The sequence below is a fragment of the Oncorhynchus gorbuscha genome, linkage group LG02, assembly GCF_021184085.1.
Source record: "Oncorhynchus gorbuscha isolate QuinsamMale2020 ecotype Even-year linkage group LG02, OgorEven_v1.0, whole genome shotgun sequence".
Lineage (NCBI taxonomy): Eukaryota > Metazoa > Chordata > Actinopteri > Salmoniformes > Salmonidae > Oncorhynchus > Oncorhynchus gorbuscha.
The window spans coordinates 28,022,345-28,094,433 of NC_060174.1; the positions used below are offsets into that span (position 1 = coordinate 28,022,345).

The 72,089-nt window shown below is 42.5% G+C and overlaps 1 protein-coding gene across 2 annotated transcripts; it reads left to right on the forward strand.

The window, feature by feature from the left end:
* Positions 1-33,628: 33,628 nt before the first annotated feature.
* si:ch211-216l23.2 (uncharacterized protein LOC565061 homolog) lies at positions 33,629-50,150 on the forward strand. Of its 2 annotated transcripts, none has more exons than XM_046306470.1 (9): positions 33,629-33,867; positions 38,085-38,171; positions 39,724-39,800; positions 39,891-40,011; positions 43,826-44,025; positions 47,041-47,319; positions 47,578-47,739; positions 47,891-48,145; positions 48,531-50,150. In XM_046306470.1, the coding sequence occupies exons 1-9, from the start codon at positions 33,815-33,817 to the stop codon at positions 48,566-48,568; spliced, it is 1,272 nt and encodes a 423-aa protein (XP_046162426.1). In that variant the 5' UTR covers positions 33,629-33,814; the 3' UTR covers positions 48,569-50,150. The 2 variants fall into 2 exon arrangements, with proteins under 2 accessions (XP_046162426.1, XP_046162436.1); XM_046306480.1 differs by having other exon boundaries at positions 33,630-33,867; positions 38,088-38,171.
* The last annotated feature ends 21,939 nt before the right edge of the window (positions 50,151-72,089 follow it).

Here is a 72,089-nt window from a genome sequence, read left to right on the forward strand (position 1 = left end):
TTGATGTGTCTGGTTGTCTGTTCCCTCCAACAGCAGTCCCCCACAGGAATGTAAAAGTAGCGGTTTACTGCAAAAACAGACTCCCATAATGTAAGCACATTATACATTGATGTAGAGATGTATACTGTAATGTCATGTACCTAAATTAAAACAGAAATGTAATTCACACCTACAATTGTATCTGCAATCGCTCCTCTGTGTTTCATGTCTGTTCCGTCTTATCTTAGACTACACCGATTGGACGGTTAGAGCATTTCATCTGCTTAACTATTGTTTATTAACGGTCAACATCTAATCATCTCATCATCAATTCAGATGGTGGTAGGAACAAGTGTTGCATACATACACTACCGTTCAAAGGTTTTGGGTCACTTCAAAATGTCCTTGTTTCTGTCCATTAAAATTACATAAGATTTATCAGAAATACAGTGTAGACATTGTTAATGTTGTAAATGACTATTGTAGCTGGAAACTGCAGATTTTTGATGGAATATCTACATAGGTGTACAGAGGCCCATTATCAGCAACCATCACTCCTGTGTTCCAATGGCACGTTGTGTTAACTAATCCAAGTTTATAATTTTAAAAGGCTAATTGATCAATAGAAAACCCTTTTGCAATTATGATAGAACAACTGAAAACTGTTTTTCTGATTAAAGAAGCAATAAAACTGGCCTTCTTTAGAATAGTTGAGTATCTGGAGCATCAGCATTTGTGAGTTTGATTACAGGCTCAAAATGGCCAGAAACAAAGAACTTTCTTCTGAAACTAGTAAGTCTATTTTTGTTCTGAGAAATGATACATGCGAGAAATTGCCACGAAACTGAAGATCTCGAACAATGCTATGTACTACTCCCTTCACAGGACAGCGCAAACTGTCTCTAACCAGAATAGAAAGAGGTGTGGGAGGCCCCGTGCACAACTGAGCAAGTGGACGAGTATATTAGAGTGTCTAGTTTTAGAAACAGACACCTGACAAGTCCTCAACTGGCAGCTTCATTAAATAGTACCGTGTAAATAGTAACAGTGAAGAGGCGACTCCGGGATGCTGGCCTTCTAGACAGAGTTCCTCTGTCCAGTGTCTGTTCTTTTGCCCATCTTAATATTTTTATTGGCCAGTCTAGATGTCTTTTTCTTTGCAACTTTGCTTAAAAGGTGACATAAAACAAAACAGTTTCAACATATTCCCAACACTCTGTAGATGAGAAAACTATTTCTTCTGATTGCTCTACATTAAGAAGCAAATAATTGCCAATTCAAACACGAGCCGTCTCTGCAGAAATATTTGTGAATGAACGGGATACACACCATAAAAATGATTGATGGCAGACTGCGGGCACTCCCAGGGATCAGTCCCACACACAGCCCCATATTCATTAATCTAGCCCGCCAACCAAACCAGTAGCTCACAAGCCGCAGTGTGACTGGCAACAGTGTGAATGTTAACATTATGCATGTGTGTGCATTCGCACGTGTGTGTGTCCATGCATGTGTGTTTGTGTGTATATGCATGTGTGTATTCGTGAGGGTTACTGTGTTTTTATTTATATAAAAAGCGCACTTGTCTGTGCATGCATCACCTGACCTACACCTGAGGGAATTTGCTGTAGGCTACCTGACAGTAAGCATGATGGAGCCACTCATCAAAGATTAGCCTTAAGTGAATTTCTAAAGGCCGGTGCACGCAGCACCTAATCTAAACTAACTGAGTAATCTGCATTTACCTTAGCAGCAGACTCCTCTACCACGCACCCATGGCCAGCGTTTACTACCTGTCCTGCTCTCTTTCTCCCCCTACAGCCAGAGACCTGCTCAGCAGGCTTTCCGTGGTACTGATGCTGACATCACGGGTAAAATAACAAGCCATTTGTTACTGTTGTGCTGCTCTAAAGAGAGCTTGCCTTGCAACGCTGAGCACTCAGAGCAATATCAAACTCATAAATCACTCACCCTCAAGTACACATATATCCATGAGAAAGTGTACAGTATCTCCCACCATTAGGGTTTAATACACCAAGAAAACACATGTTGATGGTGTCCATCCTGTATTGGGATAAGTTACCATCATGCTTATGTTTAATGCATGTTGGTCTGACTCCATCAAACAAAGAGAGCAGCGGAGCAAAGCATGACCAGTGAAGAATAGCTACTTTATATCTCCTTGTCACGCGCTGATCTGTTTCACCTGTCCTTGTGATTGTCTCCACCCCCTCCAGGTGTCGAATATTTTCCCCAGTGTATTTATCCCTGTGTTTCCCTGTCTCTCTGTGCCAGTTCGTCTTGTATGTTTCCAAGTCAACCAGCGTTTTTTCCCATTCTCCTGCTGTTTGCTGTCTCCTTTTTCTAGTCCTCCCAGTTTTGACCCTTGTCTGTTTCTGGACTTTGTACCCACCTGCCTGACCATTCTGCCTGCCTTGACCACGAGCCTGTCTGCCACTTTGTACCTCCTGGGCTCTGATCTGGTTTTGACCTATTTGCCTGTCCACGACCATTCCCTTGCCTGTCCACGACCATTCCCTTGCCTGTCCACGACCATTCCCTTGCCTGTCCACGACCATTCCCTTGCCTGTCCACGACCATTCTCTTGCCTGTCCACGACCATTCTCTTGCCTGTCCACGACCATTCCCTTGCCTGTCCACGACCATTCCCTTGCCTGTCCACGACCATTCCCTTGCCTGTCCACGACCATTCTCTTGCCTGTCCACGACCATTCTCTTGCCTGTCCACGACCATTCTCTTGCCTGTCCACGACCATTCTCTTGCCTGTCCACGACCATTCTCTTGCCTACTCCTTTTGGATTAATAAACATTGTAAGACTCCAACCATCTGCCTCCTGTGTCTGCATCTGGGTCTCTTGATACCTTGGTACGGGAGAACACACATGTAAACACTGTATTTGTCGTACAGTATGTGGGCACACTTTGCTCCAGACAAAGTGTGCTGTATAGGATAAAATGTCCTACTCAATTGCAAGAGCTTTCAGCATCGTAGACCAATGCGTCATACCTGTATTCATTTATTCATTTCACTCATTCATTCACTACAGGTCAAATGCTTGAACAAGAAATTGATCAGTTATACTCTTCAGACATATATTATTGTATGAGTGTGGGCATCTGTGAGTGGGTGGGTGCATGACTGTGTGCCTGTATGCTACATGGTTTCTCCCACTATTGCCTGCACTATGCAGATTGAGGAAAATACAAAGGCAAAAGCATTAGACAGACAGCACAGAGACAGTCAGAGGACATTATTAGACCGAGAGTTAAGTTAATTTTCCTGTAAATGCCTCTCACCATTATCAAATTTACCAGGAATTAACTGTGTGGCTTACTCTCTCACATACAGATAGGCAGGCTGCACTCTGCCTCTACTACACTCCACTCAGCTCTATTAAGAGATAGAAGCCTGTTTTAAGATAGAACTCACCATTTGAATCATGGTTAGTATTGATACGTAGTGCTACAGTATGAAGTTGTCCAATAGAAAACAATGAGTTAAACATGCACATAGTCTAAGACGAGCACTGTAATCTATCATAATGAAGAACTGTTCTACAATGCCACAGATACAGTTGCTTCCACTTCATATTCAAACTGATATAGTATACAGCAATTCATTGTCAGATTATAATAAACAGAACTTGAATCCTAGGAATGATCGAACACTGGGAAAAATAAGGGCAAGACATTTGAGTAAATTATACATTAGTGTATGTCTATAGTCCACATAAATCTACTACTCAAATCTAAATTTAGTCAATGATAAGTGTAAGTAACCATAGAAGTTTCCACACCAAAGCCTACCACTGTGGACTAGTCATAGTTGGCCAACATAATAGCTTCTCCATAAATGAAAAGCAGTCCAAACTGTTTAAACACACAACACAGCTGCACTAATTTTGGAAGTTGGTTGTGTGGTGCTTATTGGTTGTGTTGTGCATTGGCACAGACACCAGTTGGTGGAAATGTTATATGCAACAACTTTTCCACCAACAGGTTTCTGTGCCAATACACCACACGAACAATAAACAAAGCATACTGACTTCGGACGCTTCAATATCATGGTTTGAAGGGTTAGGCTCTAGGTGAGCAAGTGTAACGGATGTGAAACGCTAGCTTAGTTAGCGGTGGTGCGCGCTAAATAGTGTTTCAATCGGTGACGTCACTTGCTCTGAGACCTTGAAGTAGTAGTTCCCCTTGCGCGGCTTTTGTGGGGCGATGGGTAATGATGCTTCGAGGGTGACTGTTGATGTGTGCAGAGGGACTGTTACGAATCCCTTTTGGCCCGACAGTCTAGAGGGGATGGTAATGAGATCCGTAACATAACTCATGCAAATTATTATTGTGACAAAGTAAAAGTGTGAACGAAATAACCACGACAACAGAAATCTACCGTCAAACTCTAGGTTTATTTATAAACACACGGTAATGGGGGGAGCAGGAAAAGGGGCTGAGCTGGACCCAAGGAAAGAAACAATAAATATACAAAAACACACCCCTAAGCTAGACTAGCCTACTTTAACAACAACTAACTAACTAACCAAAAATACAGTGGGTGGTCCGCCCAGTTCTAACTAGTGTATTTAACAAAGTTCACCTACGGGTAGTGTATGCCCATGGGCGACTTGTCTTGGTTTCCCCTTTTTCCCACCAGCAACAAACAAACACCATAACCAAAAACAATACTCACAGGTGATGACAAAGTGCTATGGATGTGCTTTAAACAAAAGAGAGGTTAAGACACAAAGCGAGAGTGAAACACAGAGACCTACAGACATGGCATTTACAGAGAGATTGAGCTGAGCTGAGCTTTAGAACAAACAAATGATGGGGTTTTTAAACCATGGGGAAGGAACTGTGATAGGTCAGGAAATAGGAGGTGTGTCTTCTGATTGATGATTGATTGTTGACTGATTGGGGAGTGATGATTTTCACCTGTGAGTGGAGAAGGAGAGAAAAGAAACACACACACAGGATACACACACACACAGGATAACTGTATCCGTAACAGGGACCCTGGTTCACGCCCGGGTATGGGCGAGGGGATGGTCTAAAGTTTTACTGTTACACAAGCAATAGCCACTCGGATTGGAAAGGAGACAGAGTGTGCATTAAGCTTTTCTGAATAACTAGACCTTTCATATGTGACCACATTATTATGGGACGACTTGGGAGAATGTTGATCTGTAACAGACAGCGCATTCAGTATCAAAAGTAAAAATACAGCCAGGCTGGCCTGCTTACTGTCCCTTTCTAGACATTATGAACTGTCGAGAGTAGACCCACAACTGATCCAAATGGAATTAATGGGATGAAATATTCAAATTACATGGCTTTTGCGCCGTTATTCAAATTACATTTTCACTGCAGCCTAGAGGAGAATTGTGTACTCACTTGAAAACAATAATGCAACTATTCATTGCACTGTGGTGTTGTAGGCTAATCTAGGTAAGAAAGGAGAGCTTTTTGAGCTGCTTGTCTCACTGTTATGAGTAATGAGGCACCTGGCCTCTCCGCTGCCTATCAGCTATTCCTATTTGTGTGGAATCATATTGAACATTGGTGCAGCTTTTGAATTATTTGATATGTTGTATGGTTGCTACTTACCTACCCTGTTGCAGATCTGGACAAACATTCCACATACCACTATTGTCGCAATGAATAGTGGATAGAGGGCAGGATAGACTGACTGGTAAACTATTTAGCCTGTGGTGTACAGTAATAGTTAGCTTGTGGAAAAGCTTAGTGCATAAGGGAGGTACCAAAATGCCTTGATATAGGGGAGGTGCATTCAAACAGATGAGGATATTTGACTAGGATAGAATAAATGAATTAGTAAAACCTGGAAAGGGGTCAATGTAAACCAGGGAAAAAACACACTACCCTCCACTGTGGCCCAATAAAAAATAAACAAACATCCCTTCCCAACGCAAAAAAAAAAGTTAGACAACCCTCTCCTACGTTGGCCCACTCCCCCTAGTATTGACACATGTCCTTCTAAGGAAGTGTACCTTACAAAGAAGTGTGACAATCTCACACCAAGGGTATATCAGACTTATCGTGCTTAGATATGCAAATGCAGCATGTAATGAATAGTAATTAGGGCCAGTTGTTTTGGTTGGTTATTGTGTTTTATTTCTTTCTATGACTGCTTTTTCCAGTATTATCCACTAAGTTTGCTGCAGGTAGAAAATCCTATGAAATATTAGGTAATTGAGACAATGTCACGACTTCCGCTGAAGTTGGCTCCCCTGCCTGTTCGAGCGGTACTCGGCAGTCGTTGTCACCGTCCTACTAGCCACTTCCGATCCCTTTTTCGTTTGTCTGTTGGTTTTGTCTTATTAGTTTCACCTGTGTGTATTTTGGTTTAATTAGCTTCCCTATATGTAGTAGTTTGACCCGAGATCTGCTCTGGCAGGGAGTGGTAGTGTACATCGATCTATTCTGCTGCACGCGCGGCACATGTGTCTGTGGTGCGTAAGGTACTTGGGTGACTGCTGGAGCATGACCTGTATTGCAAGGCGGAGAAATGTGAGTTTTTCAAACAGGCCGTTTCCTTCCTGGGTTATCGTATTTCCACCTCCGGGGTGGTGATGGAGGATGACCACGTTACAGCTGTGCGTAATTGGCCGACTCCGACCACGGTGAGAGAAGTGCAGCGGTTTTTAGGGTTTGCCAATTACTACCGGAGGTTTATCTGGGGTTTTGGTCAGGTGGCTGCTCCCATCACCTCACTGCTGAAGGGAGGACCGGTGCACTTGTGTTGGTCAGCAGAGGCGGGCAGAGCTTTCAGTCGTTTGAAGGAGCTGTTCATCAATGCGCCCGTGTTGGCGCATCCGGTCCCCTCTTTAGCATTCATAGTGGAGGTGGACACGTCCGAGGCGGGTGTCGGGGCCGTGCTGTCCCAACCCTACGGCCCTGCAGTCTGCGGAGGCCTTGTTTACCCATGTCTTCCGGCACTATGGGGTGCCTGAGGACATTGTTTCTGATCGGGGTCCCAAATTCACGTCCAGAGTGTGGAGGGCATTTATGGAGAGACTGGGGGTCTCGGTCAGCTTAACCTCAGGTTTTCACCCCGAGAGTAATGGGCAGGTGGAGCGCGTAAATCAGGATGTGGGCAGGTTTCTGCGGTCCTATTGCCGGGACCGGCCTGGTGAGTGGGCAAGGTATGTTCCTTGGGCTGAGCTCGCCTAGAACTCCCTACGCCACTCCTCAACTAACTTGAGTGTGTGTTAGGTTACCAGCCAGTCCTGGCCCCATGGCATCAGAGCCAGACCGAGGCTCCTGCGGTTGAGGAATAGGTACAGCGGAGGTCGTCGTCACCGTCCTACTAGCCGCTACCGATCCCTTTTTCGTTTCTCTGTTGGTTTTGTCTTATTAGTTTCACCTATATGTAGTAGTTTGACCCGCCCTTGTTTTGTGCGGGATTGTCTTTTGTTACGTGTGTACATATTAGGTCGTGGTGTATTTTATTTTCTAAACTGGACACCCTGTGATTTTGGGTTGTCTGGTATAGTGTCCTGCACCCTGTATTGTATTGGACTTATCAGTTTGGTGTGCTATAGTAAAGCACTTTACTCCGTTACTCTCTCTCTTTGTCTGATTCCTGCACACACACCTAGTCCCGTGTGACACACAAGCTGTCTCCAATCAATGTCTGGTTCTGTGTGAGTGTTTGGTGGGGGGATTGCCTAAGCCAGGGGACGAGTGGCTCTATGGATTTTAATTGCACAAAGCCTATTATTTGTCAGGGAATACTATTTGTAGATCAGTGATTCTACACCTCACCTTGCTCAAGCTGATCCTCTGCAACAGACTTGAAAGTTGTAGCAAAAACGAGTCAATTAGGTGCAGTTGAAGGTCAGGAGAGTCAATGAAACCAACCATGGGAGTATGTTGTAGCGAACTCAACGGTTAGCCCCGACAGTGACTCGTACCCAGGTGCAGCGACTGTCAAGCCAATACTTTAACCGTTACGCCTAGAGGTCCGAACCGAAGAGTAAGACACCCTCCTTGTCCACCTCTGTAACATACATCCACCTGAGGTTGTTGCGACACTGGAGCCAGACTGGCACACAGCATCATGCCCCCCCTCTACAGGGAGTGAGCCTTATGGTAACTAATCCCTGGAACCTGTGTTCTCCAGCAGATACTTGTCTTTCCCACGCCTCTGATGTTAAATGGAGATATCATTCTAGATTGTCACATACTGTGACTTCAGTGTGCACACATCCAGAACACACACACGCTGCATGTCTTTGTGAAACATGTAGGTATGTGTAAAGGTCAGACAGACTGAAAGAGAGACAAAGATAGAGCTATCCATCCAACTAGGCCACCTCACTTCCTCAAAAGTATGAAAAGAGTGTTCCACGTGTTCCATGTAAATCTGATAGAAATGTAATGTATATCTAATGGCAATGTAATCTATATCTGATGTAAAATAAATTATGCACAGGAGTATAGACAAGATACAGGCATATCACAGGGGAAGCTGCATTTAATGTAAATCGGATGAGGTGTGGTGGGGCACCAGAAAGTTGACTGAGATTTGACTCCCACTTATCAGCTTCTTCTTTAATTCACACCTGAGTTCAGACAGAATGGTAGTAATTCACATTTTAACAGCAGAATATACTGAACCCCCAGCAACCGGTAAACGGCCTATACCCATCCCAGAATCACCCCTCCCTGCATTACCCGTCCCAGAATCACCCCTCCCTGCATTACCCGTCCCAGAATCACCCCTCCCTGCATTGCCCGTCCCAGAATTACCCCTCCCTGCATTGCCCGTCCCAGAATCACCCCTCCCTGCATTGCCCGTCCCAGAATTACCCCTCCCTGCATTGCCCGTCCCAGAATCACCCCTCCCTGCATTACCCTCTAAAACTTGACATCTTCTTCCACCCCCTCCGATCCCTAAGCGATTTAATTCCTTTGTTTTATCTGCATGACATTGTCAAAGTAAGATTACATGCATTGTAAGTGTGAGGTCAGGAAGATGGGCAGGACTATTATAGAGTGGAGTCCAATCGGGAGGAAAAAGCTCAGCCTGGAGACAGTTATTGGGGTCACTAGAGGGAAGGAACAGCAGCAGGAGCTTCTGTTAGAAGAAGACGATAAGCTGCATATCGCATATTAACAGCCCAACTGCCAAAGGGATGTTTCCTTCTCTCCTCTACTTCTTATTTCTTTCTTTCTGTGTTTTGGCTTGGATAGGTTCATCTGGCTGGGCTTGTGTAAGAACAAGATTGTTTAAGACTTTTGTTGGTGGAAGACGAGGAGGCTTGATGGATGCGTTAATGTCTTTGCTCTTCCATTTCAAGGCTGTGCACAATGTGCAGACACTCTAATGCCACTGTCTCAGTGTTCTCTCTCGGTAGAATTGAGAGCAAGGAACACCAACTGAGAAGAGCCTGTGTGTTTAGAGGACAATTCATGTACTATGGGGCAATAATAACATGTTCTAATGTTTAACAAAAAGCTGTTACATCATTTTGATTTGGTGTTTGCAAATTATTGATGTACAGTAGATAGTTGACATATTGTTACCACATAGCCAAAGTACATATAATTCTACTCCTATCTCCTTCCACCAGTAGACCCTCCCCTGCAGCATTGTAAATAGAGCACAAATGTTCACCTGAAAATCCTCCACTGATTAACACATACACCCACAGGCCACACAACACTCAGGTACTAGTTCTTTGAATTAGCTGCTCATTTCATCTTGCCCTACAGGGGAGGTACTGTATCATATTTCAGAAACAGTTAGGCACACCACATGTAGTACAGCAACAATATTCAGAGTGATGCAGTATACAACTCCTACAACGCAGTTTTACACAGCTTCCTCCGTGTGCCGCAGACACGCACAAACACACGTGCACGCGCGCACACACACACGTGCATCTCAAAGATTCTGTGCGAGACCACCCTTAAAACAACTCTTAATTTTCCCTCCTAAACCAATCAATCTCTTCCTTATTATCTCCCTTAGTCAGTACTGATGAAGGTTAATCCTCTGACTTCTGTGTGTACCTTGACTGAACAGTTGTTTTATTAACTGTAAAAAGCCCAGTGCCTCAGTGATCAATGCCTCAGATCATTGCTCATCCTGATCCGCTAACAGGCCAATGGCTGCTGTGATGGAGAGAGATGGATACCCTGCGGGGCTCAGAGTGGTGATGGAGTGTGTTGGTGTTGGGAGTCTGATGAATTGTTATACCCTTGATATATTCAAGTACTTTAATTTCCAATGCTACTTTTTACCCAACGTCAATTTCCTAACAAGCCCACATGCTCTTCAGGAAAAATAATGGTGCTAATTTCCTTTCCAATACATCTGATATTAAAGCAAATAAATAAACAGTACATAGTGAGATGGCACTTACTCAAGGCAAGTGTTTTATTTTTACTTGCCTGCCTGGCAGCTTTATTGAGCTGTTTCTCTGGCCTGCCTATATCTCTAACATTTCAATTCAATCAAACTGGGCTATATCTGTCATTCACCTTGTCCTGCCAAACCAACTTTTTGTTTATTTTTGATTTTCTCTATTTCACTGCAGCATTGGAAAGTGCCTGTGAATGAATGAATGAATGGATTGAATTGGATTAGCATTTATATGAAACTTTTTTTCCCCAGAGTCTGGCAGAGGGAGATGCTCATGCCAAAGCTCTCAGAGAAGCCAAAGCGGCGGCGGCACCGAGAGATAAAATGGGCACCTCCATTGGCCCCTTCCACAAAGCAAGACAAAGCAGGGGCCAATTAATCAGCTCTATTACTACAACGCAGACTCCACAAAAGGAGAGGAGGAAAACGTAGGGAGCAAGAATTAACCTAAACCTAGCCTCAGTGAAAAAATAGAAATAAGAAAACACAGAATCCGCCTCTTCCTTCCGCCCCCAAGAGAACATGGAGTCATGAGGCAACGACTGTCAGCCCAGCTGGCGAAGCCATTTAAATTAGCTCTCAGTTCATGAAGTGAGACTATGTTCCCTTTCAATATGTCACACTGTGCGTCGGGAGAGAGCCATATTCCACTGTGTATCTATCTGCGCGATACATCCCAATGCCGTGTTGTGAATGACACTTGAAATGGCTGTTTAAGATTGCATGCAGGGGACATTTATACATTCGACAGGTCATCTGAATTCATGCAGAAAGGCTAAAAGGCAAAGAAAAGAAAAAAAATGATACAATTGTGATACTGACTTCTATGAATATGGCCGGCAGCGAATAGAGAATAGGTTAGATTGGGAACTCAAAGTAAGCTATGAATTATTCATTGCCATTAGTATAAAACACTTTTCATCAGACCAAAAAATGCCTCAGAGAGAGAGAGACAGAGAGGTGGGGGTTAAGGTAGGTTGGTAAACTCATTCAGCGGTGACATCAAAATCTACACATAATATGACTCCTCATTGCACAACCCATTAGAGCATTCAATTTTTATTTTGCATTAAGTCACACACCTGATCCCTGATTGCCTATGACTAGAGATAGAGGGGAAATGATCAACTGATCATGATCCAGCAGAGGCGCTAACATAACAGACATTGCAAGACACAAGAAAAGCAGTGGCGACCCAATATTCAAGGAACATTTTTTTTAAACAACAAAAATCTTTGAGTTAATAAAGCCGCATACAAACATGGTCTCTTTTTTTGCCTTCTTGAGTAAGGCAGCTCTAAAATGCAGGTGTTTCAACCGAGCTCAAGGCTTTCTGTGGTGGTAGAGCAGCCAACGGAAAATACGGAGCGTAGGGGTGGTAATGTTCTCTAGTAGCGCCATAATTGGCTCAGTGTTCTGTCACTCATGGGGACACTACATCACCACCAAATCTAAGGGTAGAGCTCGAAAATTCAGGCCACTGGGATACTGCCATAGAATTATATGAGAAGTGACCATCCAAGAAGGCTCAAGGTCATTGGCCACAGATACAACGTAATTTGATGTAATTTCATCTGCAGTAGCTTTGACTGGACTGATGTACATATTGTCGTGTCTGTGACTATCTTTAAATGTGAAGACTTACTGTATTTTATCAAATAAATTCTCTATGTATAATTATTAATACGTGATTAAACGAATCATGTAAACTTTAACTAACTAGGAAGTCAGGGGACCATGGAAAAATGTTTATAGAGTCTATTCTTGGTTATCTGCACGAACCCTAGTTTCCATAATGAATCAGCAATATACAAATTGGCTTAATTATTTATATAATAACTAACTAAATAATTACAGAAATACATAACAAACAAACAGTAGATATTGGTTACTAACAATGATTTTAAAAAGTCCCGAGTGGGCTAAACTGATATGACTGATAGCAGGAAAGACAAAATGGATTCATTACACACAGTCTTTAATTATAGTTGAAATGCTAATCCTTTGCACATGAACGGCCGCTCATTCGGGAATAATTGCAATTTATATATTTACGCCCGTATGCCGTTGTTGTCTTCTCTGTTGGAATCCTCAATCGTCCTGTAGGGTTCATCCGAGTCTCTGGTTGACTTTCCCAGAAGTCACAATATCTTTCGTGGTTTTAGGTGGTTAGAATGAATACTTCAGAATACCATTCAGAAATGTTGTCATACACTTCATGCTTCGGCGGCTGTCAGTACTCTCGTTCTAGACTTACATCATTTCTAGCTGCAGACTAGTAATTATACATCTAAGATTTGCTCTTATTCTGTAGTGATGGAGAGTCTCAGAGTTGAACCATTTCCAGCCGTGTAGCCAAAGCTCCACGTGGTATGGTCTTGTCCTTTGGTAGAGTTGTAGTGCCAACTATTTCAACATGTCGTGTCAGCTGCATGTTTTCTAATCATAGAAATTTAACCATTTGCATGGTCTGGTGTGAATTTCATCAAGAGTGGGTTTTATACATTTCAGTAGAAAGGGTGGCTGGGAAATGTACACTTCGGGAGATACCGTTATGTGTGTTTCCTGTCCTTCATGAGATCACCAAATGAAACGCACTCTTCATTTTAGTCCCTTAAGTGTCCACGGACCATTCCCACATTCTCAAAAGTAGAGGTAAATCTCCCATTTTGGAGATTTAGTAGTTTGGCCAAGTCTCTCTTTGTTCTGGTAGATTTTCTCAATACCGCATGACAGTTTCTACTATGTATTAATGACCTGTTGTAAAGTCATAAACTGTGGAGCGAGGGGGGGGGGGGGGGGCTATGATCCTTCCCCCCAGGGCACTTCATGACAACACCATACTTTAAAATCTTAGCTAGCAATCATCATCATTAATTAAGTTGACAAACTACTGGCAAATCCTTTTTAATCCTTGTCATATGAAGATAAATCATGAAAATAAATTATAGATAAAATGTATCGGTGCTCATCGGCCATTGGACGTAAACATTACACAACAAGTTGAAAATCGCAAATTCAACAATGAGTGGTTTGGAAGGAATCAGTAGCTAACTCCAAGCATTGCAAGCAATCACTGGCCTGCTTTTCAGTGAAGTGGCTGTATGGTCCCAAGTCTGGGTTTAAGGGTCTATTTTCCAAGCTTAAAATGATAAACATTCAACATTGGCCATGCTGTCAATCCAGCAGTATTTCTGCCAGGCTCAAAACAACTGTTAACTTGGAACTGGGAAATCTGACTTCAGTGAGTTCAAGACAACTGGGAACTCGGGAGAAAATGAGCTCCGACTGGGAAAATACTTTTTGAATGGTCATCCAACTCGAAATTGTAAATCGGGAACTCTGGACTCTTTCTAGAGCTCCCAGAAGTCTTGAAAGCACCATAATCCAGATAATGCCAGACTTTGATGACAAAGTTTAATGACAGGATTTGCCCACGAAGGACCGCCGTGCCACCTTCCTGCTCATGTGAGTACAACACAGCAAGGTGAGTCCAAAAATGTATTGTATGCTGCTGCATAAATTATGTAATATGCCAGGGAGATGTGTATACTGTAGCAAGCTGTTAGTAGACCATGTGCCACACCCTAATAATTTGGTCTATTTTCCCCTCTTAATTTTTCCCCTACTGTTCTGACTTGGTGGTGCACATTTAGCCTATAACCTGTTTTAGAAAATGTAATCATTGAATATTGTAAGAGCTTTCATTGTATGCTTATATGTCCCCTTTATGTATCCAACGGTTCTGACTTGGTGTACAGAGAGACCACTGTAAGAATGGCCAATGTTCTGAATTCTGTCGTTCGCTCATTAATTCGCTTATTAAGCTCGCTCATTGATGTCTTAATCGAAATTACGGATGGCCTCTTATCCGCTTGTCATCACCTCATGCCATAGCTTGTACATGTCAATTGTCAGTAGAAACCACGTTTATTTAAGCCAGTCAGCCGTATCAGCTACATTTTTTTAAAAGGCAGTAAATGAGGCTGAATTAAAAGTTTAGCTGCCAGACAGGGCTCCGCTGATAGCCAGGTGTAGTAGTGATAAGGTGTTGAGACTGCTGTTGGGATTCTGTTGTTATAACAGCTTTACGTAGGCCCTAACAGTTTGTAGGCACCATTTGTCACCGTTATAGTGCAATTCATGTATTGTTTAGTGTGGAGTTGTGTAGTGGCTTTGCTGACATGCATCCTCCACATTTTGTTTTGTCCCAAACAAGATTTACATGCTAAAATCGCCACTGATTAAAATATTAGGGTATGATCCACTTCATTAATGTGGATGGCACTGTGTGGTGGAGGTGGTTTGGTGGATTAGGTTTGTGTGATGACTAACTTTCCTTGAGACCTGAAGACTCCCATAGCTCAGGCCAACATGCTTAGCTCACTGGACTAATGCAGATTAAATCTCAAAGACAACCCAAGTTTGATAATTGCTCAGTCACAGGTAGCCTACTGAAACTCAAATTCACTCTGGATCTTGACACATTTACCATTAAAATGAATTCTGCATCCATACTTCCTAAAATGTTAAGCCTACAGCTGTCACTGTGATACTCTGGTGGTCTTGTGGGCTGTAAATCGAGAGCAGTCCCAGTGCCTGGGCCACACAGAGAAGTGAGACTGGTGGAGGAACAGACAGCAGTGGTTTTAAGGATTTATCTTCCTGTGTAATCTATCACATTCTGAGCTCTGAGGGTTTACCTGATCAATAAGGCAGAAGAGCCTATCATGCATTATAGAATACCTATAACTCCTCCATCCATCCATCGGCCTGAGAGGAGAGCCGTCCCAGGATACCCAGGGGGGTGGTGTCTTTGCCTGTTTGCAATCCCCTCCCAATAACCCTATCTGATGCTATATGTTAGGAACCCAATACTGTCTGTAATTGGAAGGCAAGGCAGGGGCGGAAAATGCCATCAGCGATCTAAATTAGTTTTAATTACAGCTGATAACCAGAAATAGCCAATCCGTCAATCTCCTCCAACTCATTTGTCAGTGGAGAGAGAGGGTGGAAATAGAGGAAAGGCAGAAAAGAGGCAATGTAAATAGTGATCTGTTAATTATGACTGCACACCACTGTGTTGCTCCCTGCCAGGGATGAAGAGCATGCTCAAGACCTGAACACAACACACACTCTCTACACACTGCTCTACTGCGTGTAGTACTGCTGCCCTCTATGGATAGCTTTCCCACCAGTCAGGGGCGAGTGGGCGTCTGTTCTGCTGCCATGGCTGCTCAGAAAGCGTGAAGCCCTTTGAAGGGAAACGGGAGGATTGAGTACATGGGGGGAGATGAGGCATGGAGGACCAGCACACCGAAGAGTGGATTAGCACAAAGCAATACTTTTCTTTCCCTCGCTCCATCACCAGCCCCATTCCGCTGTCAGCTAGCTATTTACATGCACTGTGCTGACTGTTCTGTCACGTCCCTACCTACCCTGAGACGGAGAGAGCAGAGCCTTCCAGGCCAGACCAAGCCTCCCAGGAGCAGAGCAGGTGCCTGACACAGAAGCTCTACAGAGAGGTCCCGTGTGGCTCAGTTGGTAGAGCATGGCGCTGGAGTTGTGGGTTGATTCCCACAGGGGACCCGTATGAAAAAGTACAAAAATGTAATCAGTCACTACTGTAAGTCGCTCTGGATAAGCGCATCTGCTTATTGATTTAAATGTATAGCATAAAACAACTCATATGGGCACTCCTGCTTCTCTGAATTCACAATCTAAAGGTGGCTAAAATAAGTGTTGGTTGAACATCATGAGGAAAAGGATGTCCAATAACTAAGCCCAATAGAAAATGGGAAGTTGTTGGAAATGGCCTGGTGAAAACTTTGGTTTTCAGATAAAGATAAATCGCCTACTGAGATTACTACAGTAAAAATAAATACAGACACTACCAGGTTTCAGGTAAGACCCATGTGCAGACTGTGTTGAAGTAACAATGTTTATTGCAACAACAGGGGCAGGAAAACGACAGATGAAGCCAGGCAGGGGTCAATAATCCAGAGTAGTGGCAAAGGTACCGGGCGGGAGGCACGCTCAGGGTAATCCAGAGGGGGGCAAGGTACAGGTCATCAGGCAGGCTCAGGGTAATCCAGAGAGGGGCAAGGTACAGGTCATCAGGCAGGCTCAGGGTAATCCAGAGGGGGGCAAGGTACAGGTCATCAGGCAGGCTCAGGGTAATCCAGAGGGGGCAAGGTACAGGTCATCAGGCAGGCTCAGGGTAATCCAGAGGGGGCAAGGTACAGGTCATCAGGCAGGCTCAGGGTAATCCAGAGGGGGCAAGGTACAGGTCATCAGGCAGGCTCAGGGTAATCCAGAGGGGGCAAGGTACAGGTCATCAGGCAGGCTCAGGGTAATCCAGAGGGGGCAAGGTACAGGTCATCAGGCAGGCTCAGGGTAATCCGGAGGGGGCAAGGTACAGGTCATCAGGCAGGCTCAGGGTAATCCAGAGGGGGCAAGGTACAGGTCATCAGGCAGGCTCAGGGTAATCCAGAGGGGGCAAAGGTACCGGGCGGGAGGCAGGCTCAGGGTAATCCAGAGGGGGGCAAGGTACAGGTCATCAGGCAGGCTCAGGGTAATCCAGAGGGGGCAAGGTACAGGTAATCAGGCAGGCTCAGGGTAATCCAGAGGGGGCAAGGTACAGGTCATCAGGCAGGCCCAGGGTAATCCAGAGGGGGCAAGGTACAGGTAATCAGGCAGGCTCAAGGTAATCCAGAGGGGGGCAAAGTACAGGTCATCAGGCAGGCTCAGGGTAATCCAGAGGGGGCAAGGTACAGGTAATCAGGCAGGCTCAGGGTAATCCAGAGGGGGGCAAGGTACAGGTCATCAGGCAGGCTCAGGGTAATCCAGAGGGGGGCAAGGTACAGGTAATCAGGCAGGCTCAGGGTAATCCAGAGGGGGGCAAGGTACAGGTCATCAGGCAGGCCCAGGGTCAGGACAGGCAAGGGTCAAAACCAGGAGTGTGAGAATAGAGAAAAAGCAGGATCTGAGATACAATATGCTGGTTGATTTGAACAAACAAGACAAATAAGCAGACAGAAAACACAGGTATAAATATCCAGGGGATAAGTGGGGAAGATGGACGACACCTGGAGGGGGGTGGAGACAAGCACAAGGACAGGTGAGGCAGATCAGGGCGTGACCTCGTGTGAAATCCATAAAGTGTGGGAAAACATAGCAGATCGCTCATCCTACCAGATCTTGCCATCCTTTGGCATGTGTAACAGGAGTAGTGGTGTAAACCTTGGTGTTCAAGCTAAGTGCCCCACCAGGCCCCTCATGCAATCATTGCTACATAAACATCCCCATGTTAGAATTGGCTCACTTCGACCCCACTACAACATTGATTGAGAGTTCGTCAAACCAAGTAAAATAGGCCTAAAAGTCCTCACCTTGGAGACCACTCATCAGGAAAAACGATTTGTGGAGGAGAAGAAGAAAAGCTGTACTTATAGAGAAACTTATGGAGAAAGCGACAAATTGTTGGTTAAAAAAAACTCAAACTCATATAATATATTGTCGAGGAGGTCTCCACATCTGCTTGCCTCCATTAGAGCCTCCACATATCCTTATTTCGTCTCGGCTCTGTGTCTGCTTTAAATGGTGAAGCTGAAACAGATTTAACAATGAATGAACCAAAGGTTGACATTACTTCAAATAGCACCGAATGATTGTATTTAATATCGATTTTACATCCATTTACAGGCTAAGTGATTCAAGAATGGGATGTTAAAGACATTTTTACTGATCACATATTCATATTAGAGCTTCTAAAACAATCATTTATTTAATCTCAGACAGAAATCGAGGTCTTTCAAATGTTCTGGCACACCTTTCTTTTTTATCCGAGCAGAGAAAGCCTACCACCCACTGTCTCTCCTGGTCATTCTACCCCTGGAAAGAGATTCATTTATTTGGAAGACTATTCCCTTTGAAAAAAAGGGAATGGGAAATAAGAAGTGCAGAATTAGTTTTAGATTAAGGATGAATTCCAGTAGAGACCGCTTTAATCAATTCTAATTCATTCTCCTGGTTTTGGCCAACAGTGCACGGTATGGCAGAGAAAGGCCTGCAATATTGAACTGCGTTGAAAATCCATTAACACCTTGTTTTGGACAGGAAGAGTAACAAAACTGAAATAAGAGTTATACCAATGTGTCAGTGTCTCTATGGAACACAGTGCAAACACAAAGCACTGTGCCAATCTGTGAGCAGGTGGGTAAAGAAAGAATCCCTTTCATCCTAATAAATCATATAAAGCCAGCTTCTATTTCCCCCATTTTAGTCTTATCTCTACTATTTGAACATGGTTGTTGGCATTTGTTACTTAGATAATTGCTAAACCCTTGTTCTTGCCTTCCAATGTGTCCTCGTGAAAACATTAACCTTGTGACTGCTTTGTTTTCAATTTATTATTTTTGTTTCAAATGCACACAACACTGTGTTACAAAGCCAATAATTAGCCTACTGATTTTGCTGCACTTGTTATGTATAGGGGTCCTTATGGCCACCAAACAAAACAGCAGCATCACGTCTTGCAAGCTGGGACACTAACTGACCATCCTTTAATTGGCAGCATCTGTCTCCTTATCAACTGGGCTCAGCATTTGGACATGGTTGCTGCTGCCCCCTGGGGGAATGGAGTGTGGAATTGGTAGTGTTCTGTCTAAACTACCTAACCTATTCCATTACCACCCAACAAGAAAATAAAAACCCTGTATCTATTTTCATTTAGATTTTTTTTAGAATTATTTTCCATAAAACTTCCTTAAGAGAAGAGACAAAATATGTCCACTATAAACACTAAAACTGGGCCACAAAAAAACTCAACTCTGAGATAAAGCCATTTTCTAAACCGGAAACCAGTCAAAACCAAAACCATCAAATTCACTGCTCTCCCCATGCCTCTTTGCCCCAGCCCTGAGCAATCAACTGAAGGGAACCGCTAGTCATATCCTCCTCAATTTGACTTTTAGAGAACCTACTGAGACCCTTCTCTACCTTCCTCTGAGCCTCAGTGTTCATCACAAAATAATTACCAATGAGGAAAACATTTACATTACATTTAAGTCATTTAGCAGACGCTCTTATCCAGAGCGACATACAAATTGGTGCATTCACCTTATGAAAACACAAACAATATTCTCCTAACCTTATTCTCCTCACTTCACTCCAACTTAACAGGAGACACACTACATGCTGGAGGAACTGTCACCACTCTTCAATAACCGGAAGTGACAAGACCAGTGGATCAGTTTTTTCTACCAAACTCACTTCTTCAAGCTCCTGATTCTCATCACACAAAACACAGCCATGTCACCCGCAAAACCCAGACTAGGTCTTCCAGTAAATCCTCACTGTGCCGTCTAAACTATCTAACCCAGTGGTCGCCAACCGGTCGACTGGTCGACAGGGCATTCCTAGTCGATCACCAAATATTACTGTAGAAACGCCAACAAAAATAAAGCCTTGCGCTCCTTTTTTAAATCCTGTTGAGCTGTTGCCGATAGGTGCACTTGATTCAAAGGTCCTGCGCACCGGGTAAGCAAAGTGTTCCCATAGGACAAACTCTGCCTACCTAGCGGTGGCAAATCTGTGACTAAATCGAGTGCACCTACTGCGCTGCCCAATCGGATAGCTCAAATCACCGTGGCTACAGAGCATCCATGACCCTGGCCACAGCCAAGTTTAATAGGCTACTAGCCTACGTAAGATTTAATAACTTTTAAAACCATGACCACAGAGAGACTGTCAACGAATACAGCAAAGAGCTGCTGTCTTCATGAGTGAGTTCATGTTTAAGTTTATATTCAGCACTATCACAGTTTTTATTTAAAACTATTACAAAACGCGTTTCTCCGTACTTCCACTCGGGCTGCAGCTGCAATGAATGAGTAGCCAAGTATCAACAGCCCTGCGTTTTATTATTATTAGCAGCTCTTTGTGTCGATTTTAATATTAAGGATTATTTCACTTTCTCTGGTCATAGGAACAACATGAATTTGTGCACGAGGCAGATGCGGTGCGACTTGAGTTTCGCCATTAGATGGAAGACGGTGTCCCCTCTCTCTGGTCAGTCTCACCAGAGGAAGGAAGGAGAGAGCAGGGACCGTGAGAGGTGGTTGGAAAAAATATTTTGAACGGTCATCCAACTTGGAATTCCAAGTCGGAAACGCTGGCATCTTTCTTGAGCTCCGACTTTCCGATCTGAACATCACTGATGTCGTGATTTGACCTCGTTGACCATCAGATGCAGGTACCATCAGTCCAGAAAATGGAAAAGCAAATTATTTCAATTCATGCTTCACAGTGCCTCACAAGTGCTAAACCAACTGATCTATTCTGTTATCAAAGCTCGAGATTTGAAATATAATATGGTCTGATTAACAATATTGGCAGGCCAATCATATATCTAATATGCTGTGATAATGTATAAGGTCAACTGCCCAAACCTCATGACTACAAAACTGTTTGTGTGAGGTTAATGTAAAAAATTAATCTGGGCAGTAGATCTCAGCTTTCTTTTTGTCTGTGAAAGTGATCTTGACTCAGAAAAGGTTGGTGACCACTGACCTTACCTATTCCATTACCCCCCAACAAAAAAAGAAAAACCCTCACAGTATCTATTTTCCTGAACTTTCCTAACTGTTGTACATTTCTTTCTATTTATTTTCCATAAAACATGCAGGCTGTTGCCAATTTATTAATGCACAATTTGCCTAACTGGGTAATGGAAACACTTCAACCATTACATTTTTATTCAACCCCGTAGGTTTTAGCAGAATCTTCTTCTTTTCTAGGTGTGAAGTCATTACATCCAGCTGTTTTTATCGACACAAGATATAGTTAAATGAAAACGCGCTGTAGCAGGAAATTGCCGCATCTAATTTTTATGTGAATGTCCTAAACGTCTACAAAAGAATCACTGGACAAGTTAATGGAAACCAAGCTATTGACAACCTCTGAATCTAACAGATTCCGTTATCAGATCAAACCATTATCAGATCACCAACAGAACCTAGTTGCTCAGTGTCACTCAACCCAACAAAGAACATCTCTCCTAAACTGACACATGAATCAACCTCATCCTCAACCTGCAGAGGGCACATTACATCACATATATCTGCCCAGAAGGTCTCAGCTAGAGACACACAATAATCACCTTCCTCACTAGGGAGAACCATTTCCTGTGAATCAAATGTATTTATAAAGCTCTTTTTACATCTGTCTAGTTTGGCAGAGAATGTTTCCTCCAAGTCTGCAAACACAACATCCTCCTCCTTATCTGGTTTGCCATCAGCACTCTTCTGAACCTGATTAATTTCACAAATTGGGAATATGTCAAAACTCTCCTTGAGAGACTTCGCCCCCTAAGACGCCTGACTTTTCACTGGGTTTACATCAACCTGATCACTTGGGAAAACTAGTTCATCACTCTGATCACTGGAGGAAACTGGTTTAGTGGCAAGACTGTCAGCCCTTCACTCATCTGCTGTTTCAAAAGTGCCATTTCCTGTTTTAGCCTCACTTTTCCAACAAATATTCTTCCTCCTGACTGTTATCCACCAGAACCGGTGGCATGAACTCACTCCCATAACAGCATTGCACCATCTAACTTGAACAACTCTGCTGCTATTTCATGTTTCTACCACCGTGTCTTATGACCAAAAATAGCTTTTTTGATATCAGGGCAGTGATTACTCCCGTACTAGAGGAATATTTCTTCTTCAACGAGTTGGACAGGAAGGATTTACTGCAGACACCCGACAAGGCCCTCATCACTGTCATTTGCAGGAGGAAAAGAAGGAGATATCGTGGTAAGACAAGGGGTGAGAGCATATGTATATTTGTAAACAACAGAAGGTGCACAAAATCTAAGTAAGTCTCAAGGTTTTGCTCGCCTGAGGCAGAGTATCTCATGATAAGCTATAGACCACACTATTTACCAAAAGACTTTACATCTAGATTTTTCATAGCTGTCTATATTCCACCGCAGACCGATGCTGGCACTAGGACGGCACTCAATGAGCTGTATACGGCCATAAGCAAACATGAAAACACTCAGCCAGGGACGGCGCTCCGAGTGGCCGGGGACTTTAATGTAGGGAAACTCAAATCAGTTTTACCTACATTTTATCAGCATATTAAATGTGCCACGAGAAGGAAAAAAACTAGATCACCTTTACTCCACACACATGGGAGTGAGGAGTGAGTGTTATGGGAGTGAGTTCATGCCACCTGTTCTGGTGGATAACAGTACAAAGCTCTCCCTCGCCCTCCATTTGGCAAAGCTGAACATAATTCTATCTTCCTGATCCCTGCTTACAAGCAAAAACTAAAGCAGGAAGCACCAGTGACTCGGTAAATAAGAAAGTGGTCAGATGAAGCAGATGCTAAGCATCAGGACTGTTTTGCTAGCACAGACTGGAAATATGTTCCGGGATTCTTCCGATGGCAGTACACAACATCAGTCACTGTGTATCGATGACGTCGTCCCCTCAGTGACTGTAAGTACATCCCAACCAGAAGCCATGGATAACAGGCAACATCCGCACTGAGCTAAAGGGTAGAGCTGCCACTTTCAAGGAACAGAACTCTAACCTGGAAGCTTATAAGAAATCCCGCTATGCCCTCCGAATAAACCATCAAACAGGCACAGTGTCAATACAGGACTAAGATTGAATTGTACTATATCGGCTCTGACGCTCGTTGGATGTGGCAAGGCTTGCAAACTATTACAGCCTACAAAGGGAAGCACAGCCACAAGCTGCGCAGTGAAATGAACCTACCAGACGAGCTAAATTACTTCTATGCTCGCTTAAAGTCAAAGAACACCGAAACATGCATGAGAGCACCAGCTGTTCTGGATGACTGTGTGATCACGCTCTCCGTAGCCAATTTGAGTAAGACCTTTAAACAGGTCAACATTCACAAGGCCGCAGGGCCAGACGGATTACTAGGACATGTACTCTGAGCATGCGCTGACCAACTGGCAAATGTCTTCACTGATATTTCCAACCTGTCTCTGACTGAGTTTGTAATACCAACATGTTTCAAGCAGACCACCATAGTCCCTGTACCCAAGAACACTAAGGTAACCTGCCTAAATGACTACCAACCATAACACTCACGTCTGTAGCCATGAAGTGCTTTGAAAGGCTGGTCATGGCTCACATCAACCCCATTATCCCAGACACCCTAGACCCACTCCAATTTGCATACCACCCCAACAGATCCACCCAATCTCAATTGCACTCAACACTGCCCTTTCCCACCTGGACAAAATTAACATTTATGTGAGAATGCTATTGATTGACTACAGCTCAGCGTTCAACACCATACTGCCCTCAAAGCTCATCACTAAGCTGAGGACCCTGAGGACCCTTAACACTCCCTCTCTCTGCAACTGGATCCTGGACTTCCTGACAGGCCATCCCCAGGTGGTAAGGGTAGGGAATAGCCCATCTGCCACGCTGATCCTCAACATGGGGGCCCCTCGGGGTGCGTGCTTAGTCCCCTCCTGTGCTCCCTGTTCACTCATGACTGCATGGCCAGGAATGACTTCAACACCATCATCAAGTTTGCCAATGACACAACAGTGGTAGGCCTGATCACTGACAATGAACAGCCTATAGGGAGGATGTCAGAGACCTGGTTGTGTGGTGCCAGGACAACAACCTCTCACTCAACGTGATCAAGACAAAGGATATGATTGTGGACTACAGGAAAAGGAGGACCGAGCACGCCCCCATTCTCACAGACGGGGCTGTAGTGGAACAGGTTGAGAGCTTCAAGTTCCTTGGTGTCCACATCATCAACAAACTATCATGGTCCAAACACACTAAGACAGTCATGAAGAGGGCACGACAAAGCCTATTAACCCTCAGGAGACTGAAAAGGTTCTACAGCTGCACCATCGAGAGCATCCTGACTGGTTGCATCACTGCCTGGTATGGCAACTGCTCGGCCTCCGACTGCAAGGCACTACAGGGGGTAGTGCTTACGACCCAGGACATCACTGGGGCCAAGCTTCCAGCCATCCAGGACTATATCAAGCAGTGTCAGAGGAAGGCCCTGAGAATTGTCAAAGACTCCAGCCACCCTAGTCATAGACTGGTCACTCTGCTACCGTATGGAAAGTGGCACCGGAGCGCCAAGTCGAGGTACAAAAGGCTTCTTAACTTCTTGATGCACCCATCTCGTTAGCGTGATTATTTTCGTCAACCACCGCTGAATTGCAGAGCGCCAAATTCAAATTAAATTACTAAAAATATTTCATTTTCGTGAAATCACAAGTGCAATATAACAAAACACAGTTTAGCTTGTTGTTAATCCACCTGGTGTGTCAGATTTCAATAAAGCTTTTCGGCGAAAGCATACCAAGCATTTATGTACGCACGTCTCTCTCAGTAGACAAAATATTACAAACAGCTAGCAGCCAAGTAGATTAGTCACGAAAGTCAGAAATGCAATAAATTAAATCGCTTACCTTTGATGATCTTCAGATGTTTGCACTCAAAGGACTCCCAGTTACACAATAAATGTTCCTTTTGTTCCATAAAGATTATTTTTATATCGAAAATACCTCGAATACCTTGGCGCGTTATGTTCAGAAATCCACAGGTTCGAGCGGTCAAGACATCGCAGACGAAAATTCCAAATAGTATCCGTAATGTTCGTAGAAACATGTCAAACATATTTTATAATCAATCCTCTGGTTGTTTTTACAATATACTGTATAATCGATAATATATCAACCAGGAATGTAGCTTCTTCTTTAGGAGAGAGAGAGAAAATGGCTGCTCCAAGCTGTTGCGCATACAAAACGCTGCTGGCACTCAACCATACATGATTCGATGGGATCTTTCTCGCTAATTTTTCAAAATAAAAATCTGGAAATCTGGTTGATATCCATTTAAATGGAGCGAAGGCAGGCTATGGAACATGGAGCTTTCAAAATAGAGGCCACTTCCTGGTTTGATTTTCCTCAGGTTTTCGCCAGCAATATCAGTTCTGTTATACTCACAGACAATATTTTGACAGTTTTGGAAACTTTAGAGTGTTTTCCATCTTAATCTGACAATTATATGCATATTTTAGATTCTGGGCCTGAGAAATAGGCAGTTACTTTGGGTACATTTTTCATCCAAACATCAAAATACTGCCCCCTAAACCCAGGTTTTAACAGCTTCTACCCACAAGCCATAAGACTCCTGAACAGCTAATCAAAGGTCTACCCAGACGCTGGTGCTACATTCTGTTTATAATCTATGCATAGTCACTTTAACTCTACCTACATGTACATATTACCTCAATTACCCTCGACTAACCGGTGCCCCCACACGCTGACTCTATACCGGTACCCCCTGTTTTTAGCCTAGCTTGTTATTTTTCTGCTGCTGTTTAATTATTTATTTTATTTTATATTTTTTTATCTAATTTTTACTTAACCATTTATTTTTCCTAACTTCTTCAATCTTGTTGGTTAAGGGCTTGTAAGTAAGTATTTCACTGTAACACCTGTTGTATTTGGCGCATGTGACAAATCAAATATAAATTTGATTTGAATCTCCAGCATTTTTGCCACCTGACCCGTCATTGTAAATAAGAATTTGTTCTTAAAACTTGTTATGGCTGCAATCACGGTAACGGGATCAATATGACAACTACCAGTGAAAATAGAGGGCGCCAAATTCAAACCACAGAAATCTCATAATTACAATTCCTAAAACTTACATGTGTCTTATATCATTTTAAAGATATTCTCGTTGTTAATCCCCCCAAAGTGTCCAATTTCAAATAGGCTTTTCAGTGAAAGCACTACAAACAATTTATGTTAGGTCTCCACCAAACCACAATAAGCACAGCCATTTTCCAGCAAAATATAGCATTCACAAAAAGCATAAATAAAGAAAATGAATCACAAACCTTGAATTATCTTCATCAGATGACACTCATAGGACTTCATGTTACTCATAACATGCATGTTTTGTTTGATAAAGTTCATATTTATATAAGAAAATCAGAGTTTACATTGGCGCATTAGATTCACAAATTCCAAAAACATCAAGTGATTTTGCATAGCCACATCATTTCAACAGAAATACTCATCATAAATGTAGATGATAATACAAGTTATACACATGGAATTATAGATATACCTCTCCTTAATGCAACCGCTGTGTCATTAATTTCTCCAAAGAAATCAGAATCAAATCAAAAAATCCAAAATCAGGATTTGGCCTTGGGAAATGGGCTACGGGTAGGTCTAGTCCGTGAAACAAAGCCTACCCCCATAGCCTACAGATATTGTACTCTTCCCTTCAGAGTTTACAGTACACTGGCAAAGTCAGGTAGAAATATCTTGTGCCACTACCTGGGCTAAAATTAAGGGGTACTCAAATTAACTGGTTGAACCCTCTTTTACCCAAGAGAGAGGCTAAAGAAACATCAGAATAATACCATCAAAATCACACCGGCCTTTCCAATTCAAACAACAACTAATATCTGATGAATTAATAAATAAAATAATAAATTGATAAAAGGATGAAAAAATGGGTGTGCGCCTCACACAGACAGAGGACGTGCACGAGAAGCTCTCGGAGCTCCGAGAGGTGTCAACGAACAGAAGAGAAAAAAATGTTTATTTTTATTAGATTTTATTGTAACCAGACACAAATGCAAATCAACAGCACAGGTAAAATGAGAAATACATCAAAATATATTTAAGATGAAAAACTATTCAGAAAACAGACATCTGAAGGAGATAACCACCCTAAGTGGTGACCTGCGGAGGCAGAAGAAGGCTTTTACAAAGCAAGGGAGGATGAGAAACCAGCGTTGGAGGATACCTGATATTAAGACCTTGTTACTTGCACATGAAAAGCTTGTGCCGAGCTGAGTATCATGGCAGGGACAGAATGAGGCAGATGAAGGAGAGCATTGATTTCACAAAGATCCTCCCAATATCTCTCAAAACTCCTGGGGTGACAAAAGATCAGGAGAACTGAAAGCAATAAAGAAAGAGGTGGAGGAGCACATTTGTGGAGTCCACAGCGACCCCAGATGTGAGGACGAGCTAGAGGAGATGGCAAAACTCATCAAACCAGATGAGCCCACCATCCCCTTTGAGGTGTCGTAACCCATCTGGCAGGAGGTAAATTAGTTTCTTAAGAAGGCCAGAGGAAGATCAGTGCCAGGGCCTAATGGTATTCCGTACAAGGTGTTAAAATACTGTGAGAGGCTCAAGAGGAGACTCTGGAGGCTGCTGAAAGTGGCTTGGAGAAAAGATTATCTTGCAGAAAGATGGCCAGATGCTGAGGGGTGTTTCATTCCAAAAGAAGAAAACTCCACAAACATCAAGCAATTCCAAACCATCTCACTCGTCAATGTCGAAGATAACATCTTCTTTGGAATTCTTGCAAAGAGGCTGACGTTAAGCTTTCAACCATGGAGGCTCTCGAGAAGAGAAGAACATTAACAACTTCCTCAGGAGATGGCTGGTATAGTCCCAAGAAGCTTCTACGCCATTGACCTGGAATTGATTATCATGTCACCAGAATAAGACCCTAGACATTTATTGGAAAGGAGCATCAAGCACATCACTTTGCACTTTCACCACCATGTGAAGTTCATCATGATTTATTTTGTCTGTAGTCTAATAAACTGCATACTTTCCTGACCGTTCATAGTGGGAGGACCACACAACATGTCATCGCATGACTCCAAGTTTACTTTGATATGATGGTTATTATAACAATATCTGGATGGGTGGATGGATGGATGAATAGATAGATAGATGCATAGATGAATGCCCCATGACTGTGCGACCTAATCATGATGAAACCTGCATTCAATCAAATAAGCCACACGTAGCAAGTAAGCCATTTAATTTTTTGTTAACCAAATTCAACACTCTCATTTGTATTTATTAAGGAACCCTGGGCTGCTGCTCTTCCTGGGGTCCAGCAACATAAGACAGTTACATACAGTTTAAAATACTATATGACATTACATTTCATAACACCTTGCCCAACACATTCAGTGCGTTCCCTCAGACGACCACCACATATTTACAATACAAAATCCATGTGCATGTGTGTGTAGATTGCGTGTCTTATCATGTGCATGTGTGTCTCTGCTTGTATGTGTCTCTTCACAGTCCTTGCTGTTCCATAGGGTGTATTTTTATCCCTGATGTGGAATAGAGTTTCATGTAGCCATAGCTCTATGTAGTACTGTGGGCCTCCCATAGTCTGTTCTTGACTTGGGGATTGTGAAGAAACCTTTGGAGGCATGTCTTATTTGGTATGCATGGGTGTCTGAGCTGTGTGAAAGTAGTTTATAAAACCTCTTAACCTGTTGCGACGAGCAATCCCGTATCCGGGATCCTATTTATAGCCTCAAGCTCATTATCATAACGCAACGTTAACTATTCATGAAAATCGCAAATGAAATTAAATAAATATATTTGCTCTCAAGCTTAGCCTTTTGTTAACAACACTGTCATCTCAGATTTTCAAAATATGCTTTTGAACCATAGCTAAACAAGCATTTGTGTAAGAGTATTGATAGCCTAGCATAGCATTAAGCCTAGCATTCAGCATGCAACATTTTCACAAAAACAAGAAAAGCATTCAAATAAAATCATTTACCTTTTAAGAACTTCAGATGTTTTCAATGAGTAGACTCTCAGTTAGATAGCAAATGTTCAGTTTTTCCAAAAATATTATTTGTGTAGGACAAATCGCTCCGTTTTGTTCATCACGTTTGGCTACGAAAAAAACCTGTATCGAGGAGTGTAATTATCTCCGCAAGCTCATTAGCATAACGCAACGTTAACTATTCATGAAAATCGCAAATGAAATTAAAAAAATATATTAGCTCTCAAGCTTAGCCTTTTGTTAACAACACTGTCATCTCAGATTTTCAAAATATGCTTTTGAACCATAGCTAAACAAGCATTTGTGTAAGAGTATTGATAGCCTAGCATAGCATTAAGCCTGGCATTCAGCATGCAACATTTTCATAAAAACAAGAAAAGCATTCAAATAAAATAATTTACCTTTGAAAAACTTCAGATGTTTTCAATGAGGAGACTCTCAGTTAGATAGCAAATGTTCAGTTTTTCCAAAAATATTATTTGTGTAGACAAATCGCTCCGTTTTGTTCATCACGTTTGGGTAACTCTGTAAACAAGGGCACCCTCATAGACGTCATCCTGACCAACTGGCCCTCCAAATACACCTCCGCTGTCTTCAACCAGGATCTCAGCGATCACTGCCTCATTGCCTGTATCCGCCACGGAGACGCAGTCAAACGACCACCCCTCATCACTGTCAAACGCTCCCTAAAACACTTCTGTGAGCAGGCCTTTCTAATCGACCTGGCCCGGGTATCCTGGAAGGACATTGACCTCATCCCGTCAGTTGAGGATGCCTGGTCATTCTTTAAAAGTAACTTCCTCACCATTTTAGATAAGCATGCTCTGTTCAAAAAATGCAGAAACAAGAAGAGATACAGCCCTTGGTTCACTCCAGACCTGACTGCCCTCGACCAGCACAAAAACATCCTGTGGCGGACTGCAATAGCATCGAATAGTCCCCGTGATATGCAACTGTTCAGGGAAGTCAGGAACCAATACACGCAGTCAGTCAGGAAAGCGAAGGCCAGCTTCTTCAGGCAGAAGTTTGCATCCTGTAGCTCTAACTCCAAAAAGTTCTGGGACACTGTGAAGTCCATGGAGAACAAGAGCACCTCCTCCCAGCTGCCCACTGCACTGAGGCTAGGTAACACGGTCTCCACCGATAAATCCATGATTATCGAAAACTTCAATAAGCATTTCTCAACGGCTGGCCATGCCTTCCGCCTGGCTACTCCAACCTCGGCCAACAGCTCTGCCCCCCCCCCCCCCCCCGCAGCTCCTCGCCCAAGCCTTTCCAGGTTCTCCTTTACCCAAATCCAGATAGCAGATGTTCTGAAAGAGCTGCAAAACCTGGACCCGTACAAATCAGCTGGGCTTGACAATCTGGACCCTCTATTTCTGAAACTATCCGCCGCCATTGTCGCAACCCCTATTACCAGCCTGTTCAACCTCTCTTTCATATCGTCTGAGATCCCCAAGGATTGGGAAAGCTGCCGCAGTCATCCCCCTCTTCAAAGGGGGAGACACCCTGGACCCAAACTGTTATAGACCTATATCCATCCTGCCCTGCCTATCTAAGGTCTTCGAAAGCCAAGTCAACAAACAGGTCACTGACCATCTCGAATACCTTCTCCGCTGTGCAATCTGGTTTCCGAGCCGGTCACGGCTGCACCTCAGCCACACTCAAGGTACTAAACGATATCATAACCGCCATCGATAAAAGACAGTATTGTGCAGCCGTCTTCATCGACCTTGCCAAGGCTTTAGACTCTGTCAATCACCATATTCTTATCGGCAGACTCAGTAGCCTCGGTTTTTCGGATGACTGCCTTGCCTGGTACACCAATTACTTTGCAGACAGAGTTCAGTGTGTCAAATCGGAAGGCATGCTGTCCGGTCCTCTGGTAGTCTCTATGGGGGTCCCACTGGCTCCAGGTCATCTACAAGTCCATGCTAGGTAAAGCTCCGCCTTATCTCAGTTCACTGGTCACGATGGCAACACCCATCCGTAGCACGAGCTCCAGCAGGTGTATCTCACTGATCATCCCTAAAGCCAACACCTCATTTGGCCGCCTTTCGTTCCAGTACTCTGCTGCCTGTGACTGGAACAAACTGCAAAAATCGCTGAAGTTGGAGACTTTTATCTCCCTCACCAACTTCAAACATCAGCTATCTGAGCAGCTAACCGATCGCTGCAGCTGTACATAGTCTATTGGTAAATAGCCCACCCATTTTCACCTACCTCATCCCCACAGTTTTTATTTATTTACTTTTCTGCTCTTTTGCACACCAATATCTCTACCTGTATATGACCATCTGATCATTTATCACTCCAGTGTTAATCTGCAAAATTGTAATTATTTGCCTACCTCCTCCTGCCTTTTGCACACATTGTATATAGACTGCCCCTTTTTTCTACTGTGTTATGGACTTGTTAATTGTTTACTCCATGTGTAACTCTGTGTTGTCTGTTCACACTGCTATGCTTTATCTTGGCCAGGTCGCAGTTGCAAATGAGAACCTGTTCTCAACTAGCCTACCTGGTTAAATAAAGGTGAAATTAAAAAAAAATAAAAAATATATAAAAAAACCTGAATATTAAGTCATTACAACGCAAACTTTTTCCCAAATTAACTCCATAATATCGACAGAAACATGGCAAACGTTGTTTAGAATCAATCCTCAAGGTGTTTTTCACATATCTATCGATGATACATCATTCGTGGCAGTTTGCATTCTCCTCTGAAGAAATGGAACGCGCATGGACCTGGAGATTACGCAATCATTTCGACGCAGGACACCGGGCGGACACCTGGTAAATGTAGTCTCTTATGGTCAATCTTCCAATGATATGCCTACAAATGCGTCACAATGCTGCAGACACCTTGGGGAAACGACAGAAAGTGCAGGCTCATTCCTGGCGCATTCACAGCCATATAAGGAGACATTGGAACACAGCGCCTTCAGAATCTGGGGCATTTCCTGTATGAAATTTCATCTTGGTTTCGCCTGGAGTATTAGTTCTGGGGCACTCACAGATAATATCTTTGCAGTTTTTGAAATGTCATATTTTTTTCTTTCCAAAGCTGTCAATTACATGCATAGTCGAGCATCTTTTCGTGACATAATATCTTGTTTAAAACGGGAACGTTTTTTATCCAAAAATTAAAACTGCACCCCCTATCTCAAAGAAGTTAAGCGTTGCAGTGATTTCACTCGCTGTCGTAGCTGACGTGTATAGTTTTGAGTCATCCTCTTATATAGCCACTCTGGCTTTACACAAGGCCAGTGGCATGCCATAAGTAATGATTGAAAAATGTAAGGGGCCTAGATAGCTGCCCTGGGGAATTCCTGATTCTACCTGGATTATGTTGGAGAGGCTTCTATGAAAGTACACCTTCTGTGTTCTGTTAAACCGGTAACTCCTTATCCACAATATAGCAGAGGGTGTAAAGCCATAATATATATATGTTTTTCTATCAGAAGACTATAATCGATAATGTCAAACTCCTCGCTTGGTGAGTGAAAAACATGAAAAAGCAACACCTACTGGAGAAGATGTTGAGCCCAGTCATCTTGCTTCGCCTATTCCTCTCTGACTGTTTCTTTTAAGATTCCCAGTGTCTGTGACGCCCGCCATTTGGTGTGACACAGACTCGGTGGAGAGCGTGGTGAAGCAGAGAAGATGCTGTCTGTCCTGCTGAGTTTGGATGCAGAGTCTTTATCCGACAAGGTCAAGTTATGATGTGTCAGTTATCCTGTGAGAACTTTTGTCCCGAACCCATTACGTTATTTTAGGTGCCAAGCTTATGGTCATGTTGCAATAGTGTGTAGGAGGGAAATTCCTAGATGTGAGAATTGTGCAGGAGGGCATGAAACAGAGGAATGTGTAGTATACGTGGAAAAAGTTGTGTGTTAACTGTAGGGGTGCATAGTGTTGGAGATCAGAAGTGTCCAAGGAGTGAATGGCAGGTTGAGGATCCGATAGGGCCAAGTAGTGGAATAGTGGTGAGGTAATGGGTGTATGTTAGTTGGTAGGGCAATGTTTCTTCCCTTTTTTAATATATATATATGTGTGTGTTTTTTATTGAACCTTCATTTAACTAGGCAAGTCAGTTAAGAACAAATTCTTATTTACAATGACAGTCTACCCCAGCTAAACCCAGACGAGGCTGGGCTAATTGTGCGCTGCCTTATGAGACTCCCAATCACAGCCAGATGTGATACAGCCTGGATTCGAACCAGGGACTGTAGTGACACCTCTTGCACTGAGATGCAGTGCCTTAGACCACTTGAGAGCACAGGAGCCCTTTTCCAGTCATTTTTCCTTCCCTTTTTGTGTCACAAAGTGTAAAGAATTCACACTCCAGATCAGTAGACCGGAAACACAGGGCTTGATGACTTAAGAGGACGTGACCAGTCTTACACTCCAGTGCAGTAGGTGGCGATGTATGCAGCTTTCAGTTGGTTGCGATCTGCCAATTCAAATTTAAAGAAGAAGAAGCCTGTGGCTGTGTTCGAGAGCATCAACACGACTGCTTATTGACTGATTTATAAATCACTTTGCGTCGTAAATAACGATTCATTATTATTTGTAGATCAGTCCGAATGTACCAAATGATACATTGCGGTTTTGATCCTTTCAAATACGGCCTGGTTATTTAACCTATGTTAAGGCGCACTGTTAGCTAGCAAGCCATCATTCGTCTGTTTGGCCAAATACTTATTATTTTCCACGGTTTATTTAGAGGTATTCCCACTTGACGAATGTGCAATGTCGTCGTGGGCACCAAGCGGTAGACGGCCTCAACCCAACCCAAATGGAGGGTAAGTGGCTAGCTAGCGTAGCTTGAATCAGCCTCATTATTGCCTGATTAGCTAGCTAACTAGTTAGATATGAAATTACCTATAGCAGAAGTCATATCTGGAGCCTAACTAGCTAGCCAATTAACCGGATAACTATTGTATTGTGGGTGAGTGTGTGTGTAACGTTGTTTGCTTAGCTAGCTAACGCAGCTATCCACAAAGGAATGGCTAACGTTAGATGTTCAGAGTATGTGAGCAGAGTTGAGCGGTCAGAAATCGTTTTCCTACGGAACTCCACGTACTCTCCAGCGACACTGCTAAAAACTGCTCTTGCACAGGGTGGAAAACATATTGCCGCGCCAAATTCGCTCTTAAAATGTAAATCACAATTTAACCAACCCCCATCTATTTGTGTGGCTACATGGACCTACCATTTGGTTTTGAAGTATTGAAACCAACCCATATGATTTCAATTAAAATGTATTTTAATAAACATGAAAGGATGACTTAGAAGCGTTGAATATTTCAAATAGGCTTGCTACTGTACATGTTTTGTTAAACAGTATATAAACATTCTAAATAAGTCGCGAGCCAGACAGGTAGCCTACGAAGGAACGAAAATTAATTTAGGCTATATTAGCCTATTTAACTATTATTTTTTTCATTTGCGAGTCCGACACACTAGACTGGCAGGAACATTAAGCTCAGCATTTAAACAACATTTTGTTGTATTATATTCTAAATTGCGTTTATAGGTGTTGACTTACTTATAATATATAATGCTAGATAATCCGGTGTTTGGCGGATAATGTTGGTTCGAGGGACGTCCGGCAAACTGTGCCAATATTTCCTCCAAACACCGGTTTCGAGGTCATTATTACATTTATACAAAGATTACTAACATATTTAAATAATGATTGACATATTTATATTAAACGTTATTTCATCCTTCCACGATATAGTCCCGACACAAATCTTGGTTTACAATCAAGCCAACTGGTTCGTTCCATCGTTTGGGTCTTTGTGTGACAAAAAAAAAAATACATGTCAAATAACACCATCTGACTTCTCAAATAAGCTTGTTGACCAATCAGGACCTGAATAGGACTGCACGTCACATAATCGTTTAACGCGTTCATCATTTTTTTAACGTAGTTATTAAACTTTTTTTTTTAACGTAGTTATTACACACTGGTGTTTAATATGTCATAACGATTCGTCGATATGAATGTTATGATGCTGGTAAAGTTGTCTCGCGCACCTACGGTGCTGGCCATTAAAACATGTTTTTTTTTATTTTTATAAACTATCTAGCTCATGGATGCAAACAATGTCCTTCCCCAAAAAGATAGCAAAACATAATCTGTTTCAGTAGTAGTTAGCTAGCTAACAATATAGCTAGGTGTCATCATCTAAAATAACCCTAAATTATAAGACACTTCTTAGAAGCCAGCCACAATAAGTATTAGCCACAATAGTGGACTTTGCAGTTAGCCTTCAAAATATACGTATGTCATTGACAGTGATGCAAATTACAATAATCTGTTAATTTGACAAAAATCTGTTGAAATCACCCTGGATGTATTATACTTTAGAATTGCACTGGGGACATATTTATTTCACTGTACAGTCTTACCCCATGTCATTGATCCACAATCCATAGGTATCAGTCTACTCTGTGACACCCAGAGAACATTAGTGTCATAGCTCTTATTGTGGGACTCTGAAACATCTGTGAATTGAGCCACATTTATTATCAATCTATGTGTATTGAACACTATTCCTAAGGAAAACCAATTCTGCGTGGATGTTTTGGAGTCTGATAACTCTAAGGACGTTGGGGAAAAATATATATTGGGTGTTGAGTAGACTGATACCCCATTTCATTGATCCTCAACTCTTAGGTAAAACTGTACAGTGCAAAATGAATGTCAATAGACACAATAGGTTGACTGGGGTGTGATGTCCCACGATAAGAACTACAACGCTAATATTTACGTAAACTCTTCACAGTTGTGTTCTGTCTGTGTCACCGAGTAGACTAATACCTTGTTTAACCTTCAACCTTCTATAACATTATCTAGTCTAAAAATGTCACGATTCCACTAATTGTGACCTTCTGCATCACTTTCAAAGAGGTACTTTTATTTTGAAGGCAAACCGCAAATTCCACTATTGTGCCTAATCCTTATTGTGGCTATTTTCACAATACATAAGCTGGTACATCGAGCCTCACTAGCCAGATGAAGCTAGCTGGCTGCTTATAATGTTCGCTTTGGGCAACAGGGTTAAGTTGCTTAACCCTGTTGCAACCGAGCTAATACTTACTCACAAGGATTCCTAAATCGTTGCTAAGAATAATGAAAATGACTGCAGGTTCTGCTGGTCATTGTTTTCTGGCAGGTTGTATTGGTACTAGCTAGGTACCAAGCTAAAGCTAGCTACCCCAGAAGTTGTGGTCGAACAAATTATGCTTTATTATTGACGCAGTATTGTAAACACGTCGTTCGTGGCCAGTGTTTACATCTTTGCAGACTTTTTTTGTACAGCTTTGACAGTGCTACTGTATCTTTTTTGACACGCAAAGACCCAGACAATGTTCCATAGTATGTATGTCGTGAAGCTAATGGCAGTGACGCCAGTACTGTGTAACTCCGGTAGGGCAACATCTGAAAAGTAGCCCACTTGGTAGTGTGTACCAGTGCTCGACCAGTCGGCGAAAGCCAACGACAGAGGGCGGTTGATTGTCAAGGGAAATGAATTCCATTATCTTGGCTTTAATGGATTTAGCCTTTGTGTTGAAATTTTGTTACTCTTTCAAATGACTGCTATATCCACACAGCAGACATTATGGGCTAGTTCAGGAATGCTGTGTTGCACGTATAGTGCAACATTTTCAATGGTGTCAATACGTCATGTTATATAGGTATGCATGTCGGCTTTGACATCGGGGTGTTATAGACATCGGCCGATACCGATGTTGGCATTTTTTGCTAATTTTGTCCTATTCCGATATGTTCACCGATATATCGTGCATCCCTACTAGGTACACATGGGACAGAGACACAGCAAGATTTATACAAATCTCTGCTGTTAAACTAAATGTTAGTCTAAAGAAATGTGACAATGTCTAGATGTTTTATATAGTGGAGATCAAGTTTATAAATTGCTGGGCTGATGAGACAGTGGATTGCACAGTCAAATGGAACCAAGTAAATAGGAACTTTTACGTCAGATTTAGTTGGTGATTACTTGTGGAATAGACACCGGCTGGAATGGGGTTTTAACCCATCAGCATTCAGGATTAGACCCACCGTTGTATAAGTAGAATTAAAGAGAATTTGAATGAAAAATGCCTAACTAGGCTGTCTACAGTGCCTTTGAATTCACTTTTAGAAACACGGGTTTGGCCAGCGTTTGGCTTCAGGCTCATGCAATGGTGCCTAGTGAGCAGGCCAGCAGCTGGGAGAAACTCTCTTTGCGCTTGTAGAGCCACTGGGGATGCTAAACACTCCTCGGGCCACTCTTGCTGGGCAGGGATGGAGAGTTTTTATTTTTCATAAAGTAAAATAAAATGTAAAAAATAGATGTAGATATAGCTAGGCCTATAGTTTTTTTTTAGTCAAAATGGCTCTATCAAAATGCAAAGCTCATTGAAAGAGGTAATATGTCAGGCCTATTGGGTCTAAAATCAATGATTGCCTGTTGTATAGAAAATAGAAAGAAAATGAGCTAAACTTTCAAGAGATCACATTTTTTATTTATAAATACTTTGCTACAATGACACAGCCAGCTACCCACCTTTTTTATGTTAGCATGTGTACATAGTTCACATCATGCTTTCGGGATATGTCTTTTCAGATTCCACAATGATTCTTTAGTTGGTGACACTACATCACCGCACTCTCACTCTTGGTCCTCCTCATCTTTCTAAGTCACCTTGATTTTGCACCTGTGTTGCACCTGTTTCTTTATGAATATATTTATCGAACTCCATGACAGTAGCTAAAGCAAGGGGCTATAACGGCACACAAGTGGCCTACAAATGCATTTTGGGCCAGGCATGCCCTGAGCTTGTGAAGTGAACGGTACTGGAGCGGCAAGAAGTCCGACGCTCCAGCCTTTGGGGGGGAAACTCGCTCTGCGCTCCAGTCAAATGGGTCAATCTCCATTCCTTGCTCCGCTCACGTACTTATGGTTGTGATGCTAATAGCTGGCTAACTGTAAATCTCCTTCAGCAGTGTTAAACCTCTTCGGCCTTTTCGAAGACCAGCACCATACCCTGTGAGAGAAGACCGGACCGACGACCACAAGGATTCTGAGAGGTAGTTAACAATGCAGCTAACAAAGGGTGGCTTTGTAAATTTTACTCTGGAGTGCTAGAGTACGCTCTGGGCATTTTGTAAATTCAGAATGTTGTCAGATTCTCTGTTTGTAAATTGAGTGTTTCACTCTCGGAGTGTTCCCAGTGCACACTCAACGCTATGACGGGGGAGTAGGGTTGATCCCGAGTTTTCTGACCTCACAACGGCAGTCAAGCACCCTAGCTAACTGGCTAAAGTTGTCTAGCTTGCTAGCTATATTCAGACAAATGAGAGAACACCTCACCCTGACCATTTTACTCGCCCTAGCCAAGCTGGTTAGGCTGTTTTCATGTTAACTAGGGCGTTGGTGACTAACTGTGCTGCTAACAACAATTTATTTCTTTTTTGTTTCTGACTTTTACTGACACCGGTTATATTCGACGGGTGTTGTGCGTTTGTAAATTGATTAGTTAATCTGTGCTCTGACAGACTCAGACGAGACTTCTCTGAAATCAGATTGGATAGCCAGAGTGAATTTACGAACACACCCTAAATTAGCTAGCTAGTCTGCCAACATTCCTTGATTGACTGTTGATAAATGTTCATGGCAGGTTTTGAGGGTAGTGGACTAAACTCAACTCTACAGGACGTGTAAATGCAGGCTATTTTCTTTTTATTTACATAGTTTTGTTTGATGTCGGAGCTCCAGTCCACCCACACTAGTTGCCGCTCAACTCCATCATAAATTGTGGAGTGTAGTTGGCTAGTTCCGCGGATATCAGTCTGAAACAAGTCTCTGTAAAAAAAAAAAAAAAAAAAATTTAAGACACGATAGTCTCTACAAGCAGAATGTTGAATAAATGATAATTACACTTCCATTACCGGTTGTGCATGCTGCTGGTCCGTCTGGCGGTAGGTGGAGTTAGGGTATCCACAGGAAAGTGTTGTTAACCCTACATTGCCGGTAGTTTCTGTCACTTGTATTTTCAATCTGTTCACTCATTGCATGTGATGCACAACATGTAAACAATATCCGAATGTCGTTGACCAATGCACTTTTCTAGCAATATTGGCCATATTGTGCAAGTGTTTGTCACCTGCGAATTGCATCATTATTGAAAATAAAAAACGTAAATACAAACTATACAGACCAGCGTACTGAAGGTCTGGTTGATGACAGTTCCCTGTGGATATTTTGTATCCAATTTACCTCCGACATGGGGACAAAATCGGCAGACAACCGGTAAAGTAAGTTGAAATGAAATTTGTTTCAACATTCTGAATTTGAATGGGACAGTTGGGGAATGCTGAGCCTGCATGTTAGTGTGTAAGTATTTCACTCTAGTATTATAAAAAGGCTAGTTTGTGGGTCATGATGATGTGTGGTGAGGTGGCATGTCAAAACATGCAATCAAATGGTTTGTGAATATGTACCATAATCTGCTAATGCCAAATACTTGTTATGATGTCCGCTCCATCTGAAGAATAAAGTCGGGACACCTGTGTGTAGGGTGGAGAAAGGGGTGAACAAATGCTACAAAGCCTAGTGAGGTTTTTGTTGTGTTACTTTCAGTTACGAGGAGTTGGACCAACAGCATGACTACTCCGGTAACAACATGGACTATGAAGGATATCAACATCAACAAAATGGTAAGATCACATTTCTCTTATGTGGTCTGTCAACTAAATATATTTATTTGCCAACAACCTGTTTAGAAAATGTCTTCCCTCCCTTCTCAGCTTCTCCCAAAGTTTACAATGCAGCTGACAAACGTAGCGCCCTCTACCAGCGGTTCTATAAGCAACTCCAGGATAAGACACCTGCCGACTGTGTGGTTCTGTCTGTGAGCAACCAGAGCACGTGAGTAGCTCACCTTTAAGAAAATAGGGTATTTATGCGTTTTGGATTTTCCTTTCTGCAATATTTTCTATGCCCTTGTAAGGGGAGGTGCATGTGTGTTTCTCCAGGAGTGAGGATGGAGAATTCAGCAACTGTGGTGGTTGTCTGAAAAGGAATTAAAATACCCATACACCTGTTGGGGATGACTTGTGTGGGAATTTAACTGTAATTGCCAAGAAGAACTATGTATGAATGGCAACAACCTGGAACAACTAAACTGAAGTCAATTGTAAGATTGACTGAGGTAAATGTAAAACTATTGTTTTAGCTTATCTAAACGGGCCAAATGCTACACCTGTTCTTTTTTTGTTTGTTTCTTACACACTTGCATAAACTTCCATACTACTCATGTCTGTCTCTCCAGGTTGGCTGAACATTTTTTTTAAATCTACTTGTAGAAAACAGCCCCCCTGTTTTATGAATCAGCCCCCCCCCCCCCCCCTAAGACCTGTAGTAGTTTTTGTTTTCCTTGCAATCACTTATAAATAAGTTTCTTCACATGCAGGAATTCAAACTCTCTGCTTAAAAATATAAAAATTGCACCATCCTCGGCTTAAAGGAGATTCACCATATCAACATATCCTGTGAAGCCAGATTTAGTTTCAAATTGCGCCCAGTTAATTAAACTTGAATAACTCTATTAGGGATTGTTCGATATGCCAACTTGATTTGTTGAAGATACATATTTGGTTGATTCTTGACATAACCATCAAAAACATGAATCCAGACATTCACCACAGACACTAAAGAACAATCAACAGAAACATAACACAATGTGTTATGAAAACAAAAAACCTCTTGGAGAACATCACTTTTTGTTGTAAACAGTCATGCAATGCGTTGTTCAAAGTGCACTCTCATTTCTTAATCTGATCATCATCGGTCTGACAGTGAATATTGTACACACTTTTCTGGAATGTGTCACGTAATACATGTCACGTAATACATGTGTATTTAACTCTACTTTTCAACCGTTCATATATTTCATGAAATGGGATAGATGAGTTAGCCATCCAAACTCATGAAACGGAATGAAGCTTTTATATCCACCTCTGAAGAAAATGTAGAAGTTGTCCAGTTCTTGCAGCAATCGAAGAGACTGAAGGTCCATTGACCTCATGGGTTCACTCTGCCTTTTAAAAAATAAGTTCTGTTACAATGAAAGGCTAACTTGTTTTAATTTCATACTGTAAGTAGCCTGCTTTAGTACTGCTTTGGTAGCTATTTACACCTGTAAATGGTAGTAACAGGATGGAATTGCTGCCATTTTTAAATGATTGTATGCTCCCCATAAAACACTTGCCATGTCTACCCCTAGCAAACTTATTCAATTCCCAGCTCAAAAGTGTTGTTGCAACACTCGCATACAATGTTACATTTGAATATAGCCTACCAAAAAATGCCCAGTGTAGTAACGCTAACACTATCGGCTGATCTTTTTCCCTTTTCTTCATAGTGTGCTATAAAGTTATGTTTTCTCAGTGTTATATAATGTAAACCCGGATGACCTATGCAACTTCCATCTTAATACTGTTAACTCACGCTCATCTTGATCCTTGTGGACACGGCACATTCGACTTCCATCTTTATACTGTTAACTCACGCTCATCTTGATCCTCGTGGACACGACACATTCGACTTCCATCTTTATACTGTTAACTCACGCTCATCTTGATCCTCGTGGACACGACACATTCAACTTACATCTTTATACTGTTAACTCACGCTCATCTTGATCCTCGTGGACACGACACATTCGACTTCCATCTTTATACTGTTAACTCACGCTCATCTTGATCCTCGTGGACACGACACATTCGACTTACATCTTTATACTGTTAACTCACGCTCATCTTGATCCTTGTGGACACGACACATTCGACTTACATCTTTATACTGTTAACTCACGCTCATCTTGATCCTTGTGGACACGACACACTCGACTTCCGTCTTTTGAAATGCTCACCCCTGCCTAAACGTATTGCTGATACTTTCTCTGAGAAGAAAAGTCCTACAAACTAAAAACTGGTGCTAAAAGATGCTGTTTTGTGGAGAAGTTGAATAAGTGCCGTATTAATTGACAGTAGTGTTTTTACTGAAGCAGCGTTTAAAACATTCATCACAAGTGTTATGATGTGTACCTGTTGTGGGCTTTGAGACATCACTGTCCCACCTTCCTCAACATATTGTATGTTACACACACAGTAGTGACTAGGTTCAATGAATATTGTCACTGGTCAATACTGTTCATGCTCTTTCAATACTATAGATTTATTTATGTTTATAAGCATATTTAAATACAAAATGGACATCAACAGAAAGAACTTACAGCAGGCTGGATTTAATGACCTGATCACATACATTTTTATAATATTAGGCCTATGGATATTAGGCTTGGGCGGTATCCAGATTTTCATATTGCCATACCTTCCCTTCTCTCATCCCGTGATTTACGGTATTACCGGCATAGCACACAAGGGGGTTCTAAAATCACAAGAGAAGCCCATTGGGCCTCAGTTACCAGACTACTAAAAATTTGCACAAACTAATAGCGAAATCACATAAGACGCTTTTAGTATATGCTAACGAGCGAAAAATGAACAAACTAATTGCAAATCCAGCACAGTTATACAAGCATAGCTCATAGCTACAGAATGTCAATTTCGGAGAGTGTTGACATTTACAAGCAAAAGTGAACGGGATACATTGTTCAAATGAACAAAGTTGTGATACATGCTTTTCTGAAGGGAGAGCAGCATGTGTACACGGAGCACAGGGGAGAAGAACGCAGGAGAAAAGCTATTGGGAAGCACAGGGGAAAAACAGCAACTGTACAGAACTCATCCAAAGGTCTGACTACTGACAGAAAGCTTTTTATAAGATACAGTGCCTGACTACAGTGGAGGAATGGGAAAAAATGTCAGTCTCTCGATGTGCAAAACTGATAGAGACATACCCCAAGCGACTTACAGCTGTAATCGCAGCAAAAGGTGGCGCTACAAAGTATTAACTTAAGGGGGCTGAATAATTTTGCACGCCCAATTTTTCAGTTTTTGATTTGTTAAAAAAGTTTGAAATATCCAATAAATGTCGTTCCACTTCATGATTGTGTCCCACTTGTTGTTGATTCTTCACAAAAAAATACAGTTTTATCTTTATGTTTGAAGCCTGAAATGTGGCAAAAGGTTGCAAAGTTCAAGGGGGCCGAATACTTTTGCAAGGCACTGTCTGATGTTAAACATTTACTAGTGAATTGCATAGAAGTGTAACTTCACCTCGTGTGCTGCACAACAGAGACTCACCGATATAGAAAACTATGGACTCACTAGCTCCCATTGAGCTATTTACAAACACATGACTGGATCAACTTTTCTGGGGACGTATGGTAAGCTTCATAATGTGACAGCTGAAATGATGAACGCATTCTGCTTTATCTCCTAAAGTATTGTACAAGTTGACTGCAGGTTTTAACAAACAAAAGTACCTACAAATATTCAAATGTATTGATACCGCATGTTTTTTTCCAAATACCCCCAGTATACGGTATACCGCCCAAGCCTAATGGCTATACCAGGTTATCCTGCTCTTCACTGGTCACTTAACTACACCTTGATAGGAGTTGTGATTCAGTTGAGGTGTCTTTGTGGTTGATTGAAGCCAGGCCTGGACATGCTGCCACAGCACAGCGGTGCTGTTCTCCTCTCACACGACATGCCTGCGCACCCCTCGTTTGTGTGCAGAAGTCAATAACCAGCTTTCTTCTCTTCTTTCAAAGGGATTACCCCAAATCTATAGGCCACTGTTTGCAGGACCGTGGCCTCTCGGTGGAAATGATTTACCTGCAGGCGGAGTCGGGCCTGACCCGGGCCCTACAAGATGTCCGCTCCGACGGTTCCCCCTTATGTATTCTCGTCGAACAGACTAACGTAGCTCTGTCCTCGTGCACAGTAATCATATTTTCAGAATCCCTCAAAAGTAAGTCCCACAGTCACCTGGCCCCTTCTAACTAAACAATTAAAAATGTATCTCTAAAAGAGCAACAATACCAAGTCTCACACTCCTGATAAAACCTATTTTAATTTAGATAATTTAAGGGTGATTAATATTATATCGCCTATGGTGATTTTAGTTCAATTCTGTAGTTGAGAACTCAGCAGTTCACATTGGACCCCCTCATCAGAGGCTCTCACATTAAACTTAATATTAATTTAGGTTTGAAATAATACTGACATGTATACAGTACCAGTCAAAAGTTTGGACACACCTACTCATTCAAGGGTTTTTGTTAATTTTGACTATTTTCTACATTGTATAATAATAGTGAAGACCACTATGAAAAACATATGGAATCATATAGTAACCAAAAAAGTGGGAATCAAATCAAAATATATTTGAGATTCTTCAAAGTAGCCACCCTTTGCCTTGATGACAGCTTTGCACACGCTTTGAATTCTTTCAACCAGCTTCACAAGGTAGTCACCGGGAATTAATTTCAATGAACAGGTGTGCCTTGTTAATTTATGGAATTTCTTCCTTAATGCGTTTGAGCCAATCAGTTGTGTTGTGACAAAGGTAGGGGTGTTATACAGAAGATAGTCCTATTTGGTAAAACACCACGTCCATATTATTGCAAGAACAGCTTCAATAAGCAAAGAGAAATTAGTCTGTCATTTCTTGAAGATATGAAGGTCAGTCACTCAAGAATATTTCAAGAACTTTAAAAGTTTCTTCACGTGCAGTCGCAAAAACCATCAAGCGCTATGATGAAACTCTCATGAAGACCGCCACAGGAAAGTAAGACCCAGAGTTACCTCTGTTGCAGAGGATAAGTTCATTAGTTATCAGCCTCAGAAATTGCAGCCCAAATAAATGCTTCACAGAGTTCAAGTAACAGACACATCTAAAGATACAACTGTTCAGAGGAAATTGCGTGAATCAGGCCTTCATGGTCGAATTGCTGCAAAGAAACCACTACTAAAGTACACCAATAACGAGAAGATACTTGCTTGGGCCAAGAAACACGAGCAGTGGACATTAGCCCGGGAAAATTTGACCTTTGGTCTGATGAGTGCAAATTTGAGATATTTGGTACCAACCGCCGTGTCTTTGAGATGCAGAGTAGGTGAACGGATGATATCTGCATGTGTGGTTCCCACCTTGAAGCGTGGAGGAGGTGTGATGATGTGGCGGTGCTTTGCTGGTGACACGGTCTGTGATTTTTATATAGAATTCAAGGCATACTCAACCAGCATGGCTACCACAGCATTCTGCAGCGATACACTGTCCCGTCTGGTTTGGGCTTAGTGGGACTGATTTGTTTTTCAATAGGATGTTGACCCATCACACCTCCAGGCTGTGTAAGGGCTATATGACCAGAAGGAGAGCGATGGAGTGCTGCATCAGATGACCTGGCCTCCACAATCACCCAACCTCAACCCAATTGAGATGGTTTGGGATTAGTTGGACCGCAGAGTGAAGGAAAAGCAGCCAACAAGTGCTCAGCATATGTGGGAACTCCTTCAAGACTGTTGGAAAAGCATTCCAGGTGACGCTGATTGAGAGAATGCCAAGAGTGCAAAGCTTTCATCAAGGCAAAGGATGGCTACTTTGAAGAACCTCAAATATAAAATATATTTACATGTCTTTAACACTTTGTTGGTTACTATATGATTCCATATGTGGTGTTTCATAGTTTTGATGCCTTCACTATTATTATACAATGTAGAAAATAGTAAAAATAAAGAAACACTTGAATGAGTAGGTGTCAGCTTTTGACTGGTACTGTATGCACATATCAGTCACACTAGAAAAATTATTAATTGCTTGATATAAATCCTCAGGAAATGTCAAACTAGCAGATGACAATAAAAAACATTGTATTATTTATATATATTAACATTTTAATGTCTTTTTAAACTACTATTGAATAGCTTCTTAAAGGTGTACTATGCAGCATTTTAAATCAGGCTTAATACCCATGCCAATATATCCTCCAAACCACGGCTTCTCAGGCATTATCACTTAAATCATTTTGATTTCGGGGGAATAAGACTTAAAAATACCTGAAATGAATGAGTACAATTTATATATTTTTTTGTAAAAGAAGCAGTATTGTTGTTCGTACCTCTGAGAACGAGAACCAATCATGCAACAGGAAGAAGCTGTTTGTGTACATTGAGGGCAGTGAACAAGCAACTTTACAGCTTCAAATGATGTTCAAAAAATGTTTTTGTCTCAATTGTGTATTACTTTAATTTGACCTATCCTAGACATGTAGGATATATCATGTAAATTATATAGCCTACTGAATTTATATCAATAATGGTAGTATCTAAATCATAACAGCTAAATCATAAACAGGCCATATGCTTGAATTTCTTTAAATATTATCAACAAATACTATTTAATAAGTTATTGTACTGTTATTTAATATGACATTTTTCCTGTTCAGCACATGTGTGGTTGTGGACCTATATAATATTAAAAATGTTCTCTGGAACTGAAGTACATAATCCTCAACTCTTAAATGATCCTCAAAGATGCCTTTCCTTAATCCACATAAAATGTTATCCTTGAAGCGATACTGCATGTCATGCAAAATCTGTATAGTGAAATAATACTGTGTAGTTAGTATTTATGCACAAATGGATAACTAACCTTTTTCAACTTTTATGCATAATACATACCAAAAAATACATATTTGCTGTACATCAAAGTAACATTCACCTTATCAAATATATAATACCAGTATTCAAAGTATATGTATTAAAAACATTGTTTAAAATGTGTTAATTTATTACTGATTATTACATATTAATGCAATATGAACTGTTTTCAACACAAATGGCATTGCATTTTCACTCAACCCCAAAGTAAAACCCCATATCAAAATAAACTTGTCTGAAATAAGTGGGACATATCAGAGCAAGACCTCCTGTATGATTAACTTATATAATGTGTTAACTTTTAACCTTCAAACCCCTCTACTAGTCCACCGCAACATGCCCAAGGACCATGCCATGGACTTTGTGATGGCGGAATATGGCCGTGGGCTTGGGGAGCGGACGCAGCAGAAGGACCCTGCAGAAACAGGGGCGCGGGCGGCCGAGCTGGTGGATGACTACCTGGAGAGAGAGAAAGTGGAGAGGCATGCTGTGCCCTCTGACACCCGCCAGCTGCTCTTCTTCCTGGCCGAGGGAGTTCACCTGTATCCCGAGGAGCTGAGTACCATCGCGGAGTATCTTCGCAACCGCCAGGACCATCTGCAAGGTGCAGCCACACAACCATAGTGTCCATAGTCTTTATGCACAGTACAAGCTTTTTATTTAGGACGGCAAATTAAATCTCCTTTTTTTTTCTAAGAATTTGTGATTGTTCGTTGTCTCTAACTACACCATACATTGCAATTTGTTAATGGAAATACAGGATTCTTAGATACTAAAGTGACAATGCTGAGTTATAATTTGTCTATTTTTAGGATGTTATACACTCCTATAAAGGGTTCTTCTAATGTTTTCTCTTTCCCAGCCACGTCTGAGACTGGTGATGGCCCCCGGCCTGAGAGGAAGAAGATGTTGCCTCCTGGTTTAGGTAAACCTCCACCGCTGCTACCCACCCCCTCAGGCCCTCATGGCAGAGAGCCACCCCCTGGGATGGGAGAGCACCCTGTCACCCCCCTCATGACTCCAGGTGAGTTACCATTCTCGAAAATAGAAATGTTCTGCAGGGCAGATGGGATCGATATCAGATGGGAATGTTAAAATCAATCACTCATGAGTCACTTGTTATGGCTATGCTTGTATATGTAAGTGTTGACAGTCTCTCTGATCTGTTTTCTTAGGCTCATACCCCAAGACCAAGCCCCCTCCACTGCTGTCCATGGGACAGGGGCTACCTCATCGTCCCACTCATGGCCCCCACGGTCCACTACCTCGAGGACCCCCACACCACCATGGGCCCCCTCCCCCCCGAGGGCCTCCTCCCTCCCGTGGTCTTCCACAGAGTGGCCCCATGCCCCCACACGGCCCCAGAGGAGCCCCACCATCACTGAAGAGCCTTCACATGGGACCCCAGCCTGGGCTGCTCCCCTGTCCAGGTTAGTCACATGCTTTACTGTTCTACTATTTCATGCCCTTCACGTGTCATCTTAGGTTAGGCTCACTAAGAGCCTTGGACAGAGCATCAGTGTACTTAAAAGCAGCGGGTGGCAGTCCTATTGCCTCGGACCACAAAACATCAGACATTATTTTATTTTAATTTCCCAATGCTTCTACATGTTGAATTGTCACTGTTCTTCAACACCAAGCACGTTGTTGACGGCACGGCCAACGTGTGTTCTAGAGTTTTCCCTCTTGTCGTCTTAGGCAGGGTTCAGCAACACATTACAGTACAATACAACAGTAGCATTTCCATAACATGTCAATATCCACAAAACTATTGTACATTTAATCCAATCATGTTCCTGTCTCCTGTCTGATCAGGTGGTCTGCCTCCACACCCTAACACACCCAGGCGCTGAGAGAAGAACACCTCTAGACCACCATGGACAGACAGCAGAAAGCATTAGCGCTGATCAGGAAACACTGTCATACTGGCCTGAGGAGTGGGATCTCCTTCAGCTCAGTGCCCTGCTGCTGCTCTCTCAGGACCCCACACTACCACTCCTCATCTCAGAGCCCTGTATAGATAGTCTCTGTCTCTGCATCCATAGTTTAGCAAGCTGAAATGGAATGTTGGTTTTATTTGACTATTTGGGAGTTCAGAGCTCAATTTTTATGAGTGTTTGAGTTGACCCACAACGATGTTCAGGAGCCAAGTCAGAACCTTTTTTTTTTTTATTGCATTCTCAAATTCTTTGTTTTCATTTATCTGTTATTAGTTTTTATCTGAAAATTGGCTATCAAATATTATAATAAACAATAGATTAAAGGCAAATCAATCTCATATCTTTTGCGATCATCTCATCACACTCAATGGTCTGTCTTTGGATTTTTCCAAGGAGGAGGATATGATGCCAGTATGCGATCAACTTAAGAACATAGTAAGAATGGTAAAGTCTGCACCTGTTGTATTTGGCGCATGTGACTAATATAATGACATTTTAATCTCGTGATAAATATGAAGGTGATATGTTCAGGAGCAGGTCTGAGCATTTGGTTATCAACTTCAATATTTATTTTGTTAACTAAGTAAATTGGTAGTGATACTGGAGTAAAATTAGCTAGTTAACAAGAACAGAACTCAGTTTCTTAGGCTCTATTTTAAAATATTTTCTACAGGTGTTTTATTAGAATAAAACATTCCATTGTAGCTTTTTAAGTTGGCGGTCTGAGAGAAATTAATGCTGTTTTAGAGAACTTAATGTTAATTCCTTTTTCTGTGTTATCTCCCATGATCAAATAAAAAATGTAGCACCAACCATCACTCAGTGTTTAGAACAGTATAAAAGGTGTGACTAAACTGTTTCTGGCAGCTGTTTCCTATTGGGAACCCTCAGTATAATGTGCCCATGAAAATTAAGAAGTTATTGTGGAGATTTTTTTTTTTTACATACACACAGTATCTCATGTTTTATATAATACTGTGTATCTAAGCCAACCTTGGCAGTGGTCTGATGTAACTTCAGACAATTTGTAGTATTTATCACTAGATGGTGCTATAGATCCATTCAACTATCATTATCTTTGAAACCATTGCATCGACAATTTTATTTGACCTTTATTTAGCTAGGCAAGTCGGTTAAGAACAAATTCTTAAATTCTTATTTTCAATGACAGCCTGGGAAGAGTGGGTTAACTGCCTGTTCAGGGGCAGAACGTCAGCTCGGGGATTCAAACTTGCAACCTTCCGGTTACTAGTCCAACACTAACCACTAGGCTACCCTGCCAATATCAAATGTGTTGTCTTCTCTGACATTGAAAGGCTGCAATCAATTTATTTGAATCGGAAGTCCCAGTTATGTTTTCATTGTTTTTGCCACAAGCCTGTAATGTTGTTTTGCATGAGATTGTTTCCTTAGTAATTTCTTATTCTGTGTCAGTTTAAGCGAACGAAGCACTTCACTGAATTGATTATTAAGATTAAAGGAAATAATCTTGTTACTGAAAGTGTTCTGAGACAGATAAAGGTGCAAGACTTTTTGAAAATGAAATCAATTCCTCTTGAATTCAATTTTCATCCATTTCATATTGCGTTTCATGTCAAAGAGTACACCATTGAGTTTTCATATTGCGTTTCATGTCAAAGAGTACACCATTGAGTTTTCATATTGCGTTTCATGTCAAAGAGTACACCATTGAGTTTTCATATTGCGTTTCATGTCAAAGAGTACACCATTGAGTTTTCATATTGCGTTTCATGTCAAAGAGTACACCATTGAGTTTTCATACACCATTGTGCGCTTCATGTCAAAGAGTACACCATTGAGTTTTCATATTGCGCTTCATGTCAAAGAGTACACCATTGAGTTTTCTACGTGGGCATACACAATAGATATCTAATAACAGTAGTGGTGGCTCTATTCAAAGTTTGAAACGAATAACTATTTTCAGAGAAATGGCTGATATCCTACAACAATGCTGAGAAAGAAAGACCTTGTCGGCTAAGATTCAGACAGTATATGTATTTACAGTACATTGTCGATTGTACAATGCTTGCAAAGTGAAAATCAAATATCTATCCTGTTTGTTTTGTCCTTTGGCAGTGTGTGTCTTACAGGATGCATACATCAAATCAAAGTTGATTGGTCATGTACACAGTATAACAGACTTAGTGCAGCTAAATGCTTATGTTACTAACTCCTAACAATGCAGGAAAATGTCAAACGGTACGTAATTATTTCTGTTTTGAAATGTCGGAACAAATCCAATGAATTCGATCATGGTTAAGTTGTGTTAGTATGTGGTTGTGTTAGGTGATTGTGATGTAGTGTTCTGTTTAGGAGTGAGTGTGGCATACAGTCACTGTGAGTGGGTGGACGTGTGTGGTCAGGCATGTTCTCCAGTTGTTTTTGTCTCCCAACTCCTGATCACAGGCCCTCGGCTGCAGCTGTGAAGAATCCATTGACTCTCAAAGTAATGGAGAACTGTTTATGCTTCATTTCACCAGCTGAGAAATGTTGATTGGAGCTTTGTGGGAGAAGGGGAAAAACAACATCCTATAAATCAGTTGAATGGCTAGACTGAAACATGGATAATCAGACAGACAGATTGTATTCAAACGGTTGATCTGTCAATCTTTTTGCACACATACCGAGAACTTCTTACCCATGTCTTTGCACATGTAGCCTATGTACAGTAAGTAATCACGTTGAGAAAACTTAGATGCACAGCAACACCGCCCTCCCGTAAAGCCTTATATGTTTCTTTCTACTTCTGCGTTAGCTTCACAATTGGATATCAATCAAAATGTATCACTATGGCTATTCCTGGCACCACTGTGTCAGAATTCACAGGATCTGATCTGGCATTGGCTCTTAATGGGACTTGTTTCTGAATTACCTTAACCCCAAACTGGGCCTGTGTGTGCTGCTGAGAATGAGATCTTCATTAGGATCCTCCAGCTCTGACCCCCCCCCCCCCCCCCCCATCGCCACAAATGAGTGCCAGGTAAGCACTAACAGCCAAACATGTTGATAATTAGACCCGTTATTGGAAGGTGTTATCACAACAATTAACACTCCAATGTGTGGGTATCTATGGGTGGTGTTGAGTGATTTGGGGTAGGTGGCTTTGTGTCTAGATTGAAAGCCCCCTTCTCATTTAAATGTGACTAAATGCCTATGAGAAAGCCTCTAGATTCTGATTGAGCACAGTTCTGTAGGGTACATTTCATTTAATGGTATTTAATTTTGAGGGGAAACGTGCTATAAGTTGCATGTATTTGTGTATATGTGGTATGTAGTGTATGCATGATATTAGTCACCCACTCTGACGCAGTAAAGAGAGATAAAAGGCCATGTATTTAGTGTTTCCATCCATTCTTCAAGAGATTTCTCTTTTTCTCCACTGTGTATTTGGCAAAAACACGCTCCTCTTTCTCTTTTTTTCTTTGCGTTTTTGGTTGGCTTGGCTGTGCCGCTGTTCCTTCGTTCCTCAGCATCAGGCCCCTCTGCACAATGGGCTTTAATTGGGTTAAGTTTGTCCGCCACAGATAACATTTATTTCTGTTGAGAATAAAACAAATTGCTGGCACTAATGGCAATGTTTAATGTAGCTCTTTTTATTATGGATGGAGGAAATTAGGAGACGACTCCCTACAGAGAGCTGATGTCGTGGGAGTGGTGCAGCTCATCAGAAAATCATTTTCGCTGGAGTGCTGTCATCCTTGCCACTCCCTCCTCTTCCCCTTTTCACTGGCTGCCTGGCCCCTGCATAAGATAAACATATCCAAAAACACACATAACACAGTATGGGAAGCAGAAATCCCATTGAATGTGTATTAACACAGAAGTCAAGGATTTAATTAAATATTCTAGGTGGGGGGAAAAGATGAGGAAAACAGTTAATACTTAACAAATGGATGACATAATTGATGTACAGTACATGGATGCATGACTATTCCATCAACCAGGACCGCTCTCCACCCCCCTCCTCCGCCAATCTCCCCTCATCATCATTACCATTATTGTGCTCTGGTCCATAGTGGCCTGCTCATGTAGAGCAGCTGAAATCACTCCTGCAAACCCTCCAAACTGTGCTAGGGAACCTGAACAATGGTATAACACAAATGCCTCTATGCACATTTGGCTAGAGTTTAACACAGTCAGAGGAGAGGGATGAATCCTAATAGACCAAAAACATTAAATTAAATATTGGTAAACAAATGTTTATTTTCCCATGCATATTTATTAAAAGGATACTAGAGGCAAAATGTTTTCTATGCTCTCACCTTTGTGCTCATCATCCACACACACCACGCTAACGAGACAAAAGAGTGTGGCTTTGCAGTATTTAAATCAGTTATGTATAATTATTTCCTATAAAAATAGCTTATCTAGGGCATAACCAATGAGATGTAACATTGTCTGTGGAGGGGGGACGTAGCGGAGCTGGCAAGAGTTCAGCTGAACAGAACAGAACAGAGAATCCGCTGTAGGCAACATAAATATAACATGAACTCTCCAGGCTTGTGACAGTACAATGTGGGAGTCTTTAACAGGGCTTTCTGGGGCTTCACTAGGCAGCTAGTCTACTACACAAAGATTATAAGGCGTGAGTGAGTCAGTGAGTGAGAGAGTGAGTATGCTGTTTCCATCAACTGGGTTGTCTATGATTTGTGTGACACATCCTAATGTGTCAACATTAAACGTGTTACCAATAATCAAACAACATTTCAAATCAAGGAACAAACACAGTGATGTCTGTATTGTAAATGTGATTGAGTAAAATTCACATTGAAGTCACATCTCAAATGTTGTTTTAAATCAGCAGGTCCTAAACTAATGATCGCCTTGATTCGAAAACGGGGTTGTGGGAGAATTTCCAAAATCCCGAAGGAAAGAATATATACAAAAAATAAATAAATAAAATATGTATATATTATAATATCGTATTTGTATCTCAATAGCATTGTAATGTGGTTAACCTTTAAAAAAATCTAAATTAAAATTATTCAAATCTAAAATATATAGTTCAATCAGAGAGCGCCCTTAATATCATGGGTAAAGGCAGCACTTGAATAATTCCCAAGGTGAATGGCTAGGCTTGGCTACGCTATGAAACTACACGCTATTACAGAGACTTTTATATTACCGGCCGCAATTGACATGGTGAAAACAATGTGTGGGGAGGCAGATGCAAAGGAACTCACATCAAAACCTTTGTCAGATAACACTTAAACAAAGAGTTTATGGTATGGCTAGCAATCAAGAGGAAACTGACCGAACGACTCAAAAACTCCCCAGCTTATGCTCTCCAAATGGACGATAGCTGTGAGGACCGATATGCCCATGCATTGGCTTTTGTTCGCTATACATGTCAGGTGATGCTATTCACGGACATATTGTTCTGTCTCATGATTCCCGAGCATGAAACTGCACAGGGGATGTTCAGTGTGCTGCGTGGCTATATCGACGAAAAACCGATTCCGTGGGATCGAATGGTGGGCTTTTGCATGGATGGGCCTCTGCACTCTAGTTATGAATGTGTCTCCTTCTGCCATATGGACGCATTGTATGATACAACCACTGAGCTATAATGGATAAACCAAGAACAACTGGTGGCAAAAGAGCTGACCACAGAACTCGGAGATGTACTGCAGCACGTAACTTTGATCGTAAACTACACCATAGCACATCCACTGCGCGCATGCCTGTTTGCAAAACTACTGTATGTTGAGATATGGAATCAGAGCTTGGCAAAGTTCTATTTCACATGGTGGCTTGGTGGTTTTCAAGGGGGAGTGTTGGAAAGATTTTTCGCATTGAGAGAGGAATTTTTGTCATTCACAATGGATTTTTGTTTATTTTTTAACTTGGTTGAATTTCTGTGTAATGAAAAGAAAAAGTCTCTCCTTGGCTATGTAACAGACATATTTGGGAAACTGAACAAACTGTATGCAACCATGCAGGGGAAATACAAAAACATTATACAGATGAGTGACCGTATCAGTGGATTCAGAGGAAAGAGTTCTTATTGGAGAGAGTCTTTCAAAAGCTAGCAATGCCCCTTTCCCTCGGCAGTGCATGTTTCTAACAGAAAACAGTATCAGTACATTTCCCACACGAGTGATGACTGCTCACCTCCAGCACTTGAGGACCTACTTCCCTATCCATTTGTCTGGGATCCTTGCTCAGTTGATATGCCAGTAAGTGAAATCGAACAGCTGATTGAGCTGTCGATCATGTGACCGAATTCTGCAGACTACGCATTCACGTGTCACCACGGAGGAGTTTTTGTTCCTGACTCGAAGTGAAACCCTGCTGTCTCCCTCTGAGCATTATTGCTACGTTTAACAACTGAGAACTGGGAACATGGAATCTCAGACTTCTGACTTCAGTGCGTTCAAGATAACTGGGAACTCCAACTGAGAAAATGTGTTTTGAACAGTCATCCAACTCGGGAACTCAGGCCTCTTTCTAGAGCTCTGACTTTCCGACCTGAAGATCACTGAGGTCATGATTTGACATTGTATTTTTCAGAGTTCCCAGTTGTCTTGAAAGCACCATAAAAGTCATGGTACCCTTCGCCAGCTCATATCTGTGTAATGATGGTTTTAATGCCCTCGTTTGCATTAAAACCAAATATCGATCCAGATTTGACGTGACAGCAGAGATGAGGTGCACACGTTGACCACGCCCCCTGACTTTGAGAATCTCCGACGCGACATGCATCAAGCACACCCATCCCATTAGTGGTGGTGAGATAAGAGACATGATGTCTGACGAATTTGCAATTGACTGGCATAGCCCCACATTAAAGGTATGTGATGGTGAGTTGAGAAGACAATCAGAAATACTGATAAAAAGGTTTCAATTGACTGCCATAGCCTCAACTTAAAAAGTGAACATTTGCCTTTAATACATTTTTTTTAAACCACATGGTTGGGCTCCTGTGAATTTTCAGAAATCAAAATGGGGTCGTGGAACAGAAAAGTTTGAGAACCCCTGTTCTAAATAAATGTATGCCTACATGTGTCTACATTGTAAATTTGATTAAATCAAATGCACATTGGAGTCACATCTCACATGCTGTTCTAAATCAATGTTATCCTAATATACATGAATTAGCCATGTAGAATTGATGTCTCCAAATCAGACTGGTTTTCTACCACAATATCAGTTAAACAGAACAGCACTAGGTACAGTGCCTTCAGAAAGTATTCATACCCCTTAACTTATTCCACATTTTGTTATGTTATAGCCTGAATTCAAAATGGATAACTTTTTCCCCCACCCATCTTCACACAAAAGTGAAAACATGTTTTTAGAAATGTTTGCAAATGTACTGAAATTTATATTCAAAAATATGTCATTTACATAAGTATTCACACCCCTGGGTCAATATTTTGAAGGACCACCTTCGGCATGATTACAGATGTGAGTCTTTCGGGGTTCGCCTCTATGAGCTTTCCACACCTGGAATGTGCAACATTTGCCCATTATTATTTTCAAAAATGTTCAAGCACCGTCAAATTAGTTGTGGATCATTGCTAGACAATCATTTTCAGGTCTTTCCATAGATTTTCAAGCAGATTTAAGTCAAAACTGTAACTCAGCCACATTCACTGTCTTCTTGGTAAGCAACTCCAGTGTATATTTGGCCTTGTGTTTTAGGTTATTGTCCTGCTGAAAGGTGAATTCATCTCCCAGTGCCAGGTGGAAAGCAGACTGAACCAGGTTTTCCTCTAGGATTGTGCCTGTGCTTAGCTCCATTCCACTGTATTTTTTATCCTGAAAAACTCCCCAGTCATTAACTATGACAAATCAATCAAATCAAATCAAAGTTTATTTGTCACGTGCGCCGAATACAACAGGTGACCTTACAGTGAAATGCTTACTTACAGGCTCTAACCAATAGTGCAAAAATGTATTAGGTGAAAAATAGGTAGGTAAATAAATAAAACAACAGTAAAAAGACAAGCTATATACAGTAGTGAGGCTATAAAAGTAGTGAGGCTACATACAGACACCAGTTAGTCAGGCTGATTGAGGTCGTATGTACATGAATGAGTAGTTAAAGTCACTATGCATAGTCAGAGAGTAGCAGCAGAGAGTAGCAGAGTAGCATAGAGTAGAGTAGCATAAACAGAGAGTAGCAGCAGCGTAAAAAGAGGGTTTGGAGGGGGGGGGACACAATGCAAATAGTCCGTGTAGCCATTTGATTACCTGTTCAGGAGTTTGGGGGTAGAAACTGTTGAGAAGCCTTTTTGTCCTAGACTTGGCGCTCCGGTACCGCTTGCCATGCGGTAGTAGAGATATCAGTCTGTGGCTGGGGTCTTTGACAATTTTTAGGGCCTTCCTCTGACACCGCCTGGTCCTGGTTGGCAGGCAGCTTAGCCCCAGTGATGTACTGGGCTGTGCGCACTAGCCTCTGTAGTGCCTTGCGGTCAGAGGCCGAGCAATTGCCGTACCAGGCAGTGATGCAACCAGTCAGGATGCTCTCGATGTTGCAGCTGTAGAACCTTTTGAGGATCTCAGGACCCATGCCAAATCTTTTTAGTCTCCTGAGGGGGAATATGCTTTGTCGTGCCCTCTTCATGACTGTCTTGGTGTGTTTGGACCATTCAGTTTGTTATTGATGTGGACACCAAGGAACTTGAAGCTCTCAACCTGCTCCACTACAGCCCCACCGATGAGAATGGGGGCATGCTCGGTCCTCCTTTTCCTGTATTCCACAATCATCTCCTTAGTCTTGGTTACAAGCAAACACATAACATGATGCAGCTTCCACACTGCTTGAAAATATGAAGAGTGGTACTCAGTTATCTGATGTGTTTTCCCCAAACATAACACTTTGTATTCAGGACAAGAAGTTAATTGATGTGTCACCATTGGCCACATGATGAAATCCCTGAGCAGTTTCCTTCCTCTCTGGCAACTGAGTTAGGAAGGACACGTGTATCTTTGTAGTGACTGGGTGTATTGATACATCATCCAAAGTGTAATTAATAAATTCACCATGCTGAAAGGAATATTCTGCGTCTGTTTTTTGTTTTTTTACAGATCTACCAGTCAGTGCCCTTCTTTGTGAGAAAATGAAAAATCTCCCTAGTATGTGAGGTTGAACCTGTGCTTGGGGACCTTACAGATAATTGTATGTGTGGGGTACAAAGATAGGGTAGTCATTCAAAAAAGTTTACCTCTATTATTGAACACAGAATAAGTCCATGCAACTTATTATGCGATTTGTTAAGCACATTTATACTCCTGAACTTATTTAGGCTTGCCATAACAAAGGGGTGGAATACTTATTGACTTATCACAGTTCAGATTTTCATTTTTTATTAATTTTAAAACATTTCTACTAATAAAATTCCACTTTGACATTATGGGGTATTGTGTGTAGATCAGTGACACAAACTCTCAATTTAATCCATTTTAAATTCAGGCTGTTTGGCAAAAGACAATTTGGCAAAAGTAAAATGGTGTGAATACTTTCTGAAGGCACTGTATATAACTAGCTACATTACATTTATCTTCTATAATAATGATAATGAATAATTTTGTGCGTGCTTATATTTGCCTGATGTTCCTCCAAAGCCCATGGTAGTGGGAAATCAAAATGACAAGCAGGATATTCATATGTCCCTGCCTTGTTACTGGTAAACCAGATATTGTCTTAATTCATTTCAGCCACATGTCTATTTGCCTTAATTAAAGGTGGTATATGCTCTATAAAAGCAAATCCGAACGAAGATGACAGAGGGTGTAATCGCTTGCTATGTGATTCAACAATAAGACTTTTTGAAACCATTCATGTCTCGGCTGTCCTTGACCTTAAGGAGCTTGTAATGTGGGCTATTTTCTTCCTTTGTATTTATCTGAGAATAAGGGACCTGCGGAGAGCTTTCACCCCTGCGTGCCAGCGGCCTCTCTCTGGGACGCCACTAGCGCTTTAAGAAGCGGTCTCCAGGCGTGCGCTCATTTCAGGGGGAGTTCAGACGAGACAAGAGGGGCCCCCACCTCGATGGGGGGTCAATTTTAAAGGCCGCTCCGTCTCACGACGGGGGATGAGGCTCAATCTGCGGGACACCCCGCTGGTCAAGACTGGGAGCCCACCAAGTTATCCATGACAACGCCTGGGCAGCTCTAGCTCGGTCAAAGAGCACTGCACAGGAGAGAAAAGAACAAAGCACCATGTGATTTAAAATATTTTTCTGTCTCTTATTGGCAACATGTCCTTTTTCTGTATGGGACAAATACACAGATTGTAGACCTAGTCTGAACTGTAAGTAGCCTTTATAGGCTACTCAAATCGAATTATGGTTAGATGAGGGTTCAGCAGCTTGCCCCAAGAAATAAATCCTGACATTATGATTTCCTTTAGTGCTGAAAACATATGGCTCTGTAATAGGACATTTCCGAGGGTTTACTGTGAGGGCCACGGGAGAACGACTGCCCCCCCTCTTATTGAAGCCACTGAAGTTCAAGGCCGACTGCGGTATTGCAGGCATTGTTAGCAGAAAATTGGATCCCCCATTATATATTTTTTTTAGTGAATGGAAAAATTGCAATGTTCGTGGTGAATCTTTGTCTAAATAAAAAATGGTGTAGAAGATAATCATGTGGCGAATAATTACTTTGAATTCACCAGATGTGTCCTTCAACAGATTGTTGTAAAATCACACCAAGAAGAATTTTAAGGATAATTTAGTTGCTAATGGCAGCCTGTAGTACCCTGGTTGGACTTTTAACTTGAGTTACTCAGTGAGAGTGAGCAGCACTGAGCTAGCCTTCAACATCACTTCCTGGAGTAGTTTGTAAGGGAAAATGTTATTGTCTGAAGAGAGAGCCTTGAATTGTACACTATATGCATCTTTTCTCCCTCTATCTTGGTTCAGGAATGTGACTGTGACCTCCTCCTCAGATCAATTTTCAGAATGCCCAGGATATGATCTGGAAGTTAAGATAGAAGACATTGCTCAGGTCCTTGGGAAACTGAGCCTGCGCGATAACAGCCAGTCAGCTGCAGGAACCAACCCTAAGAACGATGCTTATGTAGCTTTTTTGCAGAGCAGTACATAAGAGGACTGAAGAGACCGCCCTGGCGGAGCTTGTGGCAGACTTGTACCTTGTACATGTGTTTGTTGTAACCTCCAGTCAGCTGATAATAAGAAGTAATTCATTTAAATTGACTTCAGGTGTCCCTGATGTTGAATATCCACCACAATATTGGTGTCATGGAACAGGATCAGTGATTCTACCTGTGGAGCATCCCAGTGAAGGTCTGCGAGAGAACATTGGTGGCGCATTCCATGTGAAGGTGTAAGGGACATTCCCGTCTGATCAAAGATGATGTGGACCTGCCCAGATCAGACTTTTACTGTGATCTGCTCAGGGGAAGTTACCTGATCTGCGAACCTCTGAGGGACACATTTACTGAATTTCAGTAAGTCAATTTAAATAAATTTGTCTAAAAATAATAAAAAACTATTAAACTAGACCATAAAAATTAAGAAAGGACCATTGTCTTAGAAGAAGGCTAGAGTGAGGGCAAGAAAAGCATGAATTACACTTGTCTGTAGGCATTTATGAGAAGTGTCTACGTGGTCAAATTTTAAGATAATAAATTGTGGAAATGGTCAGGGTTTAGCAATAATTATGACTTTTTGACTGTGCTAAGTAGTGATGTTGACAAATACTTTACTCATTAAGGGACAGATCGAAATGTACTGGGAGGAAGGGTGGTCCAAAATAGGGGAGGGTTGTCAACCTTTTTTTTGCTTCGGAGAGTGTTGTGTGTTTATTTGGCAGGGGAGGGTAGTGCATTTTTTTCCTTGTTTACATTTGCTCTTCTGCTCATATTTTCCCTATAAACAATGGCTTTACTTACTTTTCTGCTCATACTTACTCTTAAATACTCTTCTGCTCGTATTTTCCCTATAAACAATGGCTTTACTTACTTGATATTACCCTATTAAAGTTTAGAAACGTTTGTGGTTCAAACAGTGTCTTAAAGAATCCTCCTCCTCACCTCGACCCCCCCCCCCTAAAAAAACAACAACAACTAAATAATACTTATCCAGTTGACCTTATCCAGTTTATTTTATCCATTTTAGAGTAATAAGGCTGTAACGTAACAAAATGTGAAAAAGTCCAGGGGTCTGAAACATTTACGAATGCACTGTAATATGCTTTGTAATATGCTACACATTGAAACACAAGGAATGGTTTTTGTAATATGTTATAGATACCCTAAAGACTCTGGCAAGTGCGCTAGTAAAGTGTCACTCTGATCATACCTGCACATCATTGTACTCCCTCCTCATATTCATCTGGAGGTTGAGCATTTTTTTACTCTATCTCTGTAATGTGTCTGTATCCATGTAAGTGTATATGTAAGTCCCCGACTTTAATGTGCAATCTCACAAATCTTTCTATTGTTCAAGAATTAATGGTACACTACTGGTCGAAGGTTTTAGAACAACTACTCATTCAAGGGTTTTTCTATATTTTTACTATTTTCCACATTGTAGAATAATAGTGAAGACATCAAAACTATGACATAACACATATGGAATCATGTAGTAACGAAAAAAGTGTTAAACATATCAAAATGTATTTTATTTTTGAGATTCTTTAAACAGCCACCCTTTGCCTTGATGACAGCTTTGCACACTCTTGACATTCTCTCAACCAGCTTCATGAGGTAGTCACCTGGAATGCATTTCAATTAACAGGTGTGTCTTCTTAAAAGTTAATTTGTGGAATTTATGTCCTTCTTAATCCATTTGAGCCAATCAGTTGTGTTGTGACAAGGTTGGGGGTTATACAGAAGATAGTCCTATTTGTCCATATTATGACAAGAACCGCTCAAATATGCAAAGGGTATTGACAGTCCATCATTACTTGAAGACATGAAGGTCAGTCAATATGGAACATTTCAAGAACTTTTAATGTTTCTTCAAGTGCAGTCGCAAAAACCATCAAGCGCTATGATGAAACTGACTCTCATGAGGACCACCACAGGAGTGGAAGACCCAGAGTTACCTCTGCTGCAGAGGATAAGTTCATTCGAGTTACCAGCCGTAGAAATTGCAGCCCAAATAAAGGCTTCACAGAGTTCAAGTAACAGACAGAGGAGACTGTGTGAATCAGGCCTTCGTGGTCGAATTGCTGCAAGGAAACCACTACTAAAGGACACCAATAGGAAGAAGAGACTTGCATGGGCCAAGAAACACGAGCAATGGACATTATAGTCTGGTGGAAATTTGTCCTTTGGCTCCAACCGCTGTGTCTTTGTGAGACGTGGTGTGGGTAAACGGATGATCTCTGAATGTGTATTTCCCACCGTAAAGCATGGAGGAGGTGTTATGGTGTGGGGGTGCTTTGCTGGTGATACTGTCCGTGATTTATTTAGAATTGAAGGCACATTTAACGAGCATGGCTACCACAGCATTCTGCAGCAATATGCCATCCCATCTGGTTTGGGCTTAGTGGGACTATCATTGTTTTTCAAGAGGACAATGACCCAAAACAAACCTCCAGGCTGTGTAAGGGCTATTTTACCAAGAATACCACTGATGGAGTGCTGCATCAGATGACCTGGCCTCCACAATCCCCTGACCTCAACCAATTTGAGATGGTTTGGGATGAGTCGGACCGCAGAGTGAAGTCAGAGCAGCCAACAAGTGCTCAGCATATGTGGGAACTCCTTCAAGAATGTTGCAAAAGCATTCCAGGTGAAGCTGGTTGAGAGAATGCCAAGAGTGTACAAAGATGTCATCAAGGCAAAGGGTGGCAACTTTGAAGAATCTCAAATACAGTATAGCACTTCGTTTAACACTTTCTTGCTTACTACATGATTCCTTATGTGTTATTTCATAGTTTTTATGTCTTCACTATTATTCTACAATGTAGAAAATAGTAAAAATAAAGATAAATTCTGTAAAGAGTAGGTGTTCTAAAACTTTTGACCGGTCGTGCATGTATTTTTTTAAATGACAAATTAAATCAAACAATCCAAACTGTGCAGCTGCCAATTGATGAACGGAAGGAGAGATCTGTTACAAAACACCAAAAGGGTTAATGGCATTCTGAGATTGTCTAGCCAAGCATTTGATACTGGGTGAACCTACAAGGTCAGGAGGGGTGTATACTGAACAAAAATATAAACTCAACATGTAAAGTGTCCCATGTTTCATGAGCTGAAATAAAAGATCCCAGAAATGTCATATACATACAAGCATATTACTCTTAAATGTTGTGCACACATTTGATTACATTCCTGTTAGTGAGCATTTCTCCTTTGCCAAGATAATCTATCCACCTGACAGGTGTGGCATATCAAAAAGCTGATTAAACAACATGATCATTACACAGTTTCACCTTGTGCTGGGGACAATAAAAGGCCAATCTAAAATGTGCAGTTTGTACACAACACAAGGCCATAGATGCCTCATGTTTTGATGGGGGTGCAATTGTAATTCTGACTGCAGGAATATCCATCAGAGCTGTTGCCAGAGAATAGAATGTTAAATTCTCTACCATAAGCCGCCTCCAATGTTGTTTTAGAGAATTTGGCAGTATGTCCAAACGGACTAAAAAACGCAGACCACGTGTAGCCATGCCAGCCCAGGACCTCCACATCCGGCTTCTTCTCTTGTGGGATCCTTTGAGACCAGCCACCCGGACAACTGATGAAACTGAGGAGTATTTCTGTCTGTAATAAAGCCCTTTTGTGGTGGAACACTTATTCTGATTGGCTGGGCCTGGCTCCCCAGTGGGTAGGCCTATGCCCTCCCAGGCCCACCCATGGCTGCGCCCCTGCCCAGTCATGAAATCCAGAGATAAGGCTTACTGTTACTTGACATTTTTGCATGTTGCATTTATATTTTTGTTATTTCTGTTTGTCGAGATTTATATAGTGTATTTATTGTGGTGTTGAAATCACAAACCATTATATTGAAATGCCCAAAGTCGACATGCTTTGTTTATTGGTTGTGTGGTGCATTGGCACAGAAACCTGTTGGTGGAAAATTTGTTGCATATATTTTATAGAATTTTAAATATGGCATAAAAATGCAGAAAATCTGATTTCCTCCTAGCTGATCATTGACTGCAGCCGGCTCTGATCGTACAGGCAGGGAGAGTGAGCTCGCCTGTGGTGGTCGGCGATCCCTCGCCCGTAGCCCTGTTGACTGCCAGAAAAGCATGCTGAAGTGGCAAAGTCAATATCCACGTTTATAAACACATGGTCACTACAGTTATTATTTATGGTCGTAAACATCATTTTTTATTGATTCTATGGAGGGAGAAGGATGTTCAATTTATTTTACCATACAAGGAGAGCGTCGTGAAAATATTTTTTACTTTGGGGAGGGGGCTGCATTTTAATTTTATGACACCTTGAGTTGGACCAGCCCCTCCCCACCAGTACATTTTGATCTGTCCCTAGAGAATTCTATGCTCACACCTACTAAGGCCAACTTTGAATGGTTGATATTCCAGGCTTATACCTGTATGTGCTGTGTGTGGAATAGCCTGGGGATGACGTTACACCTTGATGAAAGCCCCCAACCTAAAGACATTGAAATGGTCTTTTTTCTTCAGTAAACAAACACGCACACAACAAAAACGAGCCATAGGGCGAGTGCTGGACCCAGTCAGGTGTTTGACACATTCACCCACTTCCCAGCTGAAAGATCAGCCACAAACTGTTGGCACCATTGTAACAGGTTGTAATCAAGCTCTGGTCTCCTTCATGGGATCAGAAGAGGAATACCTGATGTGGTAGTCTCAGGTTGGACTGCTCCAAATCAACTTGGTTGACACACATATATGCACACAAATGCAAGCTTTGTAGGTCCTTCAACCGATTTGCCTACCTCTCATAGCCTACAGTAACCTGTGGATCATGAGAACCTTGAGGTGTGGAAGACTGCTTCAGCAGAACGTTAATAACATATTTATTAGCACACTTAGTGTCCTGTAATACTTAGTTTTAAGTGAGAAACCTTCGGTCATTCATAACACATCCATGAAGACTATATCACATGATGCTGTACTTAATTTAAAGTCAGACCGCTTTGGTCATTCATAACACATACATAAAGGCTTCACGATCTAAACACAAATGTATAAACACTTAGGTAATTATCACTAACTGCTAAAACAAATAGACATAACAATTTAAATCATACATTTCCTTTTATTTGTACATTTTACGAACAATACAAATACATGATGTTTCAAAAAGTATAGCAATACAATTACATTGAACATGACACAGGGCTGTGAATAGTGCAGCTTGTCCCTGAGCTGGTGGATGAATGGATCTTGCCTCTCTTCCCACTGGAGGTACTGCATGTTGGTTCCAATCTTAAAAGTAACATCAAAGAAAGTTAGGAAATGCCTTTGTTATACCATCTGGATAAGGGCATTTCTATGCTGCACCAGAAAATCTAAATGGGAAAATGGTCAACATTGCTGTATGTAGGGAGATTTGTATTTAGCTGAGCCTGCATTTAGGCTAACTAGCAATTGCTGTGTAGTCACCTAAATAATATCAGATAACGATTGAGGTAGCTACAATGTGTAATCTAACTCAACGCTTAACCAATACAGGTTATTAATTCATTTAAATTAAAATAAATAATGGTTAACTTGTGTTTCGCTGTCCAGTGACAGCACAAGTCAAATCAAATGTATTTATATAGCCCTTCGTACATCAGCTGATATCTCAAAGTGCTGTACAGAAACCCAGCCTAAAACTCCAAACAGCAAGCAATGCAGGTGTAGAAGCACGGTGGCTAGGAAATACTCCCTAGAAAGGCCAAAACCTAGAAAGAAACCTAGAGAGGAACCAGGCTATGTGGGGTGGCCAGTCCTCTTCTGGCTGTGCCGGGTGGAGATTATAACAGAACATGGCCAAGATGTTCAAATGTTCATAAATGACCAGCATGGTCGAATAATAACAAGGCAGAACAGTTGAAACTGGAGCAGCAGCACAGTCAGGTGGACCGGGGACAGCAAGGAGTCATCATGTCAGGTAGTCCTGGGGCACGGTCCTAGGGCTCAGGTCCTCCGAGAGAGAGAAAGAAAGAGAATTAGAGAGAGCATATGTGGGGTGGCCCGTCCTCTTCTGGCTGTGCCGGGTGGAGATTATAACAGAACATGGCCAAGATGTTCAGATGTTCATAAATGACCAGCATGGTCGAATAATAGTAAGGCAGAACAGTTGAAACTGGAGCAGCAGCATGGCCAGGTGGACTGGGGACAGCAAGAAGTCATCATGTCAGGTAGTCCTGGGGCATGGTCCTAGGGCTCAGGTCCTCCGAGAGAGAGAAAGAAAGAAGGAGAGAATTAGAGAACGCACACTTAGATTCACACAGGACACCGAATAGGACAGGAGAAGTACTCCAGATATAACAAACTGACCCTAGCCCCCCGACACAAACTACTGCAGCATAAATACTGGAGGCTGAGACAGGAGGGGACAGGAGACACTGTGGCCCCATCCGAGGACACCCCCGGACAGGGCCAAACAGGAAGGATATAACCCCACCCACTTTGCCAAAGCACAGCCCCCACACCAATACAAGTGGGGTATTTCATTTACCAACAACACAGGATCAGGATCTCGTCAGCAACATGCAATTTTAAAAGAAATTCAAAATTAAAGTCCCCCACGTAATAGTAGAAAAGTATCGATAAGCATTCATGATATATGAAAAATAATAGTCTAACCATTAACAATGATTCATATTTGTTCATATTTAAGTGACATTTCCATTAAATTAGGGTTTTAGAACATGTTCCAAGATCAAATATATACCCTCAATGTGAATCACTGTATATGAAATACAGATTGGCTTAGAGTAATAACTATTCTGGGTGCAGCATTAAAAGTATTGTAGGAAATATTCAGTAAGGTCTGTAGAATGTATATATAGTGTCATTTCATGGGACTCTGAATAATAGGGAGTGTTGCTGGCCTTTTACTGCACCCATTCTATTGGTGGCTGAATCACATCACGTGTACTTCCTGCACTACAGAAAACGCGCTAACCTAACAGTGCAGGGCATGCTCACTGAATTAAAGGGCAACTTCATTAAAAAGTCTTAAGTTTGATAGATTTTTCCCAAACCTCAAAAGTCTTCACCTAATGTAGTTTAAGCATTGTTCTGAGCGCAGACATTTTTATTTTGTTTTTCTAAAACAAAGTGTGAAAAAACCTTTGCAAACCAGAAGAACGGGTGGAAATCCAAAACCTGTAAAAACACAACCAAGAAAACGGAATTTGGGGGAAAAAACAGAAGGGGAAAATAAGGCCAAGCAACCCTGTTCATGACTGCACTTTAAAGTGTGTGTCGTCCTGCAGCACTATAAGGGCACAAGGCGAGACCCAAATGCAGACACAGGAGGCAGATGGTAGAGTTCCGATATTTATTATAACAAAGGGAGTAGGCAAAGGCAGGTCGGGAACAGTACTAGACCATAGGCAGTATCGAGGTCAGGCCAGGCAGGGGTCAGAAACCAGATCTGAGTCCAAAACAGTACAAGGGGATAGGCAGCCTGGTAGTCAGAACAGGCAGAGTGGTCAGGCAGGTGGGCTCGGAGTCAGGACAGACAAGAGTCAGAACCAGGAGGAATAGAAACAAACAGAGACTGGGAAAAATAGGAGCAAGGAAAAACACTGGTTGACTTGGCAAACCAGACGAACTGGCACAGAGAGACAGGAAACACAGGGAAATATACAGTGGGGATAATAAGCGACACCTGGAGGAGTTGGAGACAATCACAAGGACAGGTGAACCAGATCAGGGTATGACAAGCACAGCATTTTGGGGGAATGTAACGGCGTTCGTCTGTTGAAAGAAGAGAGTCGGACCGAAATGCAGCGTGTAGGTTACTCGTGACTTTAATGAAAGAATTGCGGTACATGAAATAACTGAAACTAAATACAAAAACAACAGAACGGAACATGAAACTAATTACAGCCTATCTGGTGACTACAACACAGAGACAGGAACAATCACCCACGAATACAAAGTGAACTCAGGCTACCTAAATACGGTTCCCAATCCGAGACAACGAGAATCACCTGACTCCAATTGAGAACCGCCTCAGGCAGCCAAGCCTAACTAGACACACCCCTAATCATACACAATCCCAATGCTAATAAAACCCCAATACGAACCCAACACATAAACCCATGTCACACCCTGGCCTGACCAAAATATATAACGAAAACACAAAACATATTGACCAAGGCGTGACAGAACTCCCCCCCTAAGGTGCGGACTCCCGGACGCACCTCAAAACCATAGGGAGGGTCCGGGTGGGCTTCTGTCCATGGTGGCGGCTCCGGCTCGGGACGTAGACCCCACCCCATAAATGTAAAAGTTCCTCCCCTTTGCGTCCTGGGGTAATCCACCCTCGCCACCGACCATGGCCTAATAGTCCTCACCCAGATCCCCACATAACTGAGGAGCAGCTCGGGACAGAGGGGCATCTCGGGACAGAGGGGCATCTCGGGACAGAGGGGCATCTCGGGACAGAGGGGCAGCTCGGGACAGAGGGTCAGCTCGGGACAGGGGCAGCCCGGGACTGAGGGGAAACCCAGTACTGAGAGGAAACCCAGTACTGAGAGGAAACCCAGTACTGAGAGGAAGCCCAGTACTGAGACGAAGCTCGGGCAGGTAGTAGGCTCCGGTAAATCCTGGCTGGCTGGCAGAACTGGAAGAGACTGGTTGTCTGGCCGATCTAGAAGATCATGGCTGACTGGCGGATCTAGCTGCTCTATGCAGACTGACAGCTCTGGCTGCTTCTTACAGACTGATAGCTCTGGCTGCTTCATGCAGACTGACAGCTCTGACTGCTCCATGCAGGCTGACAGCTCTCTGCAGACTGGCAGATCCTGGCTGACTGGCACTTCTGGCGGATCTTGGCAGACTGGTACTTCTGGCGGATCTAGGCAGACTGGCACTTCTGGCGGATCCTGGCAGACTGGCACTTCTGGCGGATCCTGGCAGACTGGCGACGCTGGGCAGACTGGCGGTGCTGGGCAGACTGGCGGCGCTGGGCAGACTGGCGACGCTGGGCAGACTGGCGGCGCTGGGCAGACTGGTGGCGCTGGGCAGACTGGAGACTCTGAGCAGACTGGCGACGCTGGTCAGACTGGGAGCACTGGCGGCGCTGGGCAGACTGGCGGCACTGGGCAGACTGGGAGCACTGGGCAGACTGGGAGCACTGGCGGCGCTGGGCAGACTGGGAGCACTGGCGGCGCTGGGCAGACTGGGAGCACTGGCGGCACTGGGCAGACTGGGAGCACTGGCGGCGCTGGGCAGACTGGGAGCACTGGCGGCGCTGGGCAGACTGGGAGCACTGGCAGCGCTGGGCAGACTGGGAGCACTGGCGGCGCTGGGCAGACTGGCGGCACTGGCGGCGCTGGGCAGACGGGAGACTCCGGCAGCGCAGGAGAGGAGAAAGGCTCTGGCTGCGCTAAACAGGCGGGAGACTCCGGAAGTGCAGGAGAGGAGAAAAGCACTGGCTGTGCTGAACAGGCAAGGCGCACTGAAGGCCTGGTGCGTGGTGCTGGAACTGGTGGTACTGGATCGAGGACACGCACAGGAGGCCTGGTGCGGGGAGCTGCTACCGGAGGACTGGAGTGTGGAGGTGGCACAGGATGGGCTAGACCGTGAAGGCTTACAGGAGATCTTGAGAGCAGTGTGGGCACAGGACGTGCAAGGCTAGGGATGTGCATAGGAGGCCTGGTGCGTGAGGCTGGCACCAACTTCACCAGCCGACTAACACGCACCTCAGGTTGAGTATAGAGCGCTAACTCAGGTGCTATCAAATCCCGACACGATCCGTCGGACGAATATTGTATCTATAGCACCAAGCTAGCAACTCCCTCATTACTCTCCACTCCACTTTCCCCATTAACTCCTTCACAGTCTCTGCTTCGCTCACCTCTAACACCGGCTCTGGTTCTGGTCTCCTCCTTGGCTCCTCACGATAAACAAGGAGAGTTGGCTCAGGTCTATCTCCTGGCTCAGCCATACTCTCCCTGAGCCCCCCCCCAATAAATGTTTTGGGGTGACTTTCGGGTTTCGATCTGCACCGCCGTGTTCTCCTTTTCGACTCCATTCGTCTATAGCCCTCTTCGCATTGCTGCAGGGAATCCCAGGCGGACTCCTGCACTCTCTCTGGGTCGGCCGCCCACCTGTCGATTTCTTCCCACGTCGTATACTCCATGCTTCTGCTGTCCATAACGTCCTCATAACAGCGTCTCTCAGCACTCGTAAGTGCCTCCTTTCGCTCCTGCTGTCGCTGCCTGTAACCACGCCACTCGGTCCGTGAGAGGAGGGTGATTCTGTAACGGCGTTCGTCTGTTGAAAGAAGAGAGTCGGACCGAAATGTAGCGTGTAGGTTACTCATGACTTTAATGGAAGAATCGCGGTACATGAAATAACTGAAACTAAATACAAAAACAACAGAACGGAACGTGAAACTAATTACAGCTGTTGACTACATCTGTTGACTACAACACAGAGACAGGAACAATCACCCACGAATACAAAGTGAACTCAGGCTACCTAAATACGGTTCCCAATCCGAGACAACGAGAATCACCTGACTCCAAATGAGAACCGCCTCAGGCAGCCAAGCCTAACTAGACACACCCCTAATCATACACAATCCCAATGCTAATAAAACCCCAATACGAACCCAACACATAAACCCATGTCACACCCTGGCCTGACCAAAATATATAACGAAAACACAAAACATTTTGACCAAGGCGTGACAGGGAAGTTGAGGACAGGTCCAATATTGACGATAGACCCAAAAGGGAAATAGGTTGGGCCATCCGAGAAATGTTTTAGTGAAATATAATATACAGTGCCTTCGGAAAGTATTCAGAGCCCTTTTTGTTTTTACACATTTTGTTACATTACAGCCTTATTCTAAAGTGGATTAAATTGTTTCCCCCCTCATTAATCTACACACAATACCCTATAATGACAAAGCAAAAACAAGTTTAGAAAATGTTGCTAATTTATAAAAAACAACAACAACTGAAATATCACTTTTACATAAGTATTCAGACCCTTTACTCAGTACTTTGTTGAAGCACCTTTGGCAGCGATTACAACGTCGAGTATTCTTGGGTACGACACTACATGCTTGGCACACCTGTATTTGAGGAGTTTCTCCTATTCTTCTCTGCAGATCCTCCCAAGCTGGATGGGGAGTGTCACTGCACAGCTATCTTCAGGTCTCTCCAGAGAAGTTCGATCAGGTTCAAGTCCAGGCTCTGGCTGGGCCACTCACGAATGTTCAGAGACTTGTCCTGAAGCCACTCCTGCGTTGTCTTGGCTGTGTGCTTAGGGTCGTTGTCCTGTTGGAAGGTGAACCTTCGCTCCAGTCTGAGTTCCTGGAGCAGGTTTTCATCAAGGATCTTTCTATACTTTGCTCTGTTCATCTTTGCCTCGATCCTGACTAGTCTCCCAGTCCCTGCTGCTGAAAAACATCCCCACATGCTACCACCATTCTTCACCGTAGGGATGGTGCCACATTTCCTCCAGGTGTGGCGCTTGGCATACAGGCAAAAGAGTTCAATCTTGGTTTCATCAGACCAGAGAATCTTGTTTCTCATTGTCTGAAAGTTTTCAGGTGCCTTTTGGCAAACTCCACGCATCTGTCTTTTATTTATATTTTATTTAACCAGATAAGTCAGTTAAGAACAAATTCTTATTTACAATGATGGCCTACCCCGGAAGACGCTGTGTGCCGCCCTATGGAACTCCCAAACACGGTCGGATGTGATACAGCCTGGAATTGAACCAGGGACTGTAGTGATGCCTCTTGCACTGAGATGCAGTGTCCTAGACCGCTGCGCCACTCGGGAGCCGTGAGCCCTTTTCCGTCTGGCCACTCTACCATAAAGGCCTAATTGGTGGAGTGCTGCAGGGATGGGTGTCCGTCTGGAAGGTTCTCCCATCCACGCAGAGGAACTCTAGAGCTCTGTCAGAGTGACCATCGGGTTGTTGGTCACCTCCCCAACTCCCCCAATTTCTCAGTTTGGCCAGGCGGTCAGCTCTAGGAAGAGTCTTTGTGGTTCCAAACTTCTTCAATTTAAGAATGATGGAGGCCATTGTGTTCTTGGCGATCTTCAATGCTGCATAAATGTTTTGGTACCCTTCCCCAGATCTGTTCCTCGACACAATCCTGTCTCGGAGCTTTACGGACAATTCCTTTGACCTCACGGTTTGGTTTTTGCTCTGACATGCGCTGTCAACTGTGGGACCTAATATAGACAGGTGTGTGCCTTTCCAAATCATGTCCAATCAATTGAATTTACCACAGGTGGACTTCAATCAAGTTGTAGAAATATCTCTAGGACAATCTATGAAAACAGGATGCACGTGA

What these genes read in the sequence shown, in the direction of transcription:
- si:ch211-216l23.2 (XM_046306470.1), top strand. Translation starts at nt 33,815, where the DNA reads ATGTCGTCGTGGGCACCAAGCGGTAGACGGCCTCAACCCAACCCAAAT. An exon ending in ATTTTCAGAATCCCTCAAAA is followed by an intron (nt 44,026 to 47,040) that starts GTAAGTCCCACA and finishes CCCCTCTACTAG; the next exon opens with TCCACCGCAACATGCCCAAG. An exon ending in CCGCCAGGACCATCTGCAAG is followed by an intron (nt 47,320 to 47,577) that starts GTGCAGCCACAC and finishes TCTCTTTCCCAG; the next exon opens with CCACGTCTGAGACTGGTGAT.